The sequence below is a fragment of the Pseudorca crassidens genome, chromosome 4 (genome assembly GCF_039906515.1).
Source record: "Pseudorca crassidens isolate mPseCra1 chromosome 4, mPseCra1.hap1, whole genome shotgun sequence".
NCBI classification, from domain to species: Eukaryota; Metazoa; Chordata; class Mammalia; order Artiodactyla; family Delphinidae; genus Pseudorca; species Pseudorca crassidens.
The window spans coordinates 112,003,839-112,067,758 of record NC_090299.1 but is presented as its reverse complement, the minus strand read 5'-3'; the positions used below and the strand labels follow the sequence as shown (position 1 = coordinate 112,067,758).

Sequence of the window (63,920 nt, the reverse complement as noted above, 5' to 3'; positions counted from 1 at the left end):
AATACCAAAATAGATGTATTTTGAATATTTAAAGGATTTAAGAAATTCAGATGTGAGCTGCTGGCAATCTTGTAACTTGATGAAACTTGTCTTACCATGCTATTATCTTTACTATGCATGGAATTAGATTTTTGAAAGGTAGGTTTTCTAAATATCTCCCTGGTTTTAAGTTTAGACATGTTTGCAAGCTTAATAAAGACTTTCAAGTGCAGTCTCAAAATCAAAGATCTCTGATTTGAAAGCAGTTTTAGGCATTATCACCCCCAAAGAGAAGTACCTCTGCATACCAATGTCTCATCTTTCCTTAGATTGTTCCAAAATTAGAAATTAAGCCCCAAAAAGCAAACAGAGGAAAAAATACCTTCAAGTCAATTCAAATTTTTTTCTTCCTATTTATTCATACTGGTGGGAATTTTCTCTACCATCTCTTTGCTGGAGGGGAAAGGACTAAGGGAGATCTAATAAAGCCATAAGGCAGAGGCAACTGAGGATGAGAGGTTCTGAGATGGAATTCAGAGAGCACATTAAATGTCCATGAAGATAAACTTCATGGCATTCACTATTTACCTCTATCCAGCCCTGCTAAAGCAAATAGTTTAACTTACACTCTCTCCAAAAGGATTTTAATGGAGAAGTCTGATTTACCCCTCTTTCTAGGAGGGACCCTGCAGTAATATTTCCTCCTTTTTTTTTTCCTCCACCTCCATTTTGGACCCCCTGAACCTAGAGAATCCTATGGATACTAAGATTTTTCTAACTGCATGATTTGCATCATTTTGGGGGCTGGGTGTCGCTGTTTGGCTATGTTTTTCTTTTTCAAAGACCCAGTGAAATCTTGCCAGAGGGGAAAACAGATCTTACTTCGTTTGTCTGTCTGGGAGGAAAAAAGTCATCAAATGCTTTCAAATGCTTTTTTTTTTTTTTTTTTAAGTTGCACGCTTCACCAAAAAAGTTACTAAATACTGAAAAGTCTACTTTGAGTTCTACAAGCAATAGTGTAACACCGGCACACCCAGCTGAGATGAATCCCCAGAGAAAAGTGTAATCATGCTACGTTTTCCCAGATTCCAAAGAAGATTCCCCCAAAGAAGATGTGCTCTGGGTTGCTGGTCAAGGGTGTGCCTGTTTTCTGGATTTCTCCTATGAAACCCACAGTCCAGCTTTTCTCCAGAAAAAAAAAAGGGGGGGGCTGGGATGAAAGAAATTTGGAATTGGTGGCTAGACATCTGAAAAGAAGGGAAGGGACAAAGAACTGATAGAGTTAGTTACTTTTCTCCTATGATTTTTTCTTCCAAATCTCATTCCTGTTCTTGGTTTACAAAGGCTCTTAATATTTCCCTGAAGAATTTACTCCCTGGAAGATTTGGGAAAGAGAAGAAGATAGTGTAGGTACTCTTCAAATCTCCATTATAAAGGAGGGGAAATGTACAATAAAATAATGCATTCTAGCTCAAGGTCCATTTAAAAACACTAAAAAACGTGAGCTGGAGTCAGGGCCCCCTTCTAATGACATTGACTCATTTTTTAGTATCATTCATGAATCCCCATGACCTGCAGACCCAGAGTTGTCTTCATTAAGCACTGAGACATCTTTCTAAGCAAGATGCCCTTTGTTACATGGTACTCAGGAAGAGAAATGGGCTACTCTTCTACATTTTGATCATCTTTTCTACAGCAAGGCAAATTATAGCTAGGACTCCTCTTATAGCCCATTTCATTCTTAGTGTTTTGATCGCATATAAGTTTTAAGTGCCGGGAACACATTGTACTCACAGTTTAAGATTATTCTAACTAAGGCAATTAAAACTACATACCCCTGGATGGCTTGCTTGATTTTGTTTCTCAAATTTTTTTTCAGTGACCCTTCTGTAAGTTTGGGACATAAGGAAGAAGCATTGAGTAGTTAAATACACATCCACAAAATCAAACCAGTTGTTACTCCCACCTGTGCTTAAAAATGAGCAAAGATCATTAAAGAAAGTCAAGACCACAGAAGATTTCTTATAGTGGTTCCTGAGGATTTCTTTTTTTTTTTTTTTTTTTTTTCCTGAGGATTTCTTATAGAGGTTCCTGACCACCTGAGGAAGATAAGTTGAGGCTAAAAGTATATCTCTTTCACTAACTGCGAAGTCAATCGTGTATAATAGTATCAAAGCTTCTACATGAATGATTTTATTTGCTTTTCAAGACACATCTGTGTGATAAACCCACAGGTAGTATTATTCACAAGTTCAAGTAAAGTAAACTGAGACACATAGAAGGAAGGGTCACAAAATTCGGACAGGCTTTCTGACTCAGGAGCCACTATTCTTTCCATTACATTCTGGCGTTGCATCTCAGCTTTCTGTTCCAAGATGACAGCCATACCAACAACACAATCCTAAAACCTGATGGAGTGGGACCCTTAGGAGGTTTCCTCCTGGGTAGATTGTGAGAATTAAACCAGGTCAACATATGAAAAGTACTTAGAATAGTGTCTACCAGTTCTGTGTCTATGTGTGTACTAAAATGGATATGTACATTTGTATATGTGAATATATATATGTGCACATAATATATACATACATGTGTAAATATATACTATGTGTGCAAACATGCATACATATATATTCCAGCACACACACACACACATAACTTGAAAAGGGATAAGTAAATAACAATTATCATAACCAGGTTAGCTATTCAAGTAGAACACCTTACCAGACCTCTAAACCTAGAGAGTTTTTAAAAAGAACTTTTTATAAGAACTTTTACTTCAGGTTCTTCATCCTCTAGTCCTGGAAAATAGACATGTTTCTAAAAAGTTTTAAGTCCAATTTAAAATAAGAAAAGCAAAATTTGCCTTAGGAATAGGATCTGTGAAGCAGAGAGCCAGAGAGTGCCCCTTCTGCCCGCCCAGCCAGATTATGGAGCCAGCAGGCACTCAGGTCCACCCGCCTAACACTTAGGTTTCTGCCTCATCATTCTAGGCTTCATGGCCCACCTGTCAACCAAAACGCATTTGGAAGAGGAAAAGGAGGTGGCCCAGCTTCTCACCCATCCCCAGTTCAGTTTCTGGGCTGAACTGGGAATGGTGTCAGGTATTTCTACACCCCCTAGAGGTATTTTTGCACCTTCAAGGGACGACAATATTTCCAAGCAAGGCCAAAAGCACATCAGTTCAAAAGTCAGGACGGCTCCTTCCTCTCCTTGGAGGAACCGTTCAAGAAGCGACACACATGTGTGTGTGTGTGTGGGTGGGTGTTGGGGGGGGGCTGTCTGGGTGGGTACTGGCATTTGCCCATCTCTTTGAAAACCCGGGTAGGGTGTGCAGTAGTCCTCAATGCCCAATAAATTGACAGTGCAGTCTCCCGTTGGTCTGGTGAGACTACCATAGGAGTTAGTTGCCTGAATGCTTGAGAATCATCAAAGAGGGGTTTCCTAATAAAACTCCAGGAAAGATCTCAAATCTCCAGAAGTACTTAAGAGACGGAAAAGAGCGTGGAAGTCAGGAGGGATCGAGGGAAGGGGGAAACGGGAGATACCACAGAATAAGCTAACCGATTGCAGAATATGGGATTGGGCAAGGGGAGAAAAAAGAAATCTAAAGCCTTTTTTAGATTTGCGCGTGGATCCTCGGTCGCCGCGCTTGCCCGCGCTAGGTCGGTCGGTCGGCGATGATTCGCTTACGCGCCGAGTCTCTGCGCCGCCGAGGGCTGAGGGCTGCCACAGACCTGGGCTTGTGCGCCTCCCTAAGGGCATCTGCCCGGGGCCCTGCAGACCAGTCGTGGACTCCTCCACCCGAGCCGGCTGCACGGTCCTAGCGGGCGGAAGGGAGTCTGGGCCGATCATGGACACGGATGGAGAAAGAGAGGAGAAGCCCCTGACTCACGAGGCGAGGCCGCTTTGGGGCCCTCGGAGTCGGGGGAGTAGGGCGTGCACTTCCTGGTCGTTTTCTGGGTATGACTTGTCCCGGGTGTCCCAGGTTTCCGCGCTGGGGGTCACGCTCACTGGACAGGGCGCCTAAAGAGATAAGCTGCGGGGAGGGCAAACTTAATAGAGGACGGAAAGCGGGCGGTGCACAGCGGTTCAGAGACGGGAGTGGGAGGGAGAAATGCACCATGCCGCTGGACCCCTGTCCCTTCACCTCCACCGAGGCGCCCGACTGCGGCGGCTGCGGCAGCACGTGCTCGAAACGGGCTGGCCCGCGGGCGCGAAGGCTACACAAGGTCCTCTGGGCCTCGGAGAGCTACAGAGCCTAGGAGTGGGCCCAGGACCTTGGGAACTTTCCCAGGTGGGTCCGGTTTCGGTCTCGGCTCTCCAGCGCCTGCGAACAGGTGCAGAGATGTGCGTGCATTCTTTCCCCAACCCTCCGGTTTCCGCACGCCTGTACGCGTCAGCTACACTCTGCAAGCTCATCTTGGGAAAATAAAGGCGTCCCCCCTCCCACTCGCAAACGCTCAAAGAGGAGAGGGGTTCGCAATCCGCGCAGAGAGCACGCTTGGAGATCGCAGACGCTAGGCGCCGGGTCAATCTCAAGCATTCTGCCCCTGACTGGGACACAGCAAATGCTGGCGCGGCAGCTGCTTGAGCTGCCTTTTCCCCAGTCTTCGGGACGTGCGATTTCGGCAGGCACTCGGAGCTCAGGCCCCCAGCCTGGACTTCACGGCACAAGCCTGCATGACCCTGTGACCTTGTTTGCTCCGCAGCTGGGTGCAGACATTTACGCCTACGGCTTCAGCCCGCAACCTCAGCTAGCCTGGCAGATGAGTGGGGTTATGGGATTTTAGAAACTCTCATTTGACAAAGTTAAGATACATCCGAAAGCTTGAAAATGCAACATTAAAATAAAACATTTCTCAGTTTGTCTTGGCTGAAGGCAAAACTAGCTTTGGGCACCCTTCCCCTACTGCTTCCAGCCAAAGAAAGTCTTGTAAGCAGACTGGTCAGCAAAACTGCCCAGCCCTAGAGTGTCTGCCATTAACACACCTACCTGGATTGCCTGGGCATTAGCTCAGCCAAGGCTCGGCTTTCTTCCTGATTGTGTGATTAAATTAATGACCATGTAAAGGAAAACACAGGGGGAGCTCAAAATTGTCTACATGCGTTCTTCAAAAAATAAGATTCTACACTATGGGGAAGTCTTTTTCAAAAAGCAGTATTTACTTACTGTTTCTGTAGACCTAAGTTCATCTTTGAATCCCCAACATGTAATAAAACTAGTGAAAGGAAGATTCTGGAAGGATGGGACAGAAACAAAGGGGCATTCCAGGGTTTTTTGTTTGTTATTTGGTTTTTGTTTTTAAGTTAGGCCCTATGCAACCTGGGTTGGTTGGTTGGTTTTTAAGAAACTTTTGCTCTAGAGATCCACTAGTGTTCCAGGCATGGACAATTTAGTCAGCCTCTCAGGCATAGTGGTTTAAGGATCTCTTGCGGACCACCTTCCATTTACCTCCAAATATCTTTCTCACTTCTTGCCATCAAATTTACTCCAAAGCAATCTTGGCCTTTTCTCTAGAAAGCCTCCTTTAGATTTCATTGGAGCCTATTAGACCATTAGAAAAAACAATTCTCCAGTGCCAGAAGTGCTTTAAAGATAGCAGAACCTGTCTCACTCATTGTACAGATAAGAAAACCAAAATGCAGGTAAATTAATGATACCAATAATGATGCAAGGTCATACTCGTCATGCAGAGAAGAGTTAGAACGGGAATTTTGGACTGTTCTTCTCATCACACTTTGCTGGGGATTAGTGTTTCAGATCACCTAACTGTTGCCTAGGAAAAGTGAGATCAGGCCTCAAAGAAATGTAGCACAAAAAGTACTTGGATAATCTTAAGAAAGTCAACCTGCTTTTTCCACCAATCACACTATGGATACATCTCTTTGCCTTACCCCTGGTCTCTACCTGCCTAATGGTAACTCGTTATGTAGTCCTCTTAAGATAATGAAGGTTTCAAAATCCTTTTAGGGAAAACCATCGAAGGCCTGCAATGAGACCTTGTGCAAGTTTCGCATTTCAGAACTTTTCACAAATATCCTTCTTCTGACATAGGGGAGGGTTGGCAAGATGTGAAGGAAGGAATTACAAATGGGAAAGAACACCTCTTGTGATAGATAAAACAGTGTAATATTGGTTTCTAGAGCACCTATGGAGTGACTCTGAAGATGTCCATGGATTAAGTACAAGCTACCCTAAGACCTAAAGGATCATCATTCATTTGGTTTTGCATCTAATGGTTTCTGGACATACCACATACACCTACATACATACGCTCTGTTTCAGAACTGTTGTCACTATATGAAGAGTACAGAGGGACATTTCATAAGACAAAGGGCAGGGAGAAGAGGAAAGTTCTCAAGGTCTTCTGTATTGTAATGCTCCAGGGCTAGTTTTTTTCCAGAGGCTGTGCAGCTGTTCAAGTCTGTGCAGGGAAAACTGGGCCAATACATACACTACCATGGCCATTTCACCTTGGTTTCTAAAGAAGCTCTCCATAGAGTCTCTTAATGGGTAATGACAGAAAGCTGAAGGGTTCTAGAGCACAAGATACTCTTCCATGTAAGCATCACTAGTAGAACCTAAAGTGGGCTTTTCACCTGGTCTCCCTGATCCAGGTCTGAAAATTATTTGTCTTTGGCCACTTGTGAAAATGCTAGTTATCCTGCTGCTGAAAAGATGATGACATCCCAGGGACAGGTTAGCTTCATGGCAGGCATCTTTGTTTAGATGATTTGTCCTTTGATCAAGAAGCTCAACACTCTCCAGATAAAGATTTTCCAAATAATAATCAGACTTTGTCTTCTCACTTTTAGGCTCAAAACTGGCTTAGAGTAAATAATACAAGTGGGGTAGGGTTTATCGTTCCTCTGTTCTGCAGTTTCTTCCCCTTCTTTTCGGGCACTCAATGAAAATATATGGTACATACTCAGAGTGTAGCCCTTAGCTACAAAAAACATTTTAAAACACCTTCCCAATAATTGCTTTGAAGAAAATAGTCATTTATTGTCAAAGCATCCAACATATCCAGATAATCTATATAAAGTTTAATAAATCTTTCCAGGGATAAAAGAAACACATAACTATTCAGACTCCATTTCACTGGCACAAAATTACACTTTGTATTAAAAGGAAATACATATTTACATAATGATGACATTCTTCATTGAAGTCCATAATCATTTCATGATACATGCACTTCCCCCGGAAACTTAAATTGAATGGTGACCCTCTTTTTATTTGTTTTGCTTATTTTTGTAGGAACACAAACTGTAATCAAGAGATGCAGAAAGCATCTCACCCTCCTCCTTTACTTTATATCTAAAATAAATTTTGCCCTTACATATTATTCCATCTAAATCGTAAGTGCTTAATAATTTAAGTAGAAACGTATGACAAATGCATCAATATGTTGCAATATATGACATTTTTAAAAATGTACTTTGTTTTGGGGAAAGTGAAAATACGTGCATTCAAAAGAAAACCTCTTAAACACCCCACCCAATCAAAAATCCACCATCTTGTCTCGTGTGTGTGTGTGTGTGTGTGTGTGTGTGTGTGTGTGTAGTGTAGGTCACGGGTAAACACTTGGATGTAAAGGTTGGGGGGGGCAGAGCACGTGTGTGTGTGTGCGTGTGTCTGGGTGCGATGTTTCAGGTCACAAGGAGGTGGTGGATGTCCTCGTGTGTTTGCTCCTGCAAGGCTCGACTGTGCGTGTGCGCGCGTGGAAAGCTGGAGTCCTTTCCGTGTCAATTATGCGAAGTCATGTGCCTGGAGAGGTGGTGGCGCTCCCTGAAGGACTCATTGCAAATGGGGCACTTGAGTTTCTCCTCCCGTCTTCGTTTCACCAAGGGCTCCATGGCGTACTCCTTTTTGTGATGCGACCTCATGTGGTACACCAGGTCGGAGGTCATGCGGAAGGAGGCATTGCACTTGGCGCACCAGTTCTGCGCGGGCAGACACAGAGAGGTGAAGGAGGGCGGCAGCAGCGTGAGCGCCGAAGGCAGCTGCAACTGCAGGGGCCCCGCGGCCGCAGCCGCCGCGGCCGCCGCGGCGGCGGAGCTCTTGGGCCAGAAGGCGGTGGCGTAGAGGAAGGGGCTCTGTTTGGGCAGCCCGCCGCCGCCACCGCCACCGCCGCTCGGCAGAGACCCGCAACCTCCGTTCAGGTCCGCAGCTCCTTGGAGCTTCACGGCCAGAGGATCGGAGGCGGCGGGGTACAGTCTGGTGGGGCCCACACCGTCTCCGGGGTGGCAGGGCTCGAGCGCGCTCAGCTTCTGGCCCAGCACCAGCGGGGACAGCTGAGAAAAGGAGCGCGCCGGCTGCGAGAAGGCGCTTTTGCGCTCGTCCGACGCTGCGCCCTGGCCGCCGCCCGCCCCGCCCGCGGTCCCAGCGCCTGCACCGCCCCCTGCGCCGTTGCCGCCCGCACCGCCCAGCTGCTGCACTGAGGTGAAGGCGCTGCCCCGCGCCGGGCTGCCGCCCTCCAGCCGGCCGGGCAGCGCTCCCCCGGGCCGCGGGGCCAGCAGCTTCTCGGAGCCAGCCGGCGACGCGGCCACGGGCGTGGAGGAGCCGCCGCCGCTCGCGTCCTGCTCCTCGGCGGCCATGCTCCCGCCGTCGGCGGCCGCCTCCTCCTGCACACCGGCCGCTCGGGACGCCTTCTTCACCTCCACGAAGGCGCTGCGCTTCGCCTCGCCTGTCTCCGGGCTGGGCGGCGCGAACAGGCGGCTGTTCTCTTCCAGGCCGAAGTAGCTGCCCGAGGCGCGGTACTGTTGGGGTGTGCACACCAGGTCCTCCTTGGAGGCGGGCGGGGGCCGCTCGGCGAAGCGGCCCCGGCCCCCCACCAGCCCCGCGCCGCCGCCGCCGCCCTCCGCCGCCTCCTCCGGGAATTTCCTCTTCCCTTTGCCCACGCCCGCGGCGTTGCCGTCGGGACTCAGCTCCGCCCCCTGGTGGTCGCTGCAGCCGCTGAGGCTCCTCACTGGGGAGCAGCTGCTGGCTCCCCCGGAGTTCTCCAGCTCCCGCGCCAAGTTGTGAAAGTCCGTGGACGGCTTCGCGCTGCTGCCACCGCCGCCCGCCGCCGGCGGGTTACCGCCCTCGGGGGAGGGGGCCGGGTAGTGGTGGACCGGGCCGGCTTTGCAGAACTTGGGGGTGGGACCCAAGGGTGCCTCCTGCGGCTGCGGCGGCTGCTGGTCCTTGCCGCCGCCGCCGCCCCCGTGATCCTTGGTGCCCACGCCGCTGCCTTGCTCCTCTCGGGGGCTCACATCAACGCTGTGAAGTCTCTTGGGGCAGCGGAAGCGCAGATGCGCCACATAGGGAAACTCAAACTGGAAACGTTGGCTGCATTCCAGGCATGTGTAAGGGGACGACCCTGCTTAGTGAGCAAACACCACATACACACAATTGCGCGCGCGCGCGCACACACACACACACACACACACACACACACACACCACATGATTACTCAGCATCGTCTCTAGGCCAGTTTGCCATCACCCCCTTCACAAAGCCACCTTCGCTTCTCAGGGCCTGAGTGCCTGAGTACAGAACATCGTGAAAGACCCGATCTAACTTTCCCTCATGATTTGAGGGGAGTGCAGTCATTAAGCCAAGCGTGCCCCGAGTTATCCTCACCTAGCTGTCCCAGCTTCCTTCCGGACTATATCTCAGAAGCTCCCTATGAGGCACTCCAAGGGAGGAAAGGCGCGCCGAGGCGCCAGAGTGAGCCCCGCCGCTCCCTGCGTCGCTCCCCCGCTAGCTAAGGGCCCAGACGCAGGTCGAGAGCCAACCTACCATTCATTTTGCTGTGGGATCTAGAGGGGCAGAGCAAGAGTAACTCAGTCAGTTCTTTCCCGTACCAAACTAATAACTCCTCATCTTTGGCAATCCTGCGGAGAGAGCGGTAAAACAGCTGTCCGTTTTTTATGTAGGCTTCAAGGTTCTGCTCTTCTTTATCTCTGGCTGATTGGACCAAACGCAGCCACATCAGACCTTCTGAGGAACCATTCGCCGCTGAGGTGTCTACCTACAGTTTAGAAAAAAGAAAGAATACAAGAAGGAAGGGGATGAGGGAGGGAAACTCTTGTGAGAGAATGAAGCCTCAGGAGCCAGGGCCATTTCCTCTGTTATTCTTTCCCAAAGAATTATCTGAGGTCAAGCTTCCAAAAACTTGACCCGAGTTAACATCCATCCTCATGTTTGTGGCCGGCAGGTAAGATAATATTCCTAGAAAGCTGCATCAATTATGTAGATTATTTAAGTCATCGTATATTGGTTGAACACCAAGTTAGCAAATTTCTTCTTACAATTCAAATAGTGTTAACCTCTTGAGAATTGATTGCTAAATTATATCACGTTGCAAAAGTATGGGGAATTTTCTTTGTCTTAGAAGTAAAAAGCAGGCTTAGGTTTTAAAAATTATTCTGTGGCATTCACTCATCTTCCTAATTTTGGCTTAAACAATTAATAGTTCTTTGTAAAGAAAGAATAGGAAGTGAGAGGACTTTTCGCACTCAAACATATGACTTTAACGATGTTTCATTGTCAAAACATTAACATTTTTATTTAAATACAAACTCTAGGCACTAGCTAGCTTAACCAGAAAGAGTAATATTCCAGGGAACAAGAGGCCTCTTGGGATTGGAAGGCAAATGCACCCAATATTTGTAATGAAAGTACTTATAGCAAGTACTTAGTATGCAAATAGCCTCAACCCTAGTGAAACCTCCCAAAATGTTAAGGAAGTGGTGGTCATCTCCAGGAAAGCCCAGAATTGAGGCACTGATTTAGACATATCTGGCATTCAAAATCAATTTTTGTCACTTATTTTGGAAAACCAGTTGACAATACTTCTGAGTTTGATTTTCCTTTTCTAATTTTTGGTGTGTAAAATAGAATGGCACGTATCACTGCATTTTCTACATTCAGAACCTGTCTCAGCTTGCCATTAGAATGACTCTTAGTCCATTTTCAAAAGGATATTACCTTCATAACCCTACACAGCATCGGCCAAGACTTACCCGGAAGATATAAGGGACCGTTCTCTTGTCGGTGGACTTGAGAGCTATGAAAGCTATGCTGTCGTACAGAGAAGTATGGCTCAGGACGCAGGGACCGAATATAGCGTTCTCAGGGATGTCGCAGGTGGTGTAAACGCTGGTGAAAATATCTGTCAGACATTGTTGGACAGCTTTGGCATCTCCATCCCAGATGCCTCTCTGGATGCCCAAATCCTCCATCACTGAAGACAGATACACAGGACAATTGAAGCGAGTTACATTACTCCTTTTGCCTCTATGAATCCAGGCAGAACGTTTTGACAACTAGACAGATTTTTCTTGAATTTGCCTGGTTTTTGCATCGCTCTTATTTCAAAAATAAAGCCAATGGCAGATTAAATCTGGCATATTACAAAGATGCCAATGAAGAGTACTTTCTTTTCCTTTAAAAATTATTTAAAAAAATTGTGATGGGGGAGCTCAGAGCGGACTGACTGCTAGAGAGAAAGAAAAACTGGGCTAGGAAAGAGAAGATCGCTTTTCTCATTACCTTGGGGGAGGATGGGGGGAGGGAGAAAGAAGGGAAGAACAATAGGATTTTTTTACTAGCCTATAGACTTTCCAGACTGAGAGAAACTTCTAACCCTTGGGAGAAAGCTCCTCTCTTCTACTCTTATGTATTGAACTGGGCACCGGGGAGCTGATTTTATTCTATTTTTTCTTCCAAAGAGGGGAGCAGCATTTGCGAGCAGGCGGAGACAGCAGAGCATGGCGAATGGATTTCAAGTAGAGTGTCAGGGCCACTGATTCCATGTCAGCTAACCTTTCTCTGCAGCCTACAAGAGGGGACGTGTGTCTGCTCATTTCCATAATCCAACACTGTCCCTCCGAGGGCTTTAATTAAAAGCAGCAAGCAGAGGTAATTATTTTTTTCTCGACACGCTTATCTATGGATGAGGGTGAATCCCAGTTACCTTGTTATACAAGGGGGTGGATAGAGTCGCATGAGCCTCATGAAGTGTGCAGGTATAAGGCACGACTGAAGGGTCCCCAGTCTGAAATACCGCGTGTGTAATGATTGGTGAATGCTCACTCCCCCAGATAGGACCTTGTCTGGGCAAGAGGGGGCAGCCCCGCTTGAGTAGACCTCGGTGGGCTCTCCAGCTGTTTAATCCGCAGTAATTCAGAAAGTGATGCCCCGATGGAGAGCTCTCTATTATTAAGCTGTCATAAGGAGACATTTTCCTTTCTTTGCCACTGGACACCCCCCCACACACAAGACTTATCATTAAACAAACAAACAAACAAAACAGATATTTAAAATTTAAAGTGGCTTTAAACTAACTGCATTGTTTACTCTTTCTGACTGATTAAAAGATTCCTCCAAGTTGTTGTTTTTTTCCCTAATAGCGTCTCCATAGGCAGTTATTTAAGTATATTTTGTACAATTTAAGTAGCAGGAAAGGGAAACCTAATTCTTTTCCTCAGAAGCTGTTCTTCATGGAATAATATTAGTCATGTTCATTTTTATCTTAATGTCTATTAACCAATTAATCTTGCAAATGTGATTACAAGGTAGTGCTTTTATTTATTTTTTTTCTTTCCAGCTAACAGAGCATGAAACTTTGGTCAGCCTCTTTTCCATTCACTCTGCTACATCCCCCAAATGTCAAGTATGGGCTGTATATGCCAGGCAGGAATAAGAGAAATTATCCATACAGTAGAAACTTACTTTATTATGCTACAGCATCTATCCCTGGGCATTTTACCCAACACAAGGTAGCCCTTCTGATTCCAACTGCAAATTTAAATACATTTAAAAAAATCCTTCAGAATCTGTCAGAACCTCCTTTTCAACGGAATCCTATTCTCTCCTTTTCAATTTCCTCAATTCAGCGTTTTATGCTCCAATTTTTCTCTTCCTTTTAAAAGTCTCTTTCACACAAGCGTTTCATTGTGCCGAGAGGTCGCCCCGTCACTTCGGGCAACAGCAGGGACCAATCATTAAAATGCAGTTCTACCTAACAATACGGTGAAAAGATCCTCGCTACGCCGCGCTAATAGGGGTTCGCGTCGCCACGGCGGCCGCCACGAGCCTCGAGTCGGTCACAATACAACTGGGCGAGAGCCTGGGCTCTGCCGCCCGCGCGCGGTCGCCTTTGCCACCTAACCTTTCACAGTTCTGCATCCTCCTCTAAGCCCGGGTTCTCAGACGCCCGGAGGATCCTCCCAGAGCCCGCTGGGCTCGCCGAAAGCCGTCGCTGCCGCCGGCCGCTCGCCCTCCCCCGTAGGCAGGCATTGTCTGGCGGCCGCGCGCTCCCCAGTCGCTGGCTTCTTCGCCAAAGGGCTCTCCACCCCTCCTCCCTTTGTATAACCCTATTGGCAGTAGAGATCCCGTCAATAATTATCCCCCCCCCCCTTTCTGGATAATGAGAAGACGGAGGACAAAATGTTCCACTCTCCCTACCAAACCTGCCTTCCTCCCATCCTCCTCTCCCATCAATGCAAATAGACTTACCAGGAATAAGGTCAGGATCAAATCGCCCAAATAAGGCCACCTGGAACCGGGAGATGCAATCGAGTGTTTCTTTTGCCTACTGTATCAATGTATTTCCATGTCAAGAGGTGTTGGTGTTGCTGTCTTGTAGCCTCTGCCTAAAGAGAGGAGAGAGAGATGGAGAGACGTGGAGAGAGAAATGAGGGGAGAGTGAGAGAGAGAGAGAGAGAGAGAGAGAGAGAGAGAGAGTTGTACAGATGGACCCGATGCAGTGACTGACTGGCACGCAGACACACACTTTTTGTTTGCTGCACATAATCTGCCCAATGACGCGTGACAGCCCACGTCCCCTCCCTTTAACTCTTTGCTGGTCTGGGCGCTCCCTACGGCGGCGCCGCCTGCCTGGAAACCTTCTCTCCGGCCTGCCCGCGCCCCGCAGCCCCGAGCGCTTTCGCCAAGTGGCAACGCCTCTCCGAGCGCGGCCCGGCCCGCCTCCTCCTAAAGCCTCGGGCCCTCTGAGAGTAGTGGTGGTGGTGGTGGCAATCAGTTTTGGGGTCGGAAATGGAAGTACCAAAAGACCTGGAGAGGGCCTTTTCCCGTTTCGCTTGGCACCTGGAGAACCTCTGGCAGACAGCTGGCCACTCAGCGCGCGCACGTATCCCGCGCGCATTGCCTGAGTCTGAGTTCTGTGAAGGGAAAGGGGGCTGCGGTTTAGCCCCGAGGGATTCTCTGGCCCTCCAGCCGCGGCTGACACGAGCAGCTAGTTGCCAGGGGGTGATAAACCGGCGTCAGCTCTCTCCAGGAGCGCTCACACTACCAAGCCCTCACGAGCAAGATTCAGAAAGGGTGCGCTTTGGTGAGAACTTGGCTCAGTCTTTCCTTGAACACGGAGATGGGTAAGAGGGATGGGGTAGGGACGCCGCCAGACCTCCGAAAGGGATTTACAAGGGTCTTTTGGTCCCAGCACACACTTACCTGGGCGGGGTAAGGGGTGAGAAGGGAACTGGTGGGAAAAACCCAGGTTACGGGACTCAAGCTTTTCAGGCTCTTCCGCCTTCAGCCTGGCGCGTTCTGCATAATCCCCAAGGGGGTCCCTTGCCGGGGAGGCAGGTAGTCTAAGACCCCCCAGGGGTGGGAAGGGTGAGTTAAAGTAAAAATTATTACCGAGATGGGCTCCGGAGAGCTTTTCACGTCCAGCAGGTGGTGGAAGAGTGAATGGAGTGGCCGACGCCGTCTCAGGAGCCTCGTTTGTGCGCTAAGCCACTTAGAGGCGCTGGCTGGCCCCTTTAGCGCAGCAGTTGATGCTAATGACTTGAGGTCTTTAACAGCCTGAAAGTTGACTCCTTCAACAGGGGCCCGCAACACATTTTCGCTGGGGGATCTCGGGGTTCATTTTCGACATTTAACTCTCTGCTCCTAAGGGAAGAAAGACCTTTGAGTGGTATATACAGTCCCACTCCTTCAGCCTCATCCACAACACCACTACGTTGAAGAGGGCAATCAGTTAGCTTTAGGATAAATCGGACGTGTAGCCGCTACAGTGGACAAAGCAGAACCACGACTTGAGAAGACAACCTAGTTTTTAGCCAGTGTTTAAATAAGGTAAGTGGATTGGGGGTTGGCAAAGAGCAGCCTAAAAGGAAAAGGTGTGTGCAATGTTACTCTGATGCTCCTGTGGCTCAGAGACCTCCCTCCGGAACCCAGTGAGGCAACCAGGCACGGAGCGCCTTTCTTCGCTGGCGCCTACCATACAAGGAAGCCTGGAAAGGATTTTGCAGAGGAGGAAAAAAAACAAAAAAAAGTGCGAGGAATTTCCCACCAAATTCTCCTTTCTCTCTCTCTGCCTCCCTCCCACCTTCTGTCTCTCTCTCTCCCTCCCCTTCTCTTTTCATCCGGCCCCCACATAAGTTCTGAGTCCTTCTGACCAGACAGAGCTGTTGTCTAGGATTAAGCTGGGACTTGGAGAAAGAAGGGTTGCAAAATCCCCAGATACTAGGAAGTAAAGGAAGAATTCTCCCTTAAATGTTCAGGTTAGCTATTGAGTTTTCAAAGAAACCTTCTCAAACTACAGTTGTCTTTCATCTTAACATATCATTTCTCTTACGCACATGTGCACACTTTAAAATAGTTTGCTCAAGGGCAACTCATGTAATGACCAAAGCTTAATGCTGAGGGCTCTCACATGTCTCTATATAAGAATCTGCAAGGTATTTAGCCACCAATTGGCTTATACCTGGATGCTTCATTCATTACTCCCCCCATCTCACTCACACACATGCATTCCCCCTTCACTTGTTTAAATAAAGGGTGATGGGATTAGAAATGTCATAAGAATTGCCTCAAACATCTGAAAAATAACTTGCAGTGTTGAAGAATTCAATTAAGTGAATTCAGAGAAGGAAAAAGTAAGGGCAGGTGACACACAGGTATAAACAACAGCAAATTAAGATACAGAAGTAGCCATAAGAGGGTTGTGGTCCCTTAGAAACTACAGCAAAGGTGTGTGTGTGGACAGGGGGGAGGAGTGCTGTGTCTTCGAACCTAATTCCTAAACTGTAGAACGAAACACTCCTTAGGGCCTTCTTTTGCTTTTTGTTTGTTTGTTTGTTTTTGTTTTTAAAAGAGAATAGGGAGTTTGCCTTTCCCAGGAAAAGTCATCAGTCCATGCATAGACACTTTTAAAAAATCCTCTTACATATTGTAAATTTGAAAGCATCCACCCCAGAATATAAGCGTTCTGGAAAACCTTAAAATCTAAATGGCAGGCATTTTTCTTTTCCCTGGCCTTTCCTTTCTTAAATATAAAGGGCACTTAGACTATGTCTCCTTTGAGGTACTGAAACCTAGACTCCAATTTGTATAAAATAACAGATGTTTCTGGTACTGAAATTGGGGGTAAGGGAGCTTGACTTTCCAAATCTCAAGCTAGAAAACAACTAAGATTCTATATATCAAAGAGGGGAGAGATGTATTGAGAATCTGGCCATCAGATGATATTTCCTCTCAGTTTCACTTACCTGCCCCCTAATTAGATTTCCGCTGCTGATTTTAGATATAAATCCCCAGATAAAAAATTTCCTACATTTTATGAATCCAACCAACTCTTTGTCTTATGTATTAAATGATTCACACAACAACCACAAACCCACAAATATAGGTAAGAGCAAGTTTGAAATTCCTACTTTGAGGGTTTCCCAGTACTTTAAGTGATACACATTTTGTTAGGTAATATAAATGGTCTAAATGAAAATTGCTAATTGGAGGTAAATAAAATCTACAGATTACTTTTATTTATTTTTTTTTAGAAATTTATGGGCTAAAATGGTGCATAAGCCACTTTGAAATCATTCTGCATTATTTCTTACTGGAATTCACTGGTACTAAATGAAGAGTTGAGGCATTTATTCAGCCTAAAACAATACTATAAAGATGCATCTCGGTCAATAGTTTTATATAATTCACATGGAACAATGGGTTTATGCATATATTTGGAGCTTTTTTCCCTGGGATTTTATTTCCAATTAAATGATTAGAGAGATGACTGTGAAGAGTGAAGGTATTTTTGCCTTGCCCCACTTTAACAAGGCTTCTTGCAGTTATGGCAAAAAATACATGTGTAGACAACTGCAGTATTGTTTTAGAAGAGAAGGCTGGAGAGAGGTTGATGAATGATTCCCGAGGTGGTGCCTTTTACGACCTAAGTGAGAGGATGGAGAAAGCGTAAGAAAGGAAATCTGATTCTTGAGAGCATTAGAATGGAAATGTCATTTCTCCTCCCAGGGGACAGAAAAGGGGCCCCAAATATCTCAACTTCTGTAATCGGAAGCAGGTAAAGTCTCTACGAATAACTCACTCAGAAGGATTATTACTTTATAAGAATGAAAACACATTATTTTTCTTTCTCTATCACTTTCTAGGTCCTGGCTCATCCCCCTCTAATCATATCACCAAAGCACTACAGCAGCAAAGGCTCAGTATATATATATATATACACACACACACACACACACATATATATATATACACGCATATATATATATATATATATATATATATAATATTATATATATTTACACACTGGAAGACAAGAGGATGCCAAAGAAGCAGATAGATGGTGGAGACATTTTCCTAAACTTTCCTACAGGGAGGTCTCTGGAAGGGGCTATGAGGAGATTGGGGAAGGCAGAGAAAGGAGCTTCATGGAGGGGTGTTGCATTGCCCTAGCCTCACCAAGGAGGGTAAGGAACTTTCTAAGGGATGACTTAGAGGCAAGAAGAGGCAGACTTGCTGAGCTGGATAATGGTTTACAGGGATGGGGAGGGGGCACTTTGTTTTTTATAAGTATTCATGGCAATTTCAGTATGGGTCTGTTCCTCACCAAGAGTTACAGTTGGTTCAATAGGTCATAAATGGTTTCCCGGGCTCATTCTTGGACAGCCAGAAACTCAAAGGATGGATAATTTTGTAGCCTGTGAGGAGGGACTCCAGGCTTCCAACTGCAGGGATCATTATTCCTGACTCACATTTTTCTCTTTTCAGCTTTTCCTCTTTCTCAATAAATAGTAACTGTTCTTAATCCTGCTGCTACTAAAGCTATCATCATTATAGTTATAACCTACATTTCTCAAGTTTAAAACCTTCTCTCTGAGGGATCTCAAGTTCCACATGCCCTTCCTTTTGTGGGAGTTCAGCTTCAAGCTGAATAGCCTTTGAGAGCTTTGTGTAATTCATTTTCTCTCCTGGATCTAAGTTGTAGTCAGCTGGCTTAATGGCTTCTGTGAATGACTTCCAGCAGGGCAAGCAAACTGTGGTAATATTGAAGGCAACTACTACAGATCTGAAACCAATGCCTCATGCTCACCTAGTGAATGTAACCTGTGAACCAGATCTAATATGCAGCATCCTGACCCCCTGGATTCTCCCAGATTTTATACCCCTCCCCAGATGAATATCTAGAGATTTAGCAAGGAATTTTCTGTCAAATCCTTAGGTTACAAAGTCCTTCCCAGAATCATACACAGAGCCCTTGAATGTATCTTAGTAGGAGGAGTAGGGTAGGAGGAAGGAAATGTAGACAGGGCATAGTCAGCCCCTCTGAGCCTCTCTCTCTCTGGGCCAGGCTTTCCAGGCAGACAGGGGACCAAGGGGTGTCTAGCAGTCTCAAATTGGAGGGAACATCAGATTTTGAGAAGACTGACTCTAGGCTTTAGGAATGTCACCAAGTTGAGAGGCTCTACATCAAATTTCTTTCCACAGCCAGGAGAAGGGGCATGATCACAATACTCAGTAGTACCTGAGTTCCACCTCTTTTCCTCTTTATTTTAGGGTGAGTGCAATTCCTGAGTTAAAAGAGAGGTGCTTATTGAAATAGTGGGTTCATACTAGGCAGAATCGACTCCCTGGAACCTGGTCAAAGCTAGCCCTCTAAAATATGGACTTAGATCGTAAATTGGGCTGCTGGGGGATGAGCAACATTCTTTCCTGGGAAGGGGGCCTAGTCAGAATGCACACATGCCCGAGACTTTCTAGCTCAGAATCTGTCCTTGGCATACTTTCCTGAAGCCTGAGGAGAGAGACATCTGATTTTCTCTAAGGAAAAGAGAGGCAAAAAAGAAAAGGAATGAAAAGGCTTGGAGGAGTAGATATCACTCAGTGACCACAACAGTGATGATTCACATTTCTTTGTTAGAGCCTTGGAAATAGTTTCATTTTTTCCACAAACTATGTTCTCATACCCAAACTGCTACCTGGTCATCTTGCAAATTGGATTGAGTGAAAATTATCTTTTATGATTTCAGTTCAAATTAATTGCAGGTATTCCATGATTTAATCCAGGGGAATTAATCTAGCATCAATGGGGGAATGTCTCCCCAAATACTATATGGAAGGTCTATAGCTTTTAACAGATTTGCATAAGCACTAAAAAACTACCAGAGTAGGTTTTCTTCAATTCTAATACTTGGAGAAGTAGTCCTTAAGGAATTCAAAGATCAGCTTGTCACAAACAACTGTAATAACACTACTATAAACAATATTGTATACACATTACAAAGTGGCAAAAATAGGCAGGGGACTTGAAACTTATATTTGTTCTCTTGTACCTAGTTATTGAAAAGCCAATTCCCACATTGATTTGCTAGTCTTCTGGTGATGTGATATAAAGGTAAGCAAGATATAATTAATAATGTCCTCTAAAGTTTTAAGGAAAATCCATATTTTTAAAATAAATAATATCCAGAATTGTCAAACAAATCATTCACAAAATCCTAAGAAGAATAAACATATTGACTTTGAAGACCTGAATGTTCACTTTCCTGAAGGCCTAGAATTCAATTTAGGTCTGAACAATTTTATACCTGATCAGACATGGGTGTGTGTGTGTGTGTGTGTGTGTGTGTGTGTGTGTGTGCGTGTGTGTGTTACAGAGAGAGATTTTTCTTGGCTGCATATCTACAAAGCAGTCACTTCTCCTTGTTCCATGTTTTCATGTAAGATGGTTTTGAGAAAATGTGTGAAGTCATATAGGAGAGCAATTGGTCTTGGAGAAGCAAAACAATAGAGTTCTAAAGAATATATTTTATACATATGATTTTAGTAACAAGTAGCTTGTGTATGTGATCAGGTGCCTCGTAGCATTATCTACATGCTAGAGTCAGTTTACCTGAGGCACTAGGAGGTCAACGTTTCCAGGGATCCTCTGAACTTGGGAAAATGTCCTGGGGAAAGTCAATGCTCTGAGAGTGGGGTCGGTTCCATTTCTTACCTGGGGGACTGAAATAGTTCTTCTATCCCTAAAGTCACTGACAGCTGAGTTTGGGCCCAACGTTTGGGCCTCAAAGCAAGGCAGGGAAGTGCTTGCGAGCCGCAGACCATTCCTGATGTCTGGATCTCCTGTGTCTATGTCTCAGTAGAGCTAAGAGTACGGAGAAGGCCAAATGACAGAGACGGGCTTAGATGTGGGCTAAGGAGGTCTCCCTGCGAGACACCCAGGGAGGGCATTACCCGGACAGTATCACAAAGGGCAGACAACACTCCCACTACATTTGGGATGAGTCATCAGGGAGTGACACTGGACAGGACCTGGGAGGAACCAAACAAGCCTTCAGCGGAGGGTTACTCTTTTAGAAACAGCGCTAGCAAACCAGGAACGTGGGGCAAGAAGAAGCCATGCAGCGCTCTCAGCGCGCGGCAGACACCTCCTGGACTAAGCTGGGAGCAAGTGGAGTTAAGCCTCCTCTCCTCCAAGTTTTCCGTAGTCTCCAACCTCCTATCGCCTCCACGGAATTAGTGCCAACTCTGGCCTCCTGCTAAGCGACTGCTTTCCGTGTGGAAAGGCTTCCCGAGCGCTGGGCTTTCGCATACACCAGCTCCCTCCCTCCCATCCCCCAGTCCCCTGCGCGGTCCTCGGCCGCCGCCCCCCTCCCCCGCCCCCCTTTCCCAGGGCACGGGGTCTGTGTTCTGATGTCTCACTAGCTGGGCTGCCAGTGACCTCTCCCAGCCTTGGATTTCCTCCTCAGGCAGGCTAAGGCTGGCAAGAGCTGCCTCCCGGGTCGCGGTAAGGACTCGGTAAGGGAACAAGGGCGAGCGCGCTTTTGAAAGCCAGTTGCTGAGCAGATGGTAAAGGATTACTTCCAAGAGCCGGGGTTAGTTTCATTTCAGCCTTGGCCATCCCAGAGAGGTCTCAATGCCTTCATTAAGGAACATTCTCAGACGTCTAGGGAACTGACCCAAGCACGAGCAACAACTCAGGTTTGGGCCGCAACTCCATCAGGGCAACTACCTGTGTTCGAATCCCGGCCCGTGACGCTTGGCGGATAATTTAACCTGCCCGTGCTTCAGGCCTTCCTCTGTGAACCGAGGGTAATAAAGGCAACTCCTTTCATGAAATTACCGTGAGGGCCGAGTTGGTATTTAGCAAGCGCAGAGAACACTGCCTGACACACAGTAAATACCTATTTCAGTGCTGGCTACTGTTACCGTTAGTAACACTGCCTTAGCTTCCTTTTCAGAAAATTTAAGAATTGTATTGTGCACCCGCCTTCAAAGCCACTCAGTGAAGGCTGAGGATTTCTCGATGTTTCTAGGAACACCGGAAGGAGGTACTGGAGGATAAAATAAGCAGGCGGGAGGAATGCGTCAGGTGTTCAGGAATCCCTTCTACGGCCAAAGGAAGGGCCCAAACAGACTTTACTGAAGAGCGAGCTGTTTTTGGCTGGTAGGCTGGGAGACTGGACTTCTTCTATCCCTCATCCCGGCCGTGAGTCCTTTCTTTTGACCTGGCAGCGGCGCAAGTTAGAAACGCAGGGAAGTCCGGGCACTACCACCCGATGGGGTAAGAAGCCTGTGAACGCATCGCTGATTGGCTCAAGTGCCGCGGCCAGAAAGCCAAAGCCTGGCCGGCCAGAGAAACCTGAAGCCTGGGTCGCCCGCTCCCACCAGGGCTCAGGGCCTCGGAGCGGCGCGGCCCTTCTTCTCCCTCCAAAGGCCGGGGATCAGCTGCGGCCCTCGGGAACAGGCGGGCCCGGAAGCAGGGTGGGCATCCCCGTACCTCCCCTCCACACCCTAGCCTGGGTAGCTCTGCGGGACGTGGCGTTGCAGCCGGGACCTCAGCCTCGCGGTCCCGCCCCGGCCCCGCCTCGCCCAGACGCCCGCACGCGTTCTGCGCGGGGCCTTGTGGGCCGCGCGGCCGACGGAGCCCAGTCTCTGGGGCGGCGCTGCCGGGCAGAGCCTTCTCCCTGGGCCCCATCGGCTTCGCGCAGCCGCAGCCCTGGGCAGGCGCGCTCCGTTTGCCGCAGGCCTACAGTCTCACACTCTGCGAAACCTCTTGCCCGGGCAGGGACAGGTAACAGAGATCAGTGTGGGCTCTTTCTTCTGAAGGGTCCTGGAACCAGTGGTTAAGAGGTCAAAATTTGGGATCCTGAACACTTCTGTTTGAACCCCAGGTCTGCAGTCTACTAGCTGTGTGTCTTTGAGCAAATCACCTAATCTCTCTGAGCTTTAGTTTCCTTATTTGGAGAATAGCATAAACACCATTTGTCTCATAGGGTGGCTATGAATATTGTAAAAGCAAGCCTGGGTTCAGAACCCAGCTGGACCACTAGCTTGGGTTAACTTCTCTGTTCTTCTATTTCCTGTGAAGGAAGGGGACGTGTGAACTAGCATTAATAATACTTAACTCAAAGGGTCATAAGAATTAAATGCAATAACCCTATGGGAGCATTCAGTCTAGCACATAGTAAGAGCCTAAACAGTTAATTAAAGCACCTCAGTGCCTGCTACTTTGAAATGCTGAGTAAACATAATTTTTAAATCTTAGCTCTCCTAATCTTTGTATCCTCTTCAGAGAGAAGCAGAATGCAAAGGTGCATGTTGCTGTGTGGGTTGTGGTGCACACAGAATTGGGAAGAAGCAGCTTGTGGCAGTAAGGTAGGTGACACTTGTGAAACCTGCATGCCTTTCCTTCTTGGCCTTTCCTCTTCAGTTTCTAGGGTCAAGGTAATAGAATAGGAAAGGCAGGGTAGAAGAACTTAGAACATGGAAGATGCTCAACAAATGTTTCTTGAGTAAAAAAATGGCATTTCAGATATTAATGAGGCAAGGAGTCTGTCTGAAATGGAATGGAGGACCCAGAATTGGGGTTGTCTTCCATCTCTCTGCACCTGGCTGCCCGTAGCCATGTTACGAGCATTTCTGAGTGACGTTATGTCTTGGCTTCTGGGAGGGGAAGACACAGGGGTGAATTATCTTGGGGTGAATTAGGCCTTTAGTGGAGGGTTGGGATCTGTATATTCCCCAAAGCTTGAAAATTCAATTAAGAGTCCAGGAGCTCACATTCACAGACATCCCTTAATCATCCTTAGAGCTCAGACCCTTGCAAAGAAGGGGAGCATACGTACATCACCATATGCCTCATCACTGCCCCACTCCTTCAATACTAGTGTCTTCTGATTTTTCAGATGGAAGCACTAACATGCTTTTTTGTTTTCTATAGATAATAGGATAATGGAGGATGATGTTTTACCAGGAACTAACAGGACATTGGGGGAAACATGGCCCCAAACAGCATTCAAGACCATACCCTTCTGCTTTATTCCTGAGGGCAGAGAATACTGATGCAGCAACAGCAATCTAAGGTATTTTATAAACTTCTGGCTCTTCTTCTGCTCTCCTCTCAGACCCTGACTAAAACCGTGTTAGCAGAAAGGAGAATGAAATGAAATAAAACCAATTCCTCAGTGTTTCAACACCCGCCCCCCCCCGCCCCCCCCCACCCAGGGCAAAGGCAACAACTGGTGAGAAGGAGCTGCAACTTGGAAAAGATTTATTTTTCCTGGCCATAAATCTCATCCCCTTGTTCCTCTGCCCAACGAAGCATGATAAAGTCCTTTTCCATAAAGTATTCAGTATTAGAGCCACAAAGCTCCCCCAATCAGTAGCCATCTGCTTCTACCATAACTGCTGCTCCTGAAGCAGGGAAAGCAGAGCAGAGAAAGGGCACCACTGTTAGGCTGCTGGACAAATGAGGAGACTGAATAGCTTTGGTTTTCCTTGTGTATCTGTATCTATAGAGACAGGAGAAGAAAGGCCGCATTATATTGATACAACAATTGTAAAACAAAACACGGAAGAGGCATCTAAAGGGCAATATCGCATGCATCAGGGGTCTCCAGATAAAAGGGGAACTAACAGATTTATAGAAACCTTTAATTGGTTTTCAATTGGAAGCTAAAGAGGCTGGGGCGAAGCCGTGAAGAGTGGCAGAGTGCTCTCCTTCAGCCGTCTGGGAGGCGTGATCGATTTCGCGGAGGGCGAAAAGAAGAATCTGGAACCCGCCCGGCGCCTCGGCGAGGGCAGGGAACAACTCCATGAGCTTTCCTCTTGGGCCAGGGAGTTACTGATTTGATCATAAAAGCAGAATCTCTCAATCGCTCTCTCTTTCTCTCTGTCTCCCTCTCTTTTTCCCTTCCTCCCACCCTCCTTCAGACTAGTAGGCAAGTGGAGAGGGAAGGAAAGGGTGCAAAAGTAAATATAACTTTATATTCCTGGAAGAAATAGACCCCAGCGTAAAGACACCAAACTTTAAACCTGTTCATGCGCTAGTAGGGAGGCCTCTTTGGAAGAAACAGGAGTCCCGCCCTCACCCTACCCCAGCCCTCTCCTCCTTTTCTAGACCCAAACAGGAAAAGCTAAAAATCACTGGAGACTCTCCACTTAATAAGGGAGAAGTCTTTGCTTGAGGCCACTGGGTTTGTCTCAGAGCGGATCTCTCCACTCTGCAGGCACCCCGCGCTTTTACTTAACCCCTTTCTGGCCGGCCGGCGGCAGCCTCCATCAGCCTCTGAGGACAGCGCCCACCCACACAGCAGCCCCAGACGTCCGTCAGTCGGCTCCTAAGGCTAATTTATTGGCCCGACCCTCCATTATCTTTTTCGATTTCCTAATTAATCAAAGATAAAAGGCAATGGTGCAAATTACGATTATGAGGGAACTGGAAGACCGTTTTGAATAAAATGGAGAAGGGGAACATGATTGATTGAACGGCAGGAGAGTGGATAGTGAAATCTCAAGTGCGAGGAACAGGTCTCAGAGGGTGAAACTCTGACCCCTCCGTCTTGCTAGCTGACCCCTCCGCCTGCCCTAACACCGTCGCAACAGGACAGCCCCAAATGAGGTCACTTGTGTCCGAAGCCTTCGGAGGAAAGAGAACTGGGTTTCCTCTCGGGGGTCCAACCTCACTAGGCGCCTAACGCCTAGCTAACTCTACCCCACCCCTCCCACCATCCAACACACACACACACACACACACACACACACACACACACACACACACACTCCGCAGCCACCCCTGAGGAATTTCAGGACTCCTGGCCGGCGATCCCATTCCACAGCAGCAGCGCCTTTTGACTGAAATGCACCCCATTATTGCGACACTGCGCCGCGTCTCAAGTCTCTCACGGTTTTCCTTCTCTTTGAATATTCCTCTAGCGAGGCTAACTCTTGGTGAAATTGCAGGAAAACAAGTCTAGTAGGTCAGAGATTGCATTTGCTCGTGTAAGGGATTAATAGAGCCCCTGTCTGATGCTGCTTTCCAGAATTACGTTCGGGATTAAAAGGCAGACACGGCACGGCACACATTTTGCATTCTCTGGTGGTTGTGATTAATGTTTCCGAGGGGATTTGTACTGGGAGCTTACGGAACGTGCTCTCGGGGGTCTAATGCCCGACGACCGAGAGCAGGGACGAGCGGAGGGTCTGTGGGCACGCGCCAGAGCACTGGGGGATTAGAGGGGACGTCAGATGGGCGCGCGACGCCAGGCGCCGCGGCCTTTTAGCGCCTTCCTCCCTCTACCCCATCCCAGCACAACTGCTACGGAGGACCGCAGTGAGGACTGTCCGGGAAGGCGGACTTTAGGTCTTATAGGGGTCTGTGTAAGGGAAAATGCCCTCGAAGTGTCCTGACTCTGGCGTGGGAGAAGGGTGCTCAGTACCAGGCAGCTGAACTTCATACATCCCTCCAGTAAAGGGAATTACGAGCTCCGCGTTCAGGTGAAGCGCTGCTCCCAAACGCAGCCCCCCCACCCCGGTCCCCCAGTCAAAGAGTCTCCGGGCCCAGGCCAGGCAGAGAGTAACCTCAACCCCAGGAGCCACCACTCTCAGAGCTGCTTTCGGGGAAAGCCGGGAGGCACCCGTGGAGAGGAGCCAGAGCCTAGGCACGAAATACATCCCCCTTCCCACCGCCCCAGGGGGCGCACAAACGCTGACCGCGCGGTTGGAGGGACCAGGGAAGGAGAGGGAAGGTCCAGGATGCAAGGGGGCAGGCGGGGAGAAAGAAGGGAACCTGGCAAGCAAGAGAAAAAGAGAGGCAAATAGGAAGCGCGAGAGAAGAGCAGAGGGAGGAGAGCGGAGAAAATGGGGAAGGGGGTGGTCGCAGCTGGTGGGCATTACCGCTCTCCGGCAGAAGGGGGCACCTTTCCGGCCCGAACAGCTTTCCACTGGGCTGGGGCGGGATGCCCAGGCGGAGCCCTCCCTCGGGCCCAATCTCCGGGGTGCTGGGCGCCCCCTCCTGGCGGCTGGGCGGCGCTCCCGGCGGTCCAGCGGGTGCTCGGGTCCCGCGCCTGCTCGGCCCCCGGCGCCGGGGACGTGGAGGTGGTGCCGGGAGGAAGGTCGGGAGACGGAAGGGGGTGTGAGGGTGCTGAGGCGGCGGGCAGGCTCACTTCCCCGCACCCTCCCCCGCGGTCTCCTCACCTGGGGCCTGCAAGACTCTTTCCCTGCGGACGCGGCTCCTGCGCGCCCCTCAGCGGCCCGGCTCCCGCACCATTCCGAGCCGGCGGAGCACCCCGCCCTCCTCGCCGAGCGGTCGAGGTCTCAGCCGCAGCAGCTGGGAGGGAGGGAGCGACCGCCGGCTGCTGCCGGGCGGCGTCTAGGGGCCGCGAGCCGAGCGCGAGGAGCCGCCATCTGGAGCCTCGGCAGCGGGCGGAGGTGCGGGTACAAGGGAAGGGGCCTAGCAGCTCGGCCAGAGGCGCTCAAGGGGCCCGGGTCCGAGCGTGGGAGCGGATGCCTGGGGGTGTGGGGGGAAGGTGTGTGTGAGGAGCTATGGCCCCTGGAGAGGAGGAACAGGCGTCTGCCCCCTTTAAGCGCCCGGAATTCCGGGTCAGTACCGACCGGCAGGTCTAACAGAAAGAGCGGGGGGCCCCGCGTGGCAGTCCATCCTCCTACCAGCTATTTCGCCTTGGCGGGTGGAGAGCTGTGTGTGTGTGTGGGGGGGGGGGAACCAAAACACTCCTAGACGCGCATATACCCGCTGCCCGTCAGAAGTGGTTTTCTCATTTCCCTTTCCTCCCACCTTGTCCATTCCACTCCAGGAAACAGTCCTCTCCACACGGCATGGATTTTTGGACACCTCCACGTTACTTCAGACAACTACTTAAGCCAGAAAGTGGGACAGACACTGACAGGATATCACCCCTGGGGATAAATACCATCTAGTTTCCGGTGGACGGTAGAAAAGGAAGGGGGAGGGGTGAGGGGAGCTCATCCTTGTACTTTTAGCGTAGGGAAGGAGAGGATAGGGTGTGTCCTTTCTCCCCTCTCCTTTTTTCATTTCAGACCCTCCAATGTTTTTATATCTTTAACTTAAAAAAAAATTCCCCTTTCCTAAATTTAGATGGTGGCGGGGAGCAAACTCATGGAAGGGGAAAGGTGATGAGTGTGGGAGAGAGCCAAGGGAGCCGGTCAAACGGACTCAAGCTCTCCAGCTTCGGGGCTATCGCTGAGGGAGATGCCCTCAGCCACAGGTTTTAGCTCAATGTAGGGGGGACTGATTGGGTGTATGGGTGGTGGCGGGAAGTCTGGATTAAAAAAAAAAGGTATACCCACTCCCACCTCAAGGCATTCTCACTCCCACCTCAAGGCATTAAAAGACCCCCCCCCCGCCCCAGCTGTCTCGTGTCCGGCAGAATGGCATTATGTAAAAGATCTGGCATGTCACCCAGTGGCACATCTGGTAGGTGTAGATGACATTCATTAGCACAGGGCTTCTACTCTGCAGCATGCCAAAGCCCTGACAGAGATGCCCGCTGCCAATCATTCATTCGCTGCCAATCCCAGAGCGGGGACGGGCGGGATGGCTCCCTTCCACCCTGGCACCAGGACTGGAGCAAACAATGTGTTGAGATACGAAGAGATGAAAGCGGAGCTGAGGATGCGCGGCACCCAACAGATGTATCCCGTGAGGAGATAACGGTGCGAAGAGTCATTTAGCAAGAAAGCATATGCAGGATCTCAGGAGGGAGGCATGGGCAGGGGTCTGCCTGCCCAGGGATGAGCTCAGGCAGGGGCAGGGGAACCCCTTCACAACCTCAAAGTTGAAGTTGCTCCTCTAAAAACACACAAAGATCAACCGCCTACCACCTTAACTGTAAGACCTCTTTCTCCCTTCCACCCTCTCTCTCTCTTTCTCTCCCCACCCCTGCCCCACCCCATGTGTACCTCTGTTTATCTAACCAGCTCTGAAAATATGAACTTCTCTGTTCTCCTCAAGGCTTTCTGATAACTGATATAAAGAGCACCTTTCCATTTTTAATGTTGCACAGTCCTCTTTGCCTTGTTATTTGAGGAGGGAGGGAGGCTGTCAGGCTATCTTTACTGCATTTGAAACGGTAAAGTGTGTTTGGGGGACTAAAGTGTTGCATATGTTAACAACATGAATGAAAGAAAAAGTAAAAGTCTTATTTCAATTCCTAGCCTTTCAAAGGAGTTAGAGACGAACAAGGGAAAGCAAGGGAATTTTTAAAACAGCGAAGGATGGATAAAGATAAAATCTAGGATAGAAGTTGCCTCTGAGGTTGTTCTTTTTCTTAGGCTGGGTTGCGGTTACCTAGGTAGTCAGTGTATTGTTTTTCTTTATGTCATGCATATATTTTATAAATATTCTTTTTGTCCATGCAATATTTAGTAAAACAACAACAAAACTCAGAGGTTTGAGGGCTTGTGGAACTCAGTGTTTAACTTGAGTATATTCTTTATTGAATACATACATGTATATATATAATGTATAAAATTATAATACTCTTTTTAGTATAAATATACTATGAAAAAATTGGGGTATTCTTATACTGGCTCATGGTCACAAGATGACTGCTATAATTCCAGGCATCACACCATTGTTTTAAGCATGAAGAAAGGAACAGGGCAAAGAAGAGTAGTTCTTTCCATTTATGTGAAGGAAATACGTTCACTTTTTATTAGCCAGATTTGGGTCACCTGGCCACAGATACCTGCAGAGAAGTCTGGGAGAACTGACCTTTAAAATGTAAAAAGATAGGGATAAGGTTGTTGGAAATAGTTGTCGAGTTGCAACCAAGGGTGTCTGGCAAAAAAACTCAAGGCGAAGAAGACAATGCTAGCAGCAGACAAGAGTAGATGATCAAGTTTTATCATATTGCTTTAAATAAGTCTTTTCTTTTCACTATAGTCATTAAAACTTATCAGTCAGGGATACTGTACTTAAATTTTGCAATTTCTTTGTAAATTTCGTCAAATTCTATTTCAAAATAAGGGCTCAAGCTTAATCAATATGAGACAGCAGACATAAAATCTGACATATCTAAATAAAATTAGTTTTTTGGAAGAAAAGTATAACTAGAACTTTCTTACAAATCTAAATGAAACAAGGAAAATGGCTCTTGTTAGAAGGACTAGAGTTTTGATCCCAGCACTGCATCACTAGATGTGTGACTTTGGGTATTTTACCTGTTTAAGTCTATGTCCTTATCTGTAAATGGGTTAATAATGTTAATAATGCCTTGCAGGGTTACAGTGAGACTTAGAAATAATGAAAGGTTTTTAAATGTAGTCATTGTTAGGGACCCAGCAGGAATCAGAATTTAGTCCAAATGGATCGTATGAAGAGACTACTTAAAAAGATGTGGGCACAGTTATGGGAACAAATGATCTGATGAAGCACACAGAAAGCACCACAAGAAGCTCTTAGGAGAGGAATTAGTGTTTCTAGAGCCCAGTAAGGACTGGAACCTTGGAGGAAGGGCTCAGTGAGAGTCATAGGGATATAGCTTCTGCCAGAGAGGCAGTGGCATAGCAAGGAGGGAGCAGGGATGAAACACCCTATCTTTCTCTTTTCACATCTTCCAATTTCATGTTGATGTCTTTCATTGGCCAAACCCAACTGGAAACTAGCTGGCAATGGACTGGAGCATGATGATGAATCTACATGGGTCAGCTCTTAAGGACCCCGAGTCAGGCATAGAAGGCTGGAGAATGGGTCTTGGGGAGACAAATGGAGAATAATCAGCACAAAACTATTATTATTCATCAAAAAGTTTGTCTGAGAACCCTCCCTGCAAACATCTTTTCGAAGCACAATTCCAACTGGAGGTAAAAACTTAACAGGCTTTGTAAACCTAACCATCCAAGTTTTTAAGAATCATCTCTCAGAGCACTTTGGCTGAAAGTTCCTACTAGCACTCATGAACGATTTCCAGAGCTCTTGGCAGTCTTTGCAAGCCAGGACCTGGAAGAATTTCAAAGTACAGCCTATTCACTTCCTTTGGGCATCCCCAGGTCTCTCATCATTTTGTGGCTTCCTGTTTTGGGATCAGTCTTGCTGGGCCTGGTTAGTCACTTGCTGACTGTTGCTTTCAAGGAAGTCAGCCAAGATTCAGCAAAAAGTGACTACTTCATAACAAATCAACCCCACAGCAATAGGAAATCCTATTAATGCCTTTTCTTGAGTTCAAAGTCTGTGTGGACTTCAGACTGAAGTAATTTTTCCTCTTTCCAGTTTTGCCGTCCCTATCCTTTCCTCCTATACTTGAACTAACCCATAGTCAAAATGATGAAAAGCAGTGGAAAAGAAACATATTGTCTTTTCTAATTGTAGATAAAAATTATAACTAATAACAGAGTCTTGAGTGTTCCCTCTAAATATTAGCACAATCAGAAACCTCATTTATGAATTTCCTAGACACTAAGAGTTTAAAAAATTGAGAGGCCTGATATAAAATTAGCAATCACTGTTTTTTTTTTTTTTTTTGGTACGCGGGCCTCTCACTGTTGTGGCCTCTCCCGTTGCAGAGCACAGGCTCTGGACGCACAGGCTCAGCAGCCATGGCTCACATCCCCAGCTGTTCCGCGGCATGTGGGATCTTCCCGGACTGGGTCACGAACCCGTGTCCCTTGTATCGGCAGGCAGACTCTCAACCACTGCGTCACCAGGGAATCCCAGCAATCACTGTTTTAATGGAGAGAAACAAATTAACTATAGAAAAACTGAAAATTAAGAGTGAGCAGCAAAGATGAATAATTTTGGAAGTACCATATACAGCTAAACAATGAATATAACTGAAACAGACCAACTTCTGGCATGACAGCATGGGGAACTCTGTTGACTGATTCATGTAAAGCCTCTGAAAATGGTCCTAAAGGCAAACAGCAAATGAAGAAATACCTATTCAAGAAGATCTATGACAATTTGGTAAGAAAGATGAGAGTCTGCGGTATTTGAACTAAGACCACTCCCTTCCAAACCCCCCTCTCGACTCACTGAGGCACAGACTCAACTCTGGACTGCTGCAGCCAAGAACACAGGACTCCCTCTATCCCCCAGGTCCCAACTGGAGGATTTTCTTTGCAGTAGGGGTAGGATCCCTGCTTCTGCCTCTAGCTGCCTGTTGCTGAGGCTAGATCTCAGGTGAGTGTGGTCAGGAGATGGCGCTTCCTTCTTCTGCCCAACCCTTACTTGTGGAATGAAGGTTCTCCTTTGGGTGTGTGGTGCCTTGAGAATCCTGGGGCACAGCCATCCCCTACCCCAGTCTTTGAGGCAGAGATTCCATGCCAGGAGAAGCGAGCTGAGAGGACTGCCGGCTGCTGCCATCCCCACCACACCCCCACTCCTCCACTAAGTGCTCAGCTCCTAGAACAGGGGTGTCACTCAGAGAGAAGCTTGTCACTGTTCCCACCCCCAGCTCCAGAGCCCTGGCTCAGAATTTTGCCTTGGGGTGGGGGTGGGGGGAGGGAATTAGGTCCTGAAGCAGATAGCTCCTAATCTTTTCCTGAAAGAATTGACTTCATTTGCAGCAGAGTGGTGAAGTTTAAACCTAAGGCCTACTTTCAGGAACAGTAGAGGTTGTGGTAAAAGGCAGTTGGGAGGAGATCTGTGAATCTGCTGAAGATGAAGCCTGGATTGTAAGCCAACTAGTTTGTGTGAGCGAACTTGGAAATAAGAGCTGTAAGTAATCCTTCTGGGGTTAATACAAATATCAAACATTGACCTCAGAAACTGTTCCATCTAAAGAGCCACAGTGTGATTGGGTTAGTTTTAAGAGGAACTCTGCCCCTGGGAACTGTTAGTTTGTTTGTTTTTCAAAAAAATTTCCCCCAGCTTTATCGAGGCGTCATTGACAAATAAAATTGTATATAAAGCGTACAAGGTGGTGATTTAATATATGTATACTTTGTGAAATGATAACCACAGTCAAGTTAATTAAAGTATTCATCACCTCATAGTTACCTTTATTTGCTGAGAATGCTTAAGTTCTACTCTCTTTGCAAGTTTCAAGTACACAGTACAGTATTATTAACTATAGTCACCATGCTATACATTAGATCCTCAAAACTTACTCATTATAAAACTGAAAGTTTGTATCCTTTGACCAATATCTCCCCATTTCCCCCACCCCCGACCCCACAGCCCCTGGAGACCACTGTTCTATTTTCTGTCTCATATGAGTGTGCAACTTCATTTTTAGATTCCACATATGAGTGAGATTGTACGGTATTTGTCTTTCTCTGTCTGGTTTATTTCACTTAGCATAATGTTATCCATTGCAAAAACGGCAGGATTTCCTTCTTTTTTATGGCTGAATAATATTCCATTGCCTATATAATATATACCCCATTTTCTTGATCCATTCATCATCCATCAACAGACACTTAAGTTGATTTCACACCTTGGTTATTGTAATACTGCAATTCACGTTGGGAATACAGATATCTCTCTGAGATGCTGGTTTTGTTTCCTTTGGATATTTACCCAGAAGTGGGATTGCTGCATCATATAGTAGTTGTATTTTAATTTTTTGAGGAACCAGCATACTGTTTTCTATAATAGCTTTACCTAAATTTACATTATCACCAACAGTGTACAAGGGTTCCCTTTTCTCCACATCCTCACCAACACTTGTTATCTATTGTCTTTTGAATAATAACCGTCCTAACAGGTATGAGAAGATATCTCACTGTGGTTTAGATTTGTATTTTCCTGATGATTAGTGATGTTAACCATCTTTTCATGTGTCCGTCTATTGAGCATCGTTTTGTGTACCTGTCTATTCAGATCCTTTCTTCATTTTAAAATCAGATTATTTGTTCTTTTGCTATTGAGTTGTAGGAGTTTCTTATACATTTTGGGTACTAACTGCTTATCAGATAGATGGTTTGCAAATATTTTCTTTCGTTCCATAAGTTGCCTTTTCACTTGGTTGATGGTTTCCTTTGCTGTGCAGAAGCTTTTTGGTTTAATGTAGTCCCACTTGTCTACTCTTGCTTTTCTTGCCTGTACTTTTGGTGTCATATCCAAAAAATCGTTGCCAAGACCATTGTCAAGAGGCTTTTCCCCTATGTTTTCTTCCAGGAGTTTTAGAGTTTCAGATCTTAATTCATTTCAAGTTAATTTTTAATTAAAGCTTAATTCGTTTCAAGTTAATTTTTGTGAGTGGTGTAAGATAGGGTTCCAATTTCATTCTTTTGCATGTGGATATCCAGTGTTCCTAACATCATTTATTGAAGAGTCTATCCTTCCTCCATTGTGTGTTCTTTGCACTCTTGTCAAAGGTTAGTTGAGAGTGTATGCATAGGTTTATCTCTGCACTCTCTATTCTGTTCCATTGGTCTATGTGCCTCTTTTTATGCCATTACCATGACGTTTTGATTATTATAGCTTTGTAATATTGTCTGAAATCAGGAAATGTGACGCCTCCAGCTTTATTAGTTTTTCTAAAGATTGCTTTGGCTATTCAGGGTCTTTTGTGGTTCCATACAAAATTTAGGATTGTTTTTTATATTTCTCTGAAAAATACAAAGGCACTGTTGAGAACATTAGAGTAATAGGCCAGGAGTTAGTAAAGTTTAATAGCTAGATGTGGTCAAGGAAAGAGTGGAAGAGAATCCTGCTGGTACCAGTCATCCCAGAGTAGAAAGATAAATAACCCAGTTAAAGAATGAGCAAAGGAATTGACTAGACATTTCTCTAAAAAAGGTGGGAAAATGGCCGGTGGGCACATAAAATGATGCTCAGCATTATTAGTCATTAGGGAAATGCAAATCAAAACCACAATGAGATACCACTTCACACATACTAGTATGGCCATAGTAAGAAAGACAGACAATAACAAGTGTTAGCAAGTATGTGACAGTTCCTCAAAAGGTTAAACATGGAGTTAACATATGATCCAGCAGTTCTACTCTTAGATATACAGTCAAGAAAATTGAAAACATATGTCCACACAAAAACCTGTGCACACATGTTCAAAGCAGCATTATTCGTCATTGCTAAAAAGTGGAAACAACCCAAATGTCCATCAGCTGATGAATGGGTAGACAAATTATCCTATATTCACACAATTAAGTAATATTTAGCTATAAAAACTATTGATGTACTGATACAAGCTGCAATATGAATGAATCTTGAAAACTGATGTTATGGGAAATAAGCAAGACATATTATAAAAAAACAAATATTATACCATTCCACTTATATGAGGTAACTAGAGCAGCAGATTCATAGAGACAGAAGGTAGAATAGTGGGGGTAGGGGTAGGGCAGTTATGGGTTAATGGGTATATGGTTTGGAATGATGGGAAAGTTCTGATGATGGATAAAAATTGCACAACAGTGTGAATGAACTTAATGCCACTGAACTGTACACTTAAAAAGGGTTTGAATGGTAAATTTTATGTTACATATATTTTACCACAACTGAACACATTGTAAGTGAGGGAACATTTAGTGATGGGGTGTTCTTTGTGGGGGAGAGTAAAGAGACACATATGGTGGTAATATATCTATCTTCTACTTAAACTGGTGAAATACTCGTTCTAAAGTAGACTGTGAAAAGATAACTAGTTATCTTACAATCCTTAGAGCTGTTGCTAAAAAACTATATAAAAATATATAGTAAAAAAAAACAATGAATAAACTGAATGAATACTCAAAAATGTTTAAATACAGACATATAGATCAATGGAGCAGAATAGAGAGCCCAGAAATAAACCTACACACCTATGGTCAATTAATCTAAGACAAAGGAGAATATACAATGGAGAAAAAACATTCTTTTTAGCAAGAGGTGTTGGGAAAACCAGACAGCTATATGTAAATCAATGAAATTAGAACACTCCTTCACACCATATACAAAAATAAACTCAAAATGGTTTAAAGACCTAAATATAAGAGATGACACCATAAAATTCCTAGAAGAGAACATGTGCAAAACATTCTCTGACATAATTGTAGCAGTATTTCCTCAGATCAGTCTACCAAGGCAAAAGAAATAAAAGCAAAAGTAAGCCAATGGGACTTAATCAAACTTAAAATCTTTTGCACAGCAAAGGAAGCCATCAACAAAACGAAAAGACAACCTATGGAGTGGAGGAAATATTTGCAAATTATGCGACCGATAAAGGGTTCACATCCAAAATATACAAACAGCTCATACAATTCAATATCAAAAATCAAACAACCAAATCAAAAAATGAACAGAAGACCTAAATAGACACTTCCCCAAAGAAGACATACAGATGGCCAACAGGCACATGAAAAAATGCTCAACATCATTAGTTATTAGAGAAGTGCAAGTCAAAACTACAATGAGGTATCACCTCACACTGGTGAGAATGGCTATCATCAGAGTCTACAAATAATAAATGCTGGAGAAGGTGTGGAGAAAAGGGAACCTGCTTACACTGTTGGTGGGAATGTAAATTGGTGCAGCTGCTATGGAAAACAGTATGGAGTTCCTTAAAAAAATAAAAATAGAGTTACTATATGATCCAGCAACCCCACTCCTGGGCAAACATCCAGAAAAGATGAAAACTCTAATTTGAAAAGGTACATGCACCTCAATGTTCATAAAAGCACTGTTTACAATAGCTAAGACATGGAAACAACCTAAGTGCCCATTAACAGACGATTGGTTTAACAAGATGTGGTGTGTATATATAATGGAATATTACTCAGCCATAAAAAAGAACTTGGATGCTTCTCAAAGGCATTAGGCTGAGTGAAAGAAGCTAATCTGAGAAGGTTATATATTGTTGTTTTTATTTATTGGACATTCTCAAGAAGACAGAACTATAGTACTGAGAAGTGGAGTGCTGCTGGACATATAGCTGAGAAATGTGAAAGCGGCTATTTCATCCTTATCACTACTTTAGGGATCTTGAGTTATTTAGAGGCTAATCTCAGGAAAATTATGACCATGAGGTGGTAGTTGCACAAACAGGCTTTATTTGGGCACTTTGACAGGTTTGAGATGCATGAGACTGTCCAGAGGGGCTACCATGCTGAAATGGAGCAGGGCAAGGGAATTCCTGAGGGAAAGGTGTCAGGAGAGGTGATGTTGCCCAGCAGCCCAACAGGGAATCTCTGAGTTTCAAAGGGCAGCAGCAGTTTAGGATCTTTACTGCTCTAGAGTTTGTCTTATCTATGGCTAGCAGATATTGTGTGCAATTTTATGGGGTATGCAAAGCAGGCATAAATTGAATTTGAATTTGACACTGGTGGAGTTGATGGTGGAGCCTTCTGTGAAGAAGTAAACAACCTAGAGGCCAATATACAGAGGCTATCTCTGGCTCATTTATACAACAATTGGGTAATGGGTAGAGGCTGGAAGAAATTTGAGCACATAATAGAAAAAATCTAGATTGCCTTGAGAAGACTGTTGGGAGAAACATGAATGTTACAGGCAATTCTGGTAAGGATGCAGAAGAAAAAGAGGCACACATTATTGGAAACTGAAGGAATTTTAAATATAACTGGAAGAATTGTTATAGTGGCAGAAAACTTGGCTTCATCGTGTTCTACAGTTGTGGAGAGAGCAGACATAAGTGATGAAATTGGATATGTTGCTGAAGAGATTTGCAAGCAAATATTTAAGATGCAGTCTGTTTTTTGTTTGTTTGTTTGTTTTTTATTCTGCTTAGCAAAATACAGGAGGAAAGAGGTAAATTGAGGAAGGAACTGTTAAGCAAAAAGGAACCAGCATTTGATGATTTGGGAGGTTCTTGGCCTATCCAGATTTCAAAGGATGCTAATATTAGGAGACTGACTAAGGAAGTGTGTTCTGGAGAGAAGGCCAAGGTTATGGCTGGATAAACTTTTGCTGAAGCAATTAGTCATGTGACTCATGGATCCACTCAATTATCTTAGGAGAAGGCAGGAATAGAGATAGGGTTATTCTGGAAATATCTCTGAAGGACTCTCTTGTCTAATGCTATGGACCCTTGTGACGTATAAGGGAGACCCACAAGGTTTTTGAGAATGTTACATCAGTAGGAGCACTGCTAGTTTGGACTGAAAGGGACAGAAACAGAACAAAATGAGAAAGCTGTTAGGCTTCCAAAATTACTCAAGCAGTAAACTGCAACTGCAAATATATGCTACCCTTCAAAAAAAAGTAATGATGATTCCAAAGGTGCAGCCACTGCAAGTTGTACAGAGACCTATGGAGTTTAAGAGGGCAGAACATTAAAACACAGAGTATTATTCATAGGGTTTGAAGCCTAATGAAATTTTCCCTTATGTATTTCTAACTTACCTGGAACTGGTGACCCCTATATTCCTTCCAATTTCTCCCTTTTGGAATGGGAATATCTATCCTGTCTATATCTGTGTCTAGCCCACCATTGTATTTTGGAAGCAAGTAACTTGTTTTCTTGGTTTAGATATCCACAAAAAGAAAACTTTTGTCCCAGGATGGATCATACTCAGAGGCTAACTTATACCTGATATAGATGATGAGATTCAGGACTTTTGAGCTGATGATATTTCAATGAAATTTTGGACTTAAGAACTGATGCTGTAATGTGTTGAGATTTTGGAGGATGTTGGGATAGTGTGAATATACTTTACACATGAGCCAGATATGAATTTTGGGGAACTAGAGAGTGGACTTTAGTAGGTTGAATGGTATAAGATATGGCCACATTCTAATCCCTAGAATCTGAGAATGTGATCTTATTTGGAAAAATGGTCTTTGCAGATATAATTGTTAGGATTTTAAGATGAGATTACCTGAATGGGCTCTAAACCCAATGACAAGTGTCCTTATAAGGAAGACAGAAGAATGACACATAGGAAGATGAGAAGGCCATGGGAAGATGGAGGCAGAGGCTGGAGTTATACAGCCATAAGCTAAGGAATGCCTGGAAGCACTGGAAGTTGGAAAAGGCAAGACATTTTTCTTTCTTATTGTCTTCAGATAGAATAACACCTTGATTTTGGACTACTGGCCTCCTGAACTATGAGAGGACTCTTTTCTGTTGTTTTAAGCCACAGAGTTTGTCATTAATTTGTTATGAAAGCTCTAAGGAAACAAATATACCTACATTGTTATGTTTTTAGATTTAGAGCTGTGTTCGAGAGGATCGCATTAGCATTATAAAGAGCCCTCATATAGTTTCGGTTTCTTTGTATAAGTTTGGGAGCCTGAGATTTTGGGTTCTGGAATGATTGGGACATGGAAATACGGCCTAAGTTTACATAGACCTCTTTACAGGCCCTATACAGAGCAAACTTTTAGGAAAAGCTTAAGATTCTATATCACATGTATTTTTGCATCTAATTGGGAAATATATAGTTCCTCTGGAAAAAATATCTTGTTTTTAATTTGTGGTGGTATTACTTCTAAAATAGCATGTAATTCCAACATACAGTTAAAACATAAGGACACGAGGACAACCTTTCTGAGCTGGGTTTCTCACCTCTGAAATGAGAAAGCTCTAATACCCAATATGCAGAATTGTTTGTTTTTTTAATGGGAAAGAATATGAATGTGCTTTTAAAAGTGTAAAGTACTACTTGTGATGGTTAATTTTGTGTGTCAATTTGACTGGGCTATGGGGTGCTTAGGCTAAATACTATTTCTGGGTGTATCTGAAGGTGTTTCTGGATGAGATTAGCATTTGAATTGGTGGACTCAGTAAAGTAGATTGTCTTCCTGGATGGGGGTGGGTAGCATCTGATCTGCTGAGGTCCTGAACAGTACAAAAAACAGGAAGGGAGGATTCATTCCCTTGTTGCCTGCCTGCTTCAGCTGGGACATTGGTTTTCTCCTGCTCTTGGACTAGGCTTTATATCATTGGCTCCTCTGGTTCTTAGGCCTCCAGACTAGGATTGGAATTACCACTGGCTTTCCTGAATCTTCAGTTTGCAGATGGCAGAATGGGGGACTTCTCAGCCTTATAATTGTGTGAGCCAATTCCTCATAATCTATCTGTCTATCTATCTGTCTATCTGTCCATCTTTCTACGTTCTAGTTCTGTTTCTCTGGAGGACACTGACAAAACACTACACAGATCTACTTTAAAACTATTAATATTATTGGATGATTTTAAGCCAAACTATTACAACTTTTATGCTTTACCTTGTGTTTGTTTTTTTTTTCTTTTTTCTCTCACTTCTTACTCCATTAAGTTCATTCATTCAACCAGGGTGAGGTATCCTAATATTTTATCAGTTTGCACAATTTTGGATGACTTCCCTATTCCAGACCATTTTCAGACTAAGAATTTTACTTCCAATTTTTGAGACTATTAAAAAGAGTAAACTGCCTTTGGAAAATTGTGAATAAGCCGTTCTCTCCTAGGATTAATATATTCACCAAGTCATTCCCATTGGGCTATCACTTACCTATTACATACTAGAGCTATTAAGCTATTTTGCTGTTTTTCTTAGTGGTAAAGGTTGGTCTTTTGACTTCCTGGATCCAATTCTCAGGTACCAGCAGGAGATAGCATCAGATTCAGCAGATAAAGGGCTCAGTGCAACAAGACCACCCTACACTTCAGATGGCAATCACAAGTCCCTGTGATTCTGACCAACTGGCAACAAATTGGAGATTCCAATGACTCCCTCCAACTCAGGATGCCAATGGCAAGTCCAGGTTTTTACCTGTAGTTCTTACCAACTGGCTATAAATCAGAGGTTCCCACAACCCCTTTTTTGGGTTCAGTTAATTTGCTAGAACAGCTTACAAAAATCAGAGAAACATTTTACTTGCTAGATTACCATTTTATTACAAAGGATATTGAAGAATACAAATCAACAACCAGATGAAGAGATACATAGGGCAGGGTCCCAAACAAAGGAGCTTCTGTCCTCCTGGAGCCTGGGGCTTGGACAGGTGACATGTGGAAGCGTTCTGGTTCCCCAACCTGGAAGCTCTCCAAGCCCCCTTCAGGTTTTTAGAGAAGCTTCATTACATAAGCATGATTGATTAACTCATTGGCCATTGGTGATTGATTCAATCTCTACCCCCTTTCCTCTCCTTGGAAATCAGGGGGTGGCACTGAAAGTTCCAGCCCTCTATTTATGGTTGGTTACCCTGGCCAAAAGTCAGCTTGATTAACATAACCCCAGTTGTGGCGCAAAGGGGTTTGTTATGAATAACTAGACACCTGTTTGACTTTTATGGCTCTGAAGTGTTTTCAGGAACTAAGGACAAGAGACCAAATATTATAACAAAAGATGCTCCTATTACTGTTATCGTTCAGGAAATTTCAAGGGATTTGGGAGCTGTGAGCCAGGAACTGTGAATGAAGACCAAATATATATGAGAAATATATTTTGGTCATATGAATGACCAATTATATGTATTTCTTATAAATCTCAACATTACAGTTGGCCATGGGATTTTTGTTTATTTCTCTGTTTTGAGATAGCCAAGTATTCAATTATACTGATTTTAACTTCAGAGTCTTCTTTTGTCTAAGAACAAAATAAAAAAATCGCCTAGATATTAGCTGAAAATCTCAGTCAAAAATCTAAATAAATATTGCAAAATAATTCCTGGTATTTGAATTTTTCTGTTTAACCTGGATTTTAGATGTCACTGACTGTAGCCTTCATGTTAATTAATTTCAATCAAATGGAGACTGATTTTAGCAAGAAATGTCAGAAAGAATAAGATAAGAAAAATATGTCAACTCTCACTATTCATGTTGCAGCCTTTAACTCCAAAATAATAGTTGAAAGGCTCTCTAAATTTCTTCATGCCAAACAGTTACTTCCCATATCTAATTCATTACCATATAGCCGTGTTAACTCATGGTAGATTCGTTTCCTTTATTTGCTTTCTCTGAAGGCATTTTTTTTCACTTTACTGTTTACTGCTTGTCCAATATTTTGTTTTTTCTACTATTCTTTGTTCAAACTGCAAAAATCTGAAATAAAAATATAATATAGAAGTATAGGCATCAGCTAACATTTTCTATGGCATATGGTACTTCAGATGCCATATGTACCAGTGTTTAGTGATTCTGGCAAAGAGGCATAGAATGGTGAAATCCAACTGCCAGGATTGCTGAAAACAAATATGTAAATGCTCCAGGGCTTTTGTTATTCATAACATACCTCTAACACAGCACATACAATATGCTGTTCATTCTGTAACTAGTGTAACTAATAAACCACATTTTTCTCTCTTATTTTTTAAGGCATCTCCAAGTTTGTGTGGTCTTCTGCCTCTAACCTTGAATCTCACTACTGAACTCTGCATTTCATGAAGCTCATATTAATGAAAGAGGCCTAGGGGAATACATTTATCCTTTTTCAAGGGCATTTATTTATTTTTCAAATTAAAATCCAAAATCTTCTGCAGGCCTATTCTATGAAACAAAGAAAACACACTGGTCATGTTCTCTAGACAGCAGTCATTAGGGGAAAGCAGCTAACACCAGGAAAGGCAAATTTGGGCAGGAGAACAGGAAAAGTTACTTTACTGGAAGGCTATTCAGTGGTCTTCCCAACAGTAAAGTTCCATAGGATGTAATGTGAGAGGAGGTCTGCAGATATAATTACTTTGAAAAAGGGAAATAATGATAGTTTTAATAACTTTTAAGCCCATATAAAATATCACAGTTTAGAGAATAAAAGTTGACCTTGTTTGTTTTGCTGGGGTTTTTTCCTGCTGGTTCTTTTCTGTTTCATAGATAGGAAATCCACACAAAGTGGAAAGAACAGCAGACCAGCAGCTAGAATACTTAGAGGTCATTACTTTCCACTTGTCATCAGACAAGCCGTTTAACCTCTTTGATCCTGTTTCCATATGTACGATGAGGATAATATCTTCCCTGGGGATATTACTGTGAGGATAATATGATATAATCTTTGTGGAAGTGCACTTATCTAGCATTATTATTATTAAAAAGAAAGCATCTGTAGATTTGCTGGTAGTTTAGAGACCTAAGGAGGCTTGTACTACTTACCAGTGAGTATTTTTCTGTACACAGAAAAACCTAGAAAGAATATTGGAAATGGAAAGTTGTGAAACATGCCAATAAGATTGTCAGCAATGGAAATGGCTCCTTCTGGGTTTAATCCTTTTAAGTTGAAATCAAGTGAAATTGACATTTTATAGGTCAAAAGTGGTCTAATATAAGAAATTTCACTTGTTTCTCCTTAGCTCTTCCCCGTGATTCCCCGTGATCACACACACACACACTAATACCCTTTCCTTTCAAGCAGTAACTAGTAACTAGAAGAGCAGTCTGATTTCCATTTCTGTTTAACAGCTTCTTCCCTTTCTATCACCAGCAATAAATCACCAGATTATTTTGTTTGTAAGTTAAGTGCCTCTCAAATGTGGACCTCTCATGTTCACTGCTATGCCTCAGTTCAGGTCTTCATGTCTTGTTTAGATTATTGAATTATTCTTCTACCTAATAGTCAACCTAATAATTCTGTGGTGGCAGCAATAGTAGTTTGAGGCATTGGGAAGGGAAGTGACAACAGAGTGTGCGGGGGGGTCAGGAAACTGCCTCCAGGTTTAGTCTGAGACCCAATGTACAATCATGAAGAGATGTTAAGGACATTAACAGAAGATTGGGAGGAGAAACTGAATGCCTAGGAAATGGGTGCTAAGAGCTATTCCAAAGAGGAAGATAAAATCAAGAATCAGAGAGCTCTAGGATAAGGTAACAGAACTCTCATTAGAGCAGTTATTGGAATTGCCCATCTTGTAGTCTCACTGTCAGACATTGGGACTGGGAGATAAACCTCTTCTTACCTAAAGGTGAAAATAGTCTGGAGGGATTGTTTCTCTGGGAAATTTGAGAACTTAGACTTTCTATAGGAAAAGTCGATGGAGTTATGTTATAGGGACCCTATAGAAAAATCCCCCAAATGGGCCTGAGGTCCCTGGTATGCTACCATGTAATAATAACTTTTCCTTCCCGTGGGTACAGATAAGACTGGTATAGTCCAACTATTTTTCTTAAACAAGGTGGCTCAAGGTTGCTGGGCTCCTTTTTGAACAGTCCCATCACTGAATTGAAAGAAAAATGAATCCCTTTTTAAAAGATCCTTTTGTTTAGGAATTATACTTGATTAGTATTTTGATATGTATATATCCATATATAAAATAGGGAAAACCTTGTCTCTGAAATTGAAGGAAGATAAAAGGGTATTACAATTGAGATTCACCACAGGTGAAATAGTTCCAAATTTCTGCCTGGAAAAAAATAATAAAAAATACTAAGTGTAAGAACACTATTTCTCCTTCCAGCTATGGCATATTGGACAAACATGCAGAGAATCAGCAATTAAGAGCAAGTAATCCCTCTATCACTGGGCTCCAATTACTGAGGAAATAATGCCAATTCTGGGACCATTAACAATTAAAATGTTTTTATCTTCAGACAAAGATGTCTAATTTAGAGAGGAAAAGCATCCTCAAATTCATCAGAAACTGTGACATATTGTTACCCTAGTTTTATTATGGACCTAGGACTTATTAGATATATCTGCTCTACTAGAGAAGTCCTTCAATAAGAAAAAAGTAATAGTGGCAATGAAAGCTCAAAATAGCTTCCCTCTGATCATTAGAAGGAACCAATGTAATGCAGACCTACTCCAGAGGATAGTATCAACCACCATCAGTCAAAATTCTCAAGTGAGACTAGGTCACGAGGCTTGTTTAGATTTTTGAATAAAGAAGTTCGAACTCCCCTCATGAACTTCTAATAAATACATTTTGAACAATTCAGGAAGGACAGAGAAAAGTACTTCATGACAAAGTAGGACTCCCAAGAACAGTAGACATATTAACCCAGGACAGACATTAATCAATCAATCAATTAACTCAATACCCTAGAAACAGATTCTGTAAGAGACTCTGGGGATAGAACATAAATATGACACAGTCTCAACCATCAAGGAGGTTATATACTAATAGGAGAGAAAGAAGAGAAAAGCCAAAAGACCATGAAGGCCTTGCAGCCATGGTATGAGGTAGTGTGATACATTCTGTTTGGGTTGGTCAGAGAAGGCTTCACAGAAGGAGGATTATCTGAGATTGATATTGAGAGATGAATAGGGGTCTACTATAAAGGGAGGGAAGACATCATAGTCAGAGTGAACAGCATATAGTGGAATTTAGAAGGCCCAATCATATTGGAAAAAGCAGGATATAAAGATTGGGATTTATGGGAAATATGGGTTGCAGAGAAGATAAACTAGGGAGATGAAGAAAAAATAGAGATTTGGAAACTTGGAAATGCAGTAACTAGATTTTATTAGTAATTTGAAAAATAAGGAAATTATTGGGTTCAGTTATTGTGATCAGTCAGCTAGTAGGTGGCTTAAAATTGGTATAAGTTGGGCACACTTCCAAATGACAAGAGGTAGTTAATATATCTGTATTTCTGGATTTTCACATCTTCTCATCCCTTTATTCCCTTTATCACCCAACCCTCACTTCACTAGATATCTCTGTAGCTAATCTGCATGGCACTGTGGCATGGTTAAACAGCTGGGGGTTTGAGAGCAACTGATTTTATCACAGACTGTTGTGCATGACTTCAGGAGTTACATCAAAGACATTTCTTGGATGCTTTAAAGCTGCTGGTCATGCCCCTACTCCAGCCTGATTTTGCCCATTCTTGAAGTGACCTTCCTCAGATGCAGAGAGAGAAACGGATTGAGTAAAACGTTTGCTCATCTACTGGAACAATAGAAGCTTATTAATATTCTTGCATTTTAAAACATCTTCTGTTTACACAATGACTGTACCTATTCTTGTGGACGATCTAAGACATACAGAGTTGATGCTGAAAAATGCATTCTAAATAGAGCTAAGTGCTATAGTGAGGAGGTAGGATCTCAGCTTTATTCCGTAAACTTGTATTTTCTAAGTAAATATTTATCATTATAACAATAATTATTATTATAATAACTCAGGTACAAATGTTGCCATTAAAGAATTAAGAAAACATCTCGCTATATCCATCTATATCTATATATTGAATATTTTATAGAATATCTATATATACATATATATGCACATATGTGCACACGCACACATGCCCACATGCACATGCACACACACACAGAACATACTTTAGAAAAGAGCCAAACCCCTTTATGACAAATTTTCCAACAGAATAAACAATCTTGAGTATGATGCAAAGCTTGCCAAGTCTTGTCAGAAAGCTCTTGTAGCTCAATACAATTGTCGGATGGTGAAGAATCACTAAAATAACCCCTTCACTCAGACTCCTGTGATTCCCTGCAGGGAGCTTTCAATGCAGTTGTCGCTGTGAAAAAGCAATCAATTTTAATATATAGATACAGGAGGTGAAGGCATGTGAGTATACGTGTGTGCATGTGTGTGTGCTCTCTTGAATATGTATGTATATAGAGGAAGAGTTAAGGTCTTTGCTCTAACAAAATATGTATGAATAATTGGGAGAAAGGTTCAGTTAGGATTTCAGTGTCTTGTTTTTCACTCAGTAGAGCTCTAAACAATTTTTATTAGAGCTAATAAAGATTTCTGTATAGGTTATATTAATAGACTTTTAGTACACACCCCATAGGATAAAATAGTCACATTTTTCAAATGATAGGATGTGATTTATTAGGAGATTATGAAATAAATTGAGAGTTGTAACCAGCATTTTACAAAATGAAGTAGACTAGAATAGAAAACTATGAGAAAGTGTATATAGCATACAGTAAGTGTAAGTATTATTTTGTAAAACCTTTGTCTGAGTGTGTGTATATGTGTGTATTGGATCATAATTTCCACTTTAAAATGGTTCTATAATTTTTTAAATGTTGAAATTTGCTGACTGTATTAGTTGGCCTTGGTTGACATAACTAAATACCATCAACTGGGTGGTTTAAACAACATGAATTTTCTTACAGTTCTGGAGGCTGGAAGTCAGAGATCAGGTTGCCAGCATGGTTAGATTCTGGTGAGAACTCTCTCCTTAGCTTACAGACAGCTGCCTTCTTCACACAGTGGGGAGAGAGAGCAAGCTCTCTGGTGTTTCTTTGTATAAGAGCACTAATCCTATCATGAGGGTTCTATCCTCATGACCTCATCTAAACCTTATTACCTCCCAAAGGCCGCTTCTCCAAAACCATCATATTAGGGAATTAGGGCTTCAACAAACAAATTTTGGAGGGACATAATTCAGTTCATAGCATTAACATACGGTTTATATCTTAATTTTGTCTTCAGTTTACAGTATTCTTATACTGGAGACTGTGAACTCCCTGAAAGCCAGTATTGGATGTATTTTACCTTATACCCTCCAAAGCCCCAGCAGTGTCATACGCTTACTGGAAGATCACAAAATAGTTATCAAACAAATGTGAGATGCTTGTATTTAGAAGAATAATGAAGATAATAATTTGCATGGATATGGTACTTACTACCTTTCAGAATGCTTTCCATCAATGATCTCATTGATAATTCAGAACTATTCTTTTGGAAGGAAGCAAACAGAATGTTGCATTAGTTAGTTTAATTATTTCTTAAGCTTGTTCCACATTACAGAGGTACACAATAAAGACATTATTTAAGTAGACCCTAATATTTGTGTTAGGGAAGGACCCAGGTTTTATGGGGCCTGAAGTATGTAGAATTAGAGAGAATTTCATTAAGAATGAGAATACAGGGAATTCCCTGGTGGCACAGTGGTTAATAATCCACCTGCCAATGCAGGGGATGCGGGTTCGAGCCCTGGTCCGGGAAGATCCTACCTGCCTTGGAGCAGCTAAGCCCGTGCACCACAATTACTGAGCCTGCACGCTAGAGCCCACGAGCCACAACTACTGAGCCTGCGTGCCACAACTACTGAAGCCTGTGCACCTAGAGCCCATGCTCTGCAACAAGAGAAGCCACCTCACTGAGAAGCCCACGCACCACAAGGAAGAGTAGCCACTGCTCGACGTAACTAAAGTCCCCACGCAGCAACGAAGACCCAACGCAGCCATAAATTAAAAAAAAAAAAAAGAAAGAAAATTTATTTAAAAGAAGGAACAAGAATACAAAATGATGAATAGAAAATTAAGTGCAGTAGTGAATATTCATTTAGAAGGAAAAAAGAAGTTGCACAACTTTTAAAAATTGACAAATGCCTAATTTCCAAATGGGTATTGCTAAAATATAGAAATAAAATGGATATTTGTAGATTAACCCTTTATCCTGTGATTTTGCTTAGCTCACTTACTAGAACTAGTAGATTCCTTCTACTAGAACTAGTAGATTCCTTCTACTAGAACTAGTAGAATCTACTAGTAGACTAGTAGATTTTGTAGATTCCTTAGGATTTTCTACATAGACCATGTACACTTTATGAAAAAAAGAATTTTTTTAATTTCTTTTTTTCCCAACATGAGTGACTTTTAAAATTATTATTATTATTATTTTGCCTTGTTTCACTGACTAGGATTTTCAGGGAAATGTTAAATAAAAGTGCTGAGAGTGATCATCCTTGCCTTATTCCAAAATTACAGGTAAAGTAGCCAGTCATTCATCACTGAGTATTCTATTGGTGATAGAATTTTTTTTTGTTGTTGTTGGGGGGAGTGGTACGCGGGCCTCTCACTGTTGTGGCCTCTCCCGTTGCAGAGCACAGACTCCGGACGCGCAGGCTCAGTGGCCACGGCTCACGGGCCCAGCCACTCCGTGGCACATGGGATCTTCCCAGACCGGGGCACGACCCCGTGTCCCCTGCATCGGCAGGCAGACTCTCAACCACTGCGCCACCAGGGAAGCCTGGTGATAGTTTTTTTATAGATTATCTTTTAGGTTGAAGAAATTCATTTCTATCTACAGTTTATGGAGAGTTCTATCACAAGTGGATGTTGAATTTAATAAACCATTCTTTTTTGGCATTTATTGAATTGATCATTTCAGCAGTTTGATTATTATGTGCCTTTGCATGTTTTTCTTCAAGTTTCTCCTGCTTGGGATTCATTGAGTTAGATTTGCGAGTTTAGTACTTTAATCACATTTGGAAAATTTTCATCCATTATTTTTTCAAATATTGTGTTCTGTCACTACTTCATTCTCGCCTTTTGGGGTTCTAATCATGTAAGTTTGACTAGATTACTGATGCTCTGCCCACTTATTTTTCCATATTTTTTTCCCTTTTGTCTTTCACTTTGGAAAGTTAATATTTTTATGTCTTCAAATTCACTGATATTTTCTTCTCTAATGTCTAATTTGCTGTTGACCCCATTCCATGTCTTTTTTTTTCTTTTCAGATATAGTATTTTACATCTCTATATGTACAATTTTTTATATAGCTCCCATTTATTTCCTTATCATGATCATGTTTTCTGTTACCTTCTTAAATATAGAGAGCTTATTTATATTAACTGTTTTAATATTCCTGTCTGCTAGTTTCATCATTTATGTAATGATGTTTCTGTTTCTCTATACTTTGAATTTTATTCTCGTTATGAGTCATATTTTCTTGTTTATGTGCATGTCTTGCAATTTGTCATCGGGTACCTGGAATTGTGAATTTATGTTGTTGGTTGATAGATTTTGATTATTCTTTTAAGTAATGTTAGATTTTGTTCAGGTCTATAGTTAATCAATTGTACTTTTTCAAGGGTTAATCTTTATCAGTATAGAGAACACTTTAGTCTGAGACTAATTTAACTCCATTACTAAGACAATGCCCTTCTATGAATTCCATCTGAGGACCATGTATTATGATATCTTCCCACTCTGATGGGAAGAGAAACCATTTCAAGCCTTGTGTGAGCTCCAGAATTGTTGTCTATTCCTCTTTGGTATTTTCCCCCTGACCCTGCATATTTTTTTCTTGACTATGTGCAGACCAATACTCAGCTAAAGGCTCAGTGGGATCCCTCTGCAGAGCTACAGAGCTCTTTCTATATAGAGCTCCCTCTTTTTCACTACTTTGAATGCTATCTCTGTCTTCTCAACTAGGCAATACTGATGATCTTTGTTTGAGTTCTTCCTTCCTGTTCCGCGGACTGGAAACTGTCTCCAAGCAGTAAGCTGGTGAAACTGTAGGGCTCAACTTGTTTGTTTCTGATCTCTCAGGGATCACAGTCCTATGCTTCTTGTTGTCCCATGTCTGAAAATTGTTTCTTCATATATTTAATCCATGTTTTTAGTTGTTAAAATTGGGAAAGTAAATATGGTCTCTGTTATTTCATTTTGTAAGAATTTGAAGTCTACAATATTATATTTAATGTATACATAGTATTCCATTTGATGGATACCATAATTTAAATAGTTGCCTGTTGTTGGACATTTACATTTTTCCAATCATAAAAATCTTATGCATAAACATTATGAAAAGTATTATGCATATATATTTCTACATTTGTTTAATTTATTTTAGATGAAATTTCTGGGTCAAAGAATGTAAAAACCAAGACTTTTCGGATAAATTGTATGGCTCTCACTTATCCCATTTAAAATAAGTGCTGGGATTCTTTAGGAACTTACTAAATAGCAGTCTTCTTCAATATTCAATTTTCAAATAAACTGATATATGATATAAAGGAATGCAGTAGGCCACAATAGATCCTTGTTGCCCAGAGAAAGTAAGTTAAATCATGTGAAAGCTAAATGAGCCTGCTAACTGAGCCCAGGGTTAGTAGAATTGCACAGGTACAGATAATGCTAGACCTGGGGGCGGGGGTGGGGAGGCTTCACTATAGGACAGAGTCTGTCTCTGAATGAGTAATAGGTGGCATGTTCCCAGTAGAGGACCATTGGCAACAGGTTCCCAGGAAGAAGCAGGAAGGAGCTGAGCTAATGATGTTCCAGTTCATTCTTCCCAAATCTATCAAACCGATAAGTCATTCCACTTCCTGGGGCAGTTAAAGTTGTGTAAAAAACACCAGCAGTTACACTAATTAAGGTCTCTCAGTATAGAAGAAAATATCAGGAGGTAGTAAGGCATGTTTCTCTGCTAATAAGTCAGTAGTTATCAGTAACTTACTATACACCAAGTAACATGTATTGTCTCATTAAATCCTTACCTTAACCCTACAAAGTAGGTACCATATTACAAGAGAGGCTGAAGATCTGTATGGAGGAGGACCTAGACTTACTCAGTAGAGTTCACAGTATTTCTGTGATTTGCAGCCCACCTGAATCAGAAGAACTTAGGTAGCTTTTTAAACTGCAGGAGTACAATTTTCAAAATATGTGGAAAAGTTTAACTTTTATAAGATTTTCATATAACTGAATCTAATTTCTGCCTAGAGCCAATGTTTCCAATGACGACAGAAACATTAATCTACTGACCTTCAGTTAAACCCAGGAATTCATTGATTATTCTGTCACTGTAAGTTTAAATTTATTCAAATTCAGAGTTCGGCTCTACCCCCTTTTCCTGAGATTGTATCTAAGTTCCATAGTTAGTTTTTAATGGTTTCGTGGCATCAGAGGTTTGGTCTAAATTGTCCTTCAAGCTCCTTGATCTTTGCTGACCAGGAATTTCATGTTCACACCTAATTCTATTCTCTGTCTTCAGGGTTCCTTTTCCTCTAGTTGGGTAAGCTCCATCTTTTCTTGGGCTCAGGGTGGGTGGGAAAATGGGGTGTTATCTGACTCTTCCCCATATCCATTGTCTATGGTATGATCCTTGAATTTTGCCATTCACCATAAACCTTTTTTCCCCCTTTCAAAGTCTTAGGCTCTGTGGAATTAAAATTTCTTTTGAAAAATAGTAATTAGATTCTTGTTTTTATTATTTTTTTGTCCTGAGGTAATGCTGCTTCTGACTGAATAGGAGAAGAGCAACAAGAAAATTTAGTAATGGGGTGAAAAATGGGGAGAGAAACCTCAGCTATTATCTCAAAATATTAGCCTCTTTTGTGAAAATGCAGAAGAATATTTTGAATCAAAACCTCTGGGCCTGGGGCCTTGGAATCATCATTTTAACAGGTTCCCCAGTCTGACACTGAACTCAGATGGATTCCAGAGGATTTCGAGGAGACTGGAGATGATCTAGTAGGTGTCATAATGACATGAAAACTTGGCTGCTCACACTAGACATAAAAATTTTAATTTATTATAACGCCTGTGCTAGAAAATCAAGGAGCCTTCCATAAAGTATTATGTTTTTCCCTCTTATTTCTGCACTTTTCTCTGGAACTTTGCTTTCTTCCTCTGTATATTCAGTCTCATTTACCCAAGACTCCACTCCTTCCCTGTCCTAGATGTGGGGAGTGGGTGTGAATGGGTGGGAAGAGTAATAGTTATTGGGCATCTATGATGTTCTTGAAACCTTATATGATCTCAGTTAATCTGCACAACATTCAGTTAATTCTCAGAAAGGTTAAATAAGTTGCTCAAGATTGCACAGGTAGCAGGTGGCAGATCTGGGATTAAAATCCAAGCCCATCTGTTATCAAAACTGGGCTTTAATTACTTCACTTTGCTGCTTTCCTTGATTAGAGGCGTTAGTGTTGCCCCCGATTCCCTCATCATCAACATCTCTCCTACTTCCCAGCCATATGGAAGGCCTAATCCTCACTTTTTCTTTTTCCCATATTAATTATCAGACCGAGTCTGTAAAAGAAATTTTATATGTTGTATTGCCTTTTCTGTTTTAGATTTCCAATGATAGTACTCTTGTTTATATAGCAATTTACAAAGTGCACTATAAAGTCATGATTTAAGGCATCTTGATTAATCCTGATGTGGATTTGAAGCTCAGGCTAACACTTGTGTGGACAGGTTAACCTCAGAAATCCCTACAGTTCTCTTTTTTTCAATTTCTGTGTTAGGATCCATTTCACAGAGTTTAAAAAAACAGCACAATATTTCTTCATCTGAATGAACTTCTTCAGGTCTAAGGTGTCTAAAGCTTCCCTTTGTGTGAGGTTATCTTTCTTAATGGTATTTTGGTTCAGAGTGGTTGAATTGCAAATTGTTAAGAGAAGACATAGGACAGGGACATGAGAAGTGAGGGGAGAAATTTCCAGAGGGAAGAACGGATGGGAACAGTTGTTAATTGCCTTTTGGCCCGTTGGCTCTTTCAGATGCCCCAAGGCCCAGCATCCTTTAATACACAGCCTCACCTCTTTCTTGGTCTCAGGTGGATGTGACTGGCTGCATACAAGGACTCTCCTCTTTGTGCAGCCTGCTGTGCTGATGCACTTGCCTTTCTGTCTTTTTACATCTCTGGAAAGTGTTAAGTGTATTCATATACTTCTTGATGTGCTCCAGGGTATTATATTATTATAATATATTTAAAACATATATATCAAAAGCATTTTCTCCTTAATAAATGAAGGAAAGTGTGAATTCAGTTATTCTTTGAAGACATTAAATCTATATACTGGGGGTGCCATTAGCATAAAAATCGTCCTCTTGAGCCCATCTTAGCTGGATAGTGTGGACTGTGCCATGGCAGCATTTAAACTTGTCAGTTAAAATGATCTCAGTCTCTTGGTTTTAAACAGCCCCATGTTATATAACTCTTCAGACAGTCCCAAGTTCAGCTTTCTATGACTCCTCCTCTCCTATCCTACTTGAAAGATATCTGGATTCAAGAGGACTTATGTGTCCTTATGGTTGTGTTCTCCCTGGGTTCCGGGCAACACCCCTTGTCCCTCTTCATCGTAGGGACTCTTATGGAATCACTTGCAGAAGTCTGAGGCTAGTGAAACTTGTTGTCTAGACTCTTGGTGTGGCCAAGGCACTGTGATCTTCCACTTATAGAAATGCCTTCACCTGAACTCTTGGTGGCGTTGCTGGTCCTCAGCAGCCTCAACAATTATGTCACCTCATTTCTCATCTCACCCTAGTAGGTCTTCTGGGTCTCAACTCAGTTATATCACATCAGAATTTCTAAATGTCTGACAAGCTTCACAGAGGAAGACTCAAAAGGTACTATTTCTTGCCCCTTTTTTGTGCCTAAGTGTCACATCAGTTTCTAATCTCTACCAGACATCCTGTGTTGATGATGGGCAACTTAGGTGACGATGCCCCAGAATTCCAAATGAAAAAGGGAAGAAACTTTTTTTTAATAAATTTTTTAAAAAATGTATTTGTTTATTTAGGCTGTGCCAGGTCTTAGTTGCGTCATGCAGTATCTTCGAGGAGGCATGTGGGCTTCTTAGTTGCAACATGTGAACTCTTATTTGCGGCATGCATGCGGGATCTAGTTTCCCGACCAAGGATCGAACTCGGGCCCCCTGCATTGGGAGCGCAGAGTCTTACCCGCTGGACCACCAGGGAAGCCCCGGGAAGAAACTTTTTACTTCCCGCTCTGTTTACTAGTATATCTTAATATGCATTCCTCCCCAGAAGCAGCACTAGAAACAAATATTTGAGTGCACATATTTGGGAGAGGATCTATGGAGATGCTGGTAGGGGATTAAGGAAGTGAGACCAGGAAGGGAATAAAACCAATAAAGAGTGCATTATTAAGCAACTTAAGATGTGATTTGAGACAGAGTAGAACATAAGCCTCAGAGTTATCTGTTCCAAGGTAGCAGGGAGTTGGAATACTTATATACCACATCCACCAGTCATTAATTGAGGGTTGATCTTATGGGGTATTCGTTTTCAAGATCTCTGTCTGCTGTGTGTGGAGGCAGAGCAGGCTTTGATGGCCAGAGAAAGCCATCAGGCAAAGAGATGAAGGTGCTGTTGTTGGAAGTCAGGCTGGCGTGCACAGATGGTAAGGGCTGAGGGGATATGGCTGGGGCATCAACAGCATCTGCTTCAGTCTACTCCTGACACCGCTTAGATACACTCATGACCCATGATGAGTTTACTTGCTTCTCTCACTGATTCTTCAAATTTGTGGCTGGTCACAGCTTAAAAAACCCCCACAAAACAATACTAAAACCCTCAATAGTAAAAGTTGCTATACTACCTGATTATCATTATCAATCACTATACTGGTTGATATCAAATAGAGAGAAGAATACCTGGAATTCTCTGAAGCACCTCTTCATGCCTGATGGCAACCACAAATGGAGACAGTAGAAAATTACAGCAACTACAGCAGACAAAGGCATAGTAACTACGGGCTCTGGCTGCTTGGGGTTGAAGGTTTGGGATACCTGAGTGAGCAACGAGCAGAAGTGCTGTCCGTGGGTGGGAAGAGTCTACAGTATATAATAGAGGAAGAAAATAAATGAATTCCAGTTACAATCACAGTGTTCACTACAGAGCGGGGTCTGTAATTTGTCCCACTAATCCTGTTATGTTTTCTTCCTCTATTATACACTGTAGATTCTTCCCACCCACGGACAGCACTTCTGCTCGTTGCTCACTCAGGTATCCCAAACCTTCAACCCCGAGCAGCCTGAGCCCGTAGTTACTATGCCTTTGTCTGCTGTAGTTGCTGTAATTTTCTACTGTCTCCATTTGTGGTTGCCATCAGGCATGAAGAGGTGCTTCAGAGAATTCCCTGAATTCCAGGTATTCTTCTCTCTATTTGATATCAACCAGTATAGTGATTGATAATGATAATCAGGTAGTATAGTAACTTTTCTCTGTCTGAAACAACATAGGTGGCAGCTGCAGCTTTAAGTTTATAGGAAAACTTAACCATGTCTCCTGGTAGAAGGATTCGCCCTCCACTCCCCCACCCAGGATATAAGGCGTCTCGTTCTATAGAGTTTAAAAGTGTGGAATGGGCAGCACAACTTCCCTCAAATGAGTCACTAGGAATAATGGTGTGAGAGGCCATTCCTACTTCACTTTTTGGTAGTGAATTCAGCACCATTTAATGGCCATCGTTTCAAAGTATATAGCCCATCCTGAAGGACAGCACCTAGTGTTGCAGGGTGTCAACCCTAGTTAGCAACTGGCTTTACCTTTAAGAGGTCATTCCGATGGTCTGTCAGGCTTGCAGCTTTCTGGCTGATGCTGTATAGGATAGGATAGGGGATCCAGTGATCACGTATTTACTTCTTTCATTATAAAATGTTTACATTGTACTAGTATTATCTCAGTCTTTGTATCCAACAGCCATGCAAATATTTGGGTATTCTTTTTATGTGTAAAATTTCTCGTAAGTTGTTATAGGTCACTCTGGGGAAGTGTAAAGGGGATCACTATTGTATATACTTGTGTGAAGGTCCTTCCTCAAGGAGATTGAATTCCCTTTTGATCAATGGCCTCTGGGTCTGAGAACTGGCCAAGATCTTGGAACTGGATGAAGAATCTTGACATTTAACTGTAGTAACTGACACCAATCTTCTGCTTTCTTGCTCTTGATCTTTTTCCGTTATACAGGTGAAGCAATACCCTGTCAAGTTTGTCTCTTGGAATTCCAAGGTCTACTAGCTGTTGCCATATGGTCTCCGTGGGAAAGGTCCCCTCACTGTCATGCCATCTTTGCTGCCTATGTCCATCTTACTTCAGGAAGTTAAGTGCTACCACCTGGCCTCTCCTATTTTGGAATTCTGTCTTCCCCATTGAAAGTAGAGAACCCAGTGACTAAAAGAGGATAGCCATTCTACTCTATGACACTGGTGACTTCCTCATTGCATTAACAACGGGAGTATCCTTTGGGTCCTCCTGAGGAACAGAGCTGATGATCTCTGGTCATACATAAAAAAATCCATTGTAACATGTTCATTTCTCTGAGCCTTTTGCCTCCATCATAAATACTTTGCCAAGGCAATTCTGTTTCATTTACTACAGGCCACCATCATCTCCACATTTCAAAGAGCTATCCCAGCAACATGCTAGGATTGGCTCAAAACATCTTTGTTCCCAGTGTCCTGAGTCATGAGAGAGTGACTGTAGATCAAAACTCAAGACTCAAAGCTGCTTTATATCTGCTTTATATCCTATACTCTCAGATCCATTCTTGGGCATGTTTTCTTGGTTCCTATGGTAATGAATTATTCAGGTTCTGTGGCTTTTTTGGTAAATAACCTCTTTCTTTCCAGCAGAGACAGTACTTCCCTAATTTAAGCTGGACTGAAAGTTGTTCCTGATTATTGTTCTAAAATAGTGGTTCTGAGAGTGTGGTGTCCAGACCAGCAGCATTAGCATCACCTAGGAATTTGTTAGAAATACAAACTCCCAAGTCCCATTCCACACCTACTAAATCAGAAACTCTGGGGGGTGGTAACTCAATAATCTGTGATTTAACATGTACTCCAGGTGATACTGATGCATGTTGAAATTTGAGAACCACTCATCTAAAAGCAGTGAGCAGCAGTGGGGGCAGATCTTGAGGAATGTAGACATCATCTTGTGAGTCATCTGCCTTAGGTAAAGACTCTTCATAGTCTCCAGGCAAGGAGAGGCAGTGATCCTCTAACAAGGAGGAGAGAGTTGCTTTTGCTACCAAGTTTTAGAGAATTTAGTGGTTCAAAATTCTTATGTGTATAAACCCAGGTGTTCTTTTTCCAGATTTTAAGTCCCCTTCTTCCCCATCAGGGCAATACATTTAGCACAGGGACTTGCCAGCGGATTGTCAATTCAGCTTTTATTTGTAATGGCTACTGTCCTAATAAGATCCGTAGCCTGATTTTCAGCACAGTCTGCCTTCTGGCTGCTTAAGAGGAGTCTCTCTCTCTCTCTCTCTCCCGTTTTTTAATATTTATTTATTTATTTGGCTGTGCTGGGTCTTAGTTGTGACCCATGGGATCTTTTAGTTGTGACATGGGGGATCTTTAGTTGAGGCATGTTGACTTCTGGTTGCGGCATGTGGGATCTAGTTCCCTGACCAGGGATCGAATCCGGGCTGCCTGCATTGGGAGCACGGAGTCTTAGCTACTGGACCACCAGGGAAGTCTGAGGAGAGTCTCTTTAAATACTGCCATAACAGACCAGTGGCTTTCACACTGTTTTGAGTTGAGAGCCCCCTGGTATGACTGTGATTTTCTTCCTCCATCACTTGGATGACACAGCAACACACAAGTCCACAGGTATTATCATTACCCCTGTCCCTTTACCTCTCAAAACCCAGAGATGTTGCATAAGCCAGTGCTCCTCTTCCACATGAATCCATCCCAGTTCACCATCGCTATGACTCTAATTGTGTTGTTACAGTACTCTTGGAGTTACCACCATCTCATTGCTTAGTCTTAGTTTGAGTTCCTCCAGAAGAGAATTCTAAGACAAAGATTCAATTTCATGCAGATTTAACAACTCCCATCTCATTGCCCAGAATTGTGGCACATGGCCTAATTGTACTGATGACTATTCATTGAATGTTTGTTTTCCTACCCACTATAATGGGAAACAGTAAGAGAGAAAGGGAATAGAAGTGGATATTGACTCAGCCAAACAGCAATGTTTGCCCCAGAAAGTATATAAAAAACATTACATACAAACATGCACACTCATACATGTCTGAAAATGCATATGTATTTTGTTCTAGCTTCTGTTCATATAACAATGTACATCTTTTCTTTTCTTTTTTTTTTTTTTTTTTTTTTACGTGGGCCTCTCACTGTTGCGGCCTCTCCTGTTGCGGAGCACAGGCTCCGGACACGCAGACTCAGCGGCCATGGCTCATGGGCCCAGCCGCTCCGCGGCATGTGGGATCTTCCCGGACCAGGGCACGAACCGGTGTATCTTGCATCGGCAGGCGGACTCTCAACCACTGCACCACCCGGGGAGCCCTCTAATGACTTTTAATGTTACACTTTCATTTCTTTGTAACCCAGATTCACATCTAAGGTAATTTCTGATTTATCTTTTAATGGTCATTATTGAAACTAGATAATATTAACTGTTGGTCAAAATCAAATATGAGTTTCTTGGATATTGGGTATATTATTGAACTGGTTATTGCTGGGTGCCTAAGGCCCAATCCTACTGGAGATCCTCTGCAGAATCATGTAAAATATACATAAACTTTTCTCTCCAAAATACAGGAAGCCAAGACTTTTATCCAATGACTGTCTGCATTTGGTTGAGGGTTAATCCTTGGGGATCCTTGCACTTCTGGCTGCCCAGGAGGTCTAATTCAAATGAAAGAACTCAGAATAACTCATTCTTGAGCTAATAGTGGCCTGTAATTACATTGTAATCTCCCATGTTATACTCAAATTCACTTTATCAAATAGTTTCTTTTTCTGACAGAAACAAGAAGTAGACAATGGCAAGGGTTGTAGGAGATTGTATGATATTTCAGAGAGTGACGGATCCAGAGAAACAGCTTCCCAATCTGTTGGGTGTGGATATTTTGCCTTCTCCCCATTCCTGAAGTCTCATTCTATGTGGAAGGTATTTAGTTAGTGTGGCATTCATGCCTTCTGCCCGTGCCCTTACTCTTCCCTTAGAGAGGAAAGAGTGACTTATCTGATAGTTGAGTTTGGGAGGAGAAGCTTGGCAAGCATCATTTACCTCTCAACCCTCTTTTCTCTTGGGATCCTGCTGTACAGACACACACACACACACACACACACACACACACACACACACAAGCAGTTTAACTCCTCCTGGGGTAAGTTGTACAGGGCAGGCCTCTCCACTCAGGGATACCTGTGCTGGTAATTTCCCCTGTGGTTGAATGGGTGAACATAAGGAAAGCCCCTGGCCTGTAAACTGTGCTATTTTGACTTCTGGCTGCTTGATTCCCATTGGCTTTCGTCTTAATTAGCCCAAAATATGGTTATGGAAACAAGGGTATTATCTATTATTCCCACCCCAATATTGTCCTACCTTCAAATCAGAGACAGTTTGAAATTTCCTGACAGACTTTCCTTTTTGTACGGAGCAACTTACCTACGACAACAGATGTAATGTTCCGTAACTGCTTGCGGTGAATGTAGTTCCTCTTCCACAAATCCTACGTCTACAGTTAGATTTGCATTTTTTTTACGAAATCAGGCATATATTTCACAACCTTGTTAGAACTGTGGTATACTTTTAGTCATTCTATGATTTCATTTCCTTACAAAATCCATTCTTTTGGACATTCTTAATGGACAAAAGTTATTTTTCTTTTGTTAGTAACATTCATGCTGCCCGTGGTTAACATTGCTAATTGTTACCATAATAAATTGCCTTTTTTTCCAGGTATTAAACTGGACTGCTCAATGACAAGTGTTTGATAAATCTGATATACAGATACTATGCTAATTTGAGTTCCCTTAAAGCAGAGACCGAGACAAGGATGCCGCTACTTTATTTGACTGGGGGTAGGGAGGGGATCTGGTTAGAAGTTAGGAGAATGAAGCAGGGAAGCGGGGAGAGTCTACAAAGGGTGTCAGTATTCAAGTTGCTTTCTGCTTTGTGTAACTAGAGCTCAGTTCTATTGGGGATCCTCTGAGGAACCAAGTAGAATGCACTCAGAATTGTTTCTCCAGAGAATGGGAGATCAAGAGGCCAGGTCATCTGTCTAGTGACTCTCCTTCTCAGCTGATTGAGGGTTGTCCTTGGGAGAATTAACTCCCCCCAACTTCTGGGCTGCCCCTTGTGCAGGCAGAATGAAGAAAGGTGGAGTGATACAGCAGGGACTTGAGGGGGCTGGGAAAATTGCGGCCGGCACAGGATCTGTCCAGCACAGTGTCATCTGACACCCAGGATGAACTGAAGGGATGTGGCACAGGGTTCTGCTTCAAGTATTACCCAGAAAATATCCAAAAGAGAGCAACCATTTGCTAAATTCATCCCATCAATCAGTACCTTAACTGTTGACCTGGTATGGCTAAATAACTCTTTGCTTTGAGTCCTTCCAAATTTCAGAGCAGTTGGAATTAAGTTGCTTTGAGTCCTTCCAAACTCCAGTCCTTCCAAATTCCAGTCAGATATATCTATATCTTTATCTATATCTATCTCTCCATTGATAGAGTCAAGATTTTCTTTATGTTGTACTGATTTTGAGTTAATGACATGTGTTACTGAAGTAATAATTGTGTATTGATATTAATTCTTAAATAACATAATTGACAGTTCATCAACTTCATCCTTGTAAGGAAATTGCTTCTCTTTACTCATGTATGTGTGTATCTCTGGTACAGAAGTTGGGATTGTCTTGTGATTTCAAGATGATGATTATCCTGTTGATTTACTTTACAAGAGTGAAGTCAGGGCTTCATAGGTCACAAAGTACATTCCCTCTTGAATGGTGCTATTGACAGGGAAAGAGAACTGAATTTGAAAGGGAATTAAATTTGAAAGCTTAGGTTATTGAGTGCTGGGTGCTGAAGAGAATATCTCTCAGGAAGCCAGCCAGAATCTGGATAGGATGAGCAACTTAAGCACCAGAAAAAAAATTCAAAATTCATAGTCCAGGTTCTCTAGATTCAATTTCTTTCTGTGTATTTTTGTTGTTGCTGTTGCCCTCCAGCGTTAAATAAAATCTTGTCGAAATGTTTTAGTCCATTTTCTGTCATTCTCATGGATACTAAGTAAAAGATTTGGCGTTCACAACTGGCTCTTAATGTTAAGGGATAATAGCATCCATATCTTATGTCCTGGTGATGGTTTAGGAGTAAGCAATTATCCAGTTCACACTGGGCAGACCTTCTCTTCTTTGTCTTTTGTTAAAGAAGGTAGTAGTTTCCCACAGGGTCTGACTATGAATAGTTAAGGGTGTCCTTAACAATTGCTTCACCTTCTATAGAGTTGATTTAATTCATTTGTCTTCTGAATCACATAGATTCAAAACCATCTCTTGCACTGAAATAACAATTAGAGGGTTTAATTCTTCTCCATATATTTAGTTTTAGTTTTGTGATCTATTCAACCACTTAAAGTTAGGGATTAGCTCAGAGGCCAGTCTTAGTAACATCTTTATAAACGATGTGGAAAAGGAAGTGTTCACGATGAAATTACCAAGCTTGCCAATAACCCTAAGCTCTTCTCATTAATAAAATTCCAAGCTGATGGGGATAAACTGCAGGAGGACCTCATGAAGCTGTCTTAGTGGACAGAAAATTGACATATGAATCTTAGAGAGGACAAGGATGAGATAATGAGCCAATGCGTTTAGGAAGAAAATAATCCAAACCATGCCTGCCGAGTGATGGGCTTGTATCTATTCACTACAACTCAGGGATCATTGTAGACTCTTCTTGGAGGACAGTGACAAGTCCATTAGAGGCAGATAAAGTTCTGACAATCACTGGGAAGGGAAGGGAAACAAAATAAAACACAGTATCCTCCTCTTACAGAAAATCATGTTGCAGATGTGCCTGTCACTTAAAGGTCTGATCACTATATTCAAGAATATAATGAAAAAGGAAGCACTAAAAGGTAAGACTTCTGAAACAACGAAGAAGAATGGCAATGCTGCCACATAAATGCAGACTAAAAAGATACAAACTCCAACATAGAATGGCAAAGTTTGATAGAAAGTGGAGCCAAAATTTTCAAAATCCTGAAGGATTCTATTTTGTATATGAAAACTAGGTAACTCTCTTAAAGGAGGTAAAACAAAGACAAAAACCAAAGGACATATACACACTACTGTATATAAAATAGATAACTAATAAGGACCTACTGTATAGCACAGGGAACTCTACTCAATACTCTGTAATGGCCTGTATCAGAAAAGAATCTAAAAAAAGAGTGGTTATATGTGTATGTACAGCTGATTCACTTTGCTGTACACCTGAAACTAACACAACATTGTAAATCAACTATACTCCAATAAAATTTTTTTTTAAAAAAGGAATTTTAAATTGATAGATTCAACAGAAAGTGAATTTATGAAACTCATTTCCTGTAGAGAAGTTCTTGATGAAAGTAGAATTTCCAAAAAGAATTTAATAAACTCTTGTGGTATACATTTAAGTTATTATTTAAGGGGGAAATAATGATTGTGGATTTATTTCTAGCTTTTTAAACTGAATATTCTTATTACTTATCCTTTGGTGTCCATCAGAGACCAAAAAAAGCAGGTTCTCAGGACCAATAGTTTCATGAGTTGAGAAGTTAAAAATGGAGATGTATAATACATAAGTTTTGCAAACATCTGTCACATCATATTGTTTAGTTACTATTGGGACAAGGCAGTGAGCATCTAACAGATTTCATCTTTGTAAAACAGAAACATTTTTCTTTCTTAAGCAAATCAATGAATTCTCATCTGGGGAAGATTAGCCAGTATTAGAAAAATCCCTGCTGAAACAACCTGGAAACACAAGAATATTTTATGATTTGGGTTTACGTGTCTAAAATAACTGGACCACAACCTTAATTATTTCAGTACTGTTGATTTTCAATAACTAAGAGTAGCCTGGGGTAGAATCAGTCAACTGTAGTGTGACTTGCCCTTGATGTTATTCAAAAACGACTTTAGAATGGTTAATTTGATAGCTGTGCATAGACACAGTCTACTTCTAAGGAAATTATACTTTGTTGGCTACAATCTATTCTCATTTATCTAAAGATTTTAAAGGATTGAACAGTAGTAAGAAAGCTAAGACGGAGGTCAACAAACATTTTTTGAAAAGGTCCAGATAATAAACATTTTAGGCTTTCTGGACCACATGGTCCCTGCTGCAATTATTCAACTCTGCCATTGTAGCACAAAGACAGCCCTAGACAATATACAAATAGATGAGGCTATTTCTTCCAATAAAACTTTGTTTCCAAAGACAGAAACCAGGCCTGATTTGACTTGTAGGTCAGCTAACATCTAAAATAAAGGTGAGCTGAAGTTAATGAAACATAATTCATGCAAGTAGAGGCATTAAATTAAAGCATATATTTTATAGAAATCCTCTATAAAGTTTAACTTGTGTATAGAGTAGGCCTTTACTTTTAAGATCTGTGCTGCTCTTCCCAAGGTTTTCTGTTGAAAAAGAGTATGGGATTTGCAGACAGAGGGCCTGGGCTCAGGTCCTGCTCTTCCACTTTCTACCTGTGTGGCCTTGAGCAAGGGGCTTTAAGTCGTGGTTCTTTCTTTATAAAATGAAAATTTCTTTATAACAATATTTATTCTGGCTCTCTTTTTTTTTTTTTGCGGTACACGGGCCTCTCACTGCTGTGGCCTCTCCCATTGCAGAGCACAGGCTCCGGACGCGCAGGCTCAGCGGTCATGGCTCACGGGCCTGGCCGCTCTGCGGCATGTGGGATCTTCCCAGACCGGGACATAAACCCGTGTCCCCTGCATCAGCAGGCGGACTCTCAACCACTGCGCCACCAGGGAAGCCCTATAACAATATTTAGTTGTGAGAATTAAATTAGATAATGAGAAGAATTTTGTAAAATATCACCTACCAATACTTAAATTTATAAGCATCACTTACCCTGGGCTGTTGGTTAACAAGAGCCATTTTCCTCTCTGTGAGTAGTTTTACAGGCTAATTAGCTTCATTTACTTCCCCTAAATGAGAAGTAGGTTAATCCAAGGAGAATCTGGCAATATAATTTACTTCACTAAAATAATTAAATTACCCATTAATCTTTAGATTTTAAGAAATGTACATTTATAGAGAAAAAGAAACCTTAGAGTTTGTAAAAAGAAAAATTAAGAAAAGTTGTAGTAGCTGATAT

The 63,920-nt window shown here is 42.9% G+C and overlaps 1 protein-coding gene and 2 long non-coding RNA genes across 8 annotated transcripts; 2 read left to right on the top strand and 1 right to left on the bottom strand.

Annotated features, from left to right (window-relative positions):
- Positions 1–7,005: 7,005 nt before the first annotated feature.
- On the bottom strand, positions 7,006–27,245 carry PRDM8 (PR/SET domain 8). 6 transcript variants are annotated; one of them, XM_067736362.1, is made up of 6 exons: positions 26,711–27,245; positions 14,630–14,881; positions 13,487–13,623; positions 10,990–11,210; positions 9,764–9,995; positions 7,006–9,344 (listed from the first exon to the last, which is right to left on the bottom strand). In XM_067736362.1, exons 4-6 carry the CDS (start codon positions 11,206–11,208, stop codon positions 7,729–7,731), a joined length of 2,067 nt encoding a protein of 688 aa, XP_067592463.1. In that variant the 5' UTR covers positions 11,209–11,210; positions 13,487–13,623; positions 14,630–14,881; positions 26,711–27,245; the 3' UTR covers positions 7,006–7,728. The 6 variants fall into 6 exon arrangements, with proteins under 6 accessions (XP_067592463.1, XP_067592462.1, XP_067592464.1 ...); XM_067736361.1 differs by lacking the exon at positions 26,711–27,245 and adding an exon at positions 26,411–26,682; XM_067736363.1 differs by lacking the exons at positions 14,630–14,881; positions 26,711–27,245 and adding an exon at positions 13,764–13,891.
- On the top strand, positions 14,877–24,548 carry LOC137223852 (uncharacterized). Its single transcript, XR_010943101.1, has 4 exons — positions 14,877–15,067; positions 22,809–22,891; positions 23,457–23,598; positions 24,191–24,548. It is a non-coding gene; the product is annotated as an uncharacterized lncRNA (long non-coding RNA).
- On the top strand, positions 26,966–31,875 carry LOC137223853 (uncharacterized). The gene is made up of 2 exons (XR_010943102.1): positions 26,966–28,207; positions 31,058–31,875. It is a non-coding gene; the product is annotated as an uncharacterized lncRNA (long non-coding RNA).
- Positions 31,876–63,920: the final 32,045 nt, after the last annotated feature.

What these genes read in the sequence shown, in the direction of transcription:
- PRDM8 (XM_067736360.1), bottom strand. An exon ending in CGGTCCCTTATATCTTCCGG is followed by an intron (nt 9,996 to 10,989) that starts GTAAGTCTTGGC and finishes TCTAAACTGTAG; the next exon opens with GTAGACACCTCAGCGGCGAA. An exon ending in ATCCCACAGCAAAATGAATG is followed by an intron (nt 9,345 to 9,763) that starts GTAGGTTGGCTC and finishes TTGCTCACTAAG; the next exon opens with CAGGGTCGTCCCCTTACACA.